This window comes from Vidua chalybeata, chromosome 8 (genome assembly GCF_026979565.1).
Source record: "Vidua chalybeata isolate OUT-0048 chromosome 8, bVidCha1 merged haplotype, whole genome shotgun sequence".
Taxonomy (NCBI): domain Eukaryota; kingdom Metazoa; phylum Chordata; class Aves; order Passeriformes; family Viduidae; genus Vidua; species Vidua chalybeata.
This window is the reverse complement of record NC_071537.1, coordinates 10,371,572-10,443,443: the sequence shown is the minus strand read 5'-3', so window position 1 is coordinate 10,443,443 and position 71,872 is coordinate 10,371,572. Positions and strand designations below refer to the sequence as shown.

General features: G+C 44.9%; 1 protein-coding gene across 3 annotated transcripts; it reads right to left on the bottom strand.

The window, feature by feature from the left end:
• Positions 1-32,424: 32,424 nt before the first annotated feature.
• Positions 32,425-63,890, bottom strand: XPNPEP1 (X-prolyl aminopeptidase 1). Of its 3 annotated transcripts, none has more exons than XM_053949350.1 (21): positions 63,535-63,604; positions 61,843-61,938; positions 59,051-59,181; positions 53,452-53,515; positions 51,647-51,751; positions 51,274-51,366; positions 50,230-50,373; positions 49,776-49,871; positions 47,487-47,568; positions 46,339-46,549; positions 43,564-43,653; positions 42,224-42,274; positions 41,056-41,114; positions 40,286-40,363; positions 39,693-39,764; positions 38,023-38,083; positions 37,103-37,172; positions 35,751-35,924; positions 34,834-34,910; positions 34,050-34,148; positions 32,425-32,988 (listed from the first exon to the last, which is right to left on the bottom strand). In XM_053949350.1, exons 3-21 carry the CDS (start codon positions 59,165-59,167, stop codon positions 32,860-32,862), a joined length of 1,872 nt encoding a protein of 623 aa, XP_053805325.1. In that variant the 5' UTR covers positions 59,168-59,181; positions 61,843-61,938; positions 63,535-63,604; the 3' UTR covers positions 32,425-32,859. The 3 variants fall into 3 exon arrangements, with proteins under 3 accessions (XP_053805325.1, XP_053805324.1, XP_053805323.1); XM_053949349.1 differs by lacking the exon at positions 63,535-63,604 and adding an exon at positions 63,176-63,250; XM_053949348.1 differs by lacking the exon at positions 61,843-61,938 and having other exon boundaries at positions 63,535-63,890.
• Positions 63,891-71,872: the final 7,982 nt, after the last annotated feature.

The window sequence follows — 71,872 nt, the reverse complement described above, 5'->3', positions numbered from 1 at the left end:
CCCAAACTGCCACCTCCCTACACAAGGGAAGCCCTTGAGTGCAAATACTTTCCTTTATGGAGTGGCAAGGACAAAATTGCCCTGAGCTGTCTAAATGTACTGGCAAAATGTACTGGCAAATTTTTCACTTCTGGGGAGAAACAAGTCCAGGAAAGATGATCTTGTGATTAAAATTCCAGCCTGAAACTCTGGATATCTCAGTTTACTCTTTGCTCATTATTCACTTTTTATCTGATACTAGAAAGGCCACTTTAACTTGCTATGAGTAAGTTCACCATCTTAAAATATGCATAACCATATTTCCTTTTCCTCTGTTTTACTTATTAGAATGTACTTTGTTTGGGTCATCTCCCAGTAGTAGAGGGTATTTAGTCATTGCTGCAATAAAAATACATAAGAGCAATAAAACAACATTCTGAAAGACAAAAAAATACATGCTAGAAATGCATAATGTCTCCCATTATGAGAATGGCTCCAAGTCCACTGAAAATGAACCGTTTGATGGTGGCTCCTGGCCTTCCTGGCAGCTCCAAGGGCTGCTCTGACCTGAGGATTCAAGGGGGCCACCTGAAATAAGACAACACTGCTGGTTTATCAGGCTCCAGCAATGATCTCACAGGTTGCTGGACAGGTCTGGTGAACTGTTTGCACACATGGAGCTAAATGCAGTATTTGTGATGCCTATGAAGAACATAAATTTTAAAAGGACATTGTATAAGACTGTGCCAGATATTTGAGGAACTGGGATTTCCACCTTAACCTGGCTTTTTCTCCAGTCAGTTTGAAACACTTTAAGTGCAGAAAACTTGTGTATGTGTGCATATATAAGTGTGTGTATTTGTGTGTTTGTACACATCAGCATTCCCTCTTCTGCAAATAAACCAGACATAAAGGAAAGTCCTGGAAAAACTGCATGAACTCCTAACATCAAAGAACAGCAGGAAGTTCTTGAAGTCAGTTGAGCTGGACACAAAGTTAGGAACAGATCCAAAAGCTCTGTGAACTCAGCAGAACTGTATTGATGGTGCCTTCCCTCATTTACTGCGCAACTCTCCCAGAATGACCCTGCACAAGGCATTTCATTACGTATATTACATAAGAATCATCAAAATAAATTAAATGAGAGTAAAATGAGAAAAAACTATTCAGTATTAAACATTGACAAAAGTGTTATTCATTACAAGTAGGGGATCAAAATTAATTAGAGTGAAAATTTTACTCTATATATGACTGAGAATTTCTCTGGACAGAGAGACTTCATGAAACCATGGATGAAATGTTTGACAGCTAGGGGCAAAACCTCATCTGTTAATAAGATATGGCTTGAAAATCATCTTACAGGGAAGGCTGACTTAAACAACAGCACCACCACCTTTAGGAAATATTGCCAGGTTACAGTTTGAGCTCTGTAATAGAATAGCAGTACAGTAATAGAACAGTAATTGACAAAAAAATAAAAGTGATTCCAGAAAAATCTCTGGCTTTTCATTATGGTTTTAAAAATTCATCCATAGAAATATATTATTATGTAAATTCATGTTAGCCTAGCCCCATGTATTGCTTAGGGCAAGGCACACACAAATAGTCTTCATCTTCCAGCTGATACATGGTAAATTGCTGAAGTGAAGTAAATTAATCACATGCATGAACCCTTTTTGACAAATGACCTCTCATAATTACTCCTTTTCCTAAGGAGACTTCAAGACTAGAAATTTAAGCATAAGGAAACAAATTCCAGGAAATGATTTCTTCTAGTCCCAGATGTAAAATTTTGTATCTGTGGCTATACTGAATGTAGAAAACTACTTATTGCATTAATTAGCGGAAGCTTTTTGGCCAATTCACTCTCTTGGCAGCCCACCCTATGGATAGTGCCACAGGTGTAAGACAAGAGCTGTGTGTGTATCAAAGCATCCTCTGTGAATAACTTCTGCTGCTGCTCAGCAGTGCCATTGACCCACACGATGGGAATGTGCCTGGATCCAAGCCCCTGCCAGCACAGGTCGGCCCTTTCAAAGGTAACCTCGGACAGCAAGGCACTCGCTCCTTCCCACGGCAGCAAGGAGCTCCCTCCCTTTTAAACCCAACCTGGAGCAATTTCCCTGCACCACCAGCAGAGCCATCATTTCAGCAGGAGCAGTTTGACCCCATTTAGTGCCCGCAGACCCAGACCTGTGTGATTTTGTCCCTGCCCACGCTGGGTCAGCAGCCCAGAGGACTCCCTGCTGCTGCCATTCTCATCCCCCACACTGTGGGGCTGCCCTGGTGCCGGCAGAGAGCCGCCGGCCGAGCCTCTCTGCCTGGGAGTGCTGCAAGCAAGAGATAAAATAGTTCTCCAGCTGAAGCTGAGAGCAAGTGGAAGCTTATTCTCATCCAAGGCATGAGAAAGCTGTAAAACAGCACGATATGTGTGAGAAGGAAATGGAGCCTGACGGGTTCATATCATGAAAGCACCGAGCGTAACCCATTAAAAGGTTTTGCTATTACTTAGTGCAGTTGCGGCATGAAGATACTGCAGGGTGGGAATCCTGGGTCTGACCACACCACCACAGCACAGGAGAGAGCCAGACCTGCCCCTCTGCATGCCTGCGTGTCAGGCTGCGTGTGATGTAGGTCAGGGCTCTATTAGAATACACCCACTGTTTGTTCAGCATCCCTCACCTCCCCTCCTCTCAGAAAGAAGGGAAAAAATAGAGAATTTTATTTGTCCATGAGGCCTTTTTAAACAGACAAGGTAATTACCTGAGTACATCTATTATATGCAGACCTGCTCCAATCATCACAAAGCATGATTGCTAAACTATAATTAACTGCCAAACACCCAACTCTGTGTAAGTCACCTTAATGCAGGGACACGGAACAAAAATTTTTATTGTCAATCCCATTGTGCAGTGTCAATGAGAGGGCAGGAGACCAAGAGCAGGGCTTTACCCTGAAATACATAGCTTCAGCTCACTGTGTCAGAAATTCTTAACACTGTATTTTTTTTTCTTTTTTAGAACAAGTCTACTAAAGAGAGTTACTAAACATACATCAGCAGCCCAACTAACAGGAGCATGTGGCAATCAACCAAATGGACCGAGAGGGAGCCGGGAGGAAGAAGTGTGGGAGGATTGCAAGTGAATTGGTGTGTTCATAGAAGATGATAAATGGCCCAAAAGGCTCAAGGTTCCTGTTCAAGGAAAGATGGAGAAGCAGCACCAGACCCAGGAGGGGAGTTAAAGTGTGCTGGGGCTGCAGAGCTTGCGGAGCTACCAGGGTACAAACCCCATTCTTCATCCCCACTTGTGTGTAGCAGCAAAGCCAGATCACTACAGCTGGTTCCTTTACTCATATCCAAGAATCCAGTGACTGGGAAGAATTAAAGAATAGCAGAGCAGGAAGAAAAGAAAAGAGAACATCTCGTTTCCCTACCCCCATTCCCATGTAATTCCACAGTGCTCAAAATCAATTTGTCCTGACTGCCACATGCATGGAAGGAGAATCAGGAGTTGCATATTTTTTGTCAGAGTGCTAACAGGAAAAAAATAAAGCAGAGGGTAAAGCATTTTTTTTTTCTTTTTCCAGTCATAAACTTACTGGAAGTAAGGGGCATGCATTCAGGGAGGCCCCCAGAGACACCCCTGTCCTGCAGTTGACTTTGCCCATTGAGCAGATTGCTTAGTTGCATTTACACTGCCTGACCCACTTTTCATCTCCCTGTCTGTAGAAAAAACAAAATCATACAGAAAATCAAGCAGAGTCCAGATGCTCTTGAGAGGGACTTTGAACTGTGAATCACACAGAAAGGAAACCTGAGGAAAAGAGAGGTCTCATTTTACCCAGGGAACAAAAGGTACCAGTGTCATAACCTAAACTAGATTTACTCCCCAGTCCCGCCCCACATCACACCTCATGACTGAGATACTGTTCTCAAAGTTCTGCCTAATGTCATAATTTGGCCTCACAAATTATTTTTCATCCAAATGAGAATGAATGGGCTTGGTCTTCAAATGAGAGACAGCTTACAGTTCTCTCAGGAGGAAAATCATGCGCACAAGATTCTCTGTGCACATGTATTCACATGTACTCACACATGCAATGAACAAATTTTGTCTATTTGTAACCAGATCAGACAAATTTCAGGCAGACCACTCCAGCAAAGTTTCTCCTTCTATCTTGCATTTGTTAACATAACACATCATGGTGTCCTGTTTTCTCTTGCATTTTTAAAAGTGAGAGCTCTAGAGTAATTTAATGTCCTCATTTACCACGGGTTTTATTGAATATAGAAATCAATAACAAACTGCTGGTCAATAAAGAGCTGCTTATGGAAGGGAAAAGCTTCTTGCAGGTGCTAAAAAGGAAAAATAAGAGGGAAATAATTAGTATGTGTTTGACAGTGGCCACCAGGCTGTAACTAATAAGAGGAATGTATCATCTGTTAGGAGAAAGTTTTCATTTCACGGCTGCCTTGAAGACCCTAGGACATTTCTCTGGCTGTCTGCAAGAGCCAGGCATAGGTAGTTACATCTCAGATGGATGTTTTAGCCAAGTAAGGAAAACTTTTTTCATCTCTTTCAAAGCACTTTACTGTTGGCACAGAATAGTTTGCTCCAGTCCCCAGCAAGTCAAAAACCAGTCTTACATTCCCGTGAAGCAGGACACAAATCCTAATACCCTCATCATCACCACCATCACCATCTGGCTGTATCTGTTGTCTCATCCTGGTGCACACCCTGCTCCCTCACTGACACAGAAATTCTAGATTTTTCTGCATGGCTGAAGCTGCTAATTGCAGCCTATCACATGGTTCAGTGATCTCGGTATCATCCAGCAGAGAGGCTGACATAGGCCCAGCCCAATTCACTGCAGAAATGATGACATTCCATCCCTATTGAACTGGAGAGGACCCTGGTCACCAGAACAGGCTGGCTACTGCTCATGGGAATAAAGCAACAGGGACAGGAAGAAAAATGTCACAATTGGTACGCTGCAAAATAAAAGTGCCCATAATAAACAAGTTCTCAAACTGATGGAGGACTAAACACATCAACAGAAATTCACAAATGAGTTATTAGACATTTTTAGGAACTTCCTCTATTCCCTCTGGTTTACAAATCCTGCAGTGAGCTGCTCCAGATAGTCAGGGTGCCATGATCAGCTCTGCTCAACCTCACTCCTGTGACCCAGGGATCCACACGGTGCTGACTTCATACAGACCAGGTGCTGTGCACAACCTCTGTTTGTCAGGTTATAGCCTCATTCCTTCCTTTCCAGATGAAGACAGAAAGATGAAAGAAAGGGATTGCAGCAGAAAATAGTGAGTCTACAAGGCAGATTTCAAATCCTTTTCCTTGGCAGCCAGGCTCTGTCACTCAGGTTTTGTGGGTATATTCCTCCTGTTATATCATCGTACAAACAACTCAAATGCACTTTTTACCTTCTTTTGCTCCATAAGGTTTTATTTTCTCCTTCAGTGCTATCACATTTTAGTTAGAAGTGATCACTCTAAATTATCCCACTGCTCTGACCCCTCAGGTGCCTCAGCTATTAGATTAGACTGCCCCATCAGTGAAGGCAAGGATCTCGATATCATCTGTACATCCATCCTGATGAACCGCCAACCACTACAAGATCACCTTGAGGGAAGAAGCATTTAAAATGCCCAAGAAATGAAATTTAGAGGGGGAAAAAGACAAAGAAAGAAAGAAAGAAAAAAAAAAAAAAGACACTTGGACACTTGCCTGCATGGGGTAGAAGTCCATGGAATAACTGCTTTCATCAAAAAATATGTCCTTCTGATGAGGAGAAGTCGCTGAGTTGCTGCTGCTGTTGTTTTTATAGGAGCATGAACAAAGGACTGACCTGTTCAGGTAGGAGAAATAATTGAGCCTGTAATCAGTTATAAGTCTCCAGATGGAGCCTCATTAGCTTTCCAGGCAACATACATTAAAATTCTGACATGTTCACGCCAAAGTCCCAACAGGTGAAAACTCTCCCAAGCATGTCTGTGACCTGTAAGGATCCCTTGTAACGCTCACTGCTGCAGTATTTTACTTAGTGAGGCAATGAGGAGAATGCAATCCATTCACAGCAGCAACACAAAGGCATCAGGATGCAAACAGACTGACATTTGGTATATTTAGGGTTTAATCTATATGCAAATCTCTTGAACATACTTCAATAAAAAAATAATTCACAGAAATTTATGTTTACAACTTTGGGCGTGATTCTTTATGTCTTTAACTAATGGTCTCAGATCTGTACTGTTGTATTTTACAACACAGAGCTGATAGATTGTTTGAACAGAAGCAGAACTGAACATTTCCTTTTGTAAATACAGAAGAGACCTGAGAGTTTTTTTAGATGAGTAACACACAGTGGTTATTTGTGGTAAGACACACAAGACCTCTAGCAAGTTTAAAATTCCACTTCCGTCTCGCTGTCCCCAACCCACTTGTCTTTTGAATAGGCACACAGAGCAGCATGGATGCTCCAGTTGGACCCTCAGATTGGAGAAGCAGTGATAAGGACTCTGGACACCTCTGTGTAGGTCATGTGCCCCACAGCCTAAGCACAAAATGCAGCCACTTGAAGATTTGCTGAAAGTGAGAAACCAAAATATCATGGAGGAGACCCACAGCATTGTCCTAAATGGGCTCTAACCAAACCAGTGTCAGGTCAAGTGCATTCCTAAGGACACACACAACACTGTCAGCAGGAGCTGAGACCTCCAGGGGATCTGGCTAGACTGACTATAAAAAAAAGATATTTGCATCATAGACATCATTTTAGGGCCAGAAAAGGGCCTTAAAGAAAGACATAGGTCACTACCTCCTCTAGTACCTCCTACACTGAGAACAATAACTCTTCAAGACAGCCAGCCTTGATTGAAAGTCTTCAAGCAATGGAGATTCATCATTCCATTAATTCTCACAATTTCTCATTTCCATGGCAGTGAAACTGTAGTTTTCATGCAAAATGAGAAGCAGGCATTTTGAAAGGAAATGCTCATACATACAGAAGAAATGAATCACAAATGCTCATACTTAATATCCACCTAAATCTCTCACAGCAACATGGAGGTTATAAACAATTTTCAGATCTTTATCTAGATGCAATGTTCTTTTTAATCTTAAATCCTGTATAATGCAGGAAATGCTAAAACATATACTTCTGCATATCACCAGGCAATTCATATGGAGATGGTTTAATTGCCTATTTCAGTAGGAGCTACATTAGTTATCTGTATGTAATTTCCAGAATATTTTATTCATATCGTGTTTGTAGAAAGACTGAAAAAAAGAGGACTATATACACTTTGATGTCTTTCTCTTAAAAAAGTAGGAATATTTACATGCCATATCTGATTTAAAATGTACTAGTTAGTAATATTGAATTGGAAAAATTTAAATATAGTTTCAAGGCAAAATACATGAGGAATACATAGAAGTAAGTTAAGAGCAAACCTGTTGCAAGCAAAATCAATAAAAATATTCATTAAAAGCCTTGGCTGCTCAGAGTTAATGGTTCTCTTAGAAGGCTCTCAAACACCTTAAGGGGAAGACAATGCACAATGAAGACATTTAATTAACCTTAACTCTGACCCCCATAGCAATAGTATTCACATATCTTGCAATCATTATTTCTTCCCTACCTGATATGTACCCCTGAGAGCACAGTTTCTCATCACCGTCTCATCACATGGATCTTTCCGTGCTCTTCTAAATTTCTCCAAGATAAGTATAAGGGACACTTAATGAAATCACAAAAGGAATCATAGGCAATGGAATGAGATTAAAGATAAGCATAGGTGGAGATCATCTCTTCTGCTGGGAAGGGAAAATCTTCAAGATATGAGAAGATGATCTGTACTGATGCAAATGCAGCTGTTCCTCTCCCCTGGCCGTACCACAACAGGAGATCGATGAAGAGAGGGGAGGACTTACAGAGAGAATCTTCTTTTTGACAAAAAAGAGAAACTACATGATTCTGGGAATGAGGAATGCTGCCAAACCACTCTGTTATCTTGATTCCCTGTTTGTAAGAAATAACATGGCTTTCTCATAGGCACCAAAGTAGCAAGCCCTTTGGAGGTAAGATGAAGGATGAGAGGAAGAGACTGGTCCAGGTTCTTTCTCAGAAAACTTCCCAGGTTTCTGCTAACACTCTGGAATTTCCTCCCCCTCCCAACACTGTAACCAAGATTAGAACTCAGACTGCAAATTACTCTTGATAAGCTTTTTAACTCATTTTCCAAATGCACATCTAATTCACACAAAATTGTAAAGAACTCTTGAAAAAATACCATTTGGAAAAAGGAAAAGACTGAGGATTTTAAAGATGTGAATAAGAAACACCTGATTTGCACACAGACCCCTCAGCGTTCACAGGGGTCTGAGGCTGCACAGGTTTCATGGAAAGGGAAAGAAACTCTATACTTCACAGAAATCCCTACTATGGGAGGTGATATAAGAAAAGTATCATTTCCTTGTCCCACAAAGAATAGTCACAAAGGAAGTCAAGCAGGTCTTAAAAAGGCAGATCTGCAAAAGGTCAACGTGCATTAAGCCTTCAGCTGTGCTGGATGAAGAGCAAAAAACACAACTGAAAGATGTATTTGAAAGTTATTTGGAGAAGAAAAGAACTATCTGTTCTGCACAATTACAAAATAGACATCCTAATATAGCAGTTATGTGAAACAGTGCCAAAGAACAAGAATGCAGACTATTTAGGAAAGTAAAATTTAGTCTAATATGGGTTATTTCTCCTTGACTTGTAAAGGTAGTATACTTTCACTGTATCAAGTCTTAACTGTGAACCCAAAAATCCTCTTAAGTCAACAAAGAGACTGCCATTTACTTTATCAGACTATAAATCCAGTCCCAAAGAAGATAAGTGCAATGTGTCATTGATAAATGATGGAACTGAGGAGAGCTATTTTCCAGCCATAACCGGTTCCTCCAATCCTGAGAACACTGTCCTCTGAAGCACAGCCTCTGCCAGGGCAGCAGTGGGCATTTTAAACAGAGCAGGGCTGCAGCATAACCTGCTGTGGAGCTCAAGCTCTCATACATGGGTCAGGAGCAGGTACCATGCTCTAGGAGCCCCGGTGGATCCCCTAGCTAGCCCATGGCTGCCCAGAGGTGTATGGCTATGTTTAAACAGCTGGAAATGTCAGAATAAAAGAGCTTGTGTAGCCCTGCTCAGGATCAGGAATTCAGTCTCAGGAGATAGTCTATCGTTCCTGCAATCACCAGATCCACTCCCTTGGAAGATGCTAAGATGAAGTCAGCCTAGAGGGATCTGGACAGGCTGGATTGATGGGACAAGGCCAACTGTATGAGGTTCAACAAAGGGAAGTGAAGGGCCTTGTGCCTGGGTCACACAACCCCCCACAACACTACAGGCTGGGGCAGAGTGGCTGGAAATTTGCCCAGGGGAAAAGGACCTGGAGGTGCTGGTCAACAGCAGCTGAAAATGAGCCAGGTGTGCCCAGATGGCCAAGAAGACCAATGGCACCTGGTCTGTATCAGAAATGTTGTGTCCAGCAGAAGCAGGGCAGTGGTTGGCCCCCAATGCTCAGCACGGGTGAGGCCACACCTGGAATGCTGGGTTCAGTTTTGGGCCCCTCAGAACCAGAAAGACATTGAGGTGCTGGAGCGTGTCCAGAGAAGGGCAACAGAGCTGTGAAGGGTCTGGAGCACGAGTCCTCTGAGGAGCAGCTGGGGGAGCTGGGGTTGTTTAGCCTGCAGAAAAGAAGACTCAGAGCAGACCTTGTAACTCTCAGAAGAAGGAGGAGGGTGTAGTGAGGTCTAGTTCAGTCCCCTCTCCCAAGTGACAAGCAACAGGGCAAGGTCTTAAGATTATCAGGGTAGGTTTAAATTGGATATTAGGAAGAAATTCTTCACTAAAAGGGTTGCCAGGCACTGGAACAGGCTGCCAAGGGAAATGATGGAGTCAGCAGCCCTGGAGGTATTTAAAAGATGTGTAAATGTGGCACTTAGGAACAAGTTAGTTGTGGACCTGTCAGTGCTGGGTTAATGGTTGGACATGATGATCTTAGAGTTCTTCTTCAGTCGAAACAATTGCTGATTCTATGATTCAATCATGTTTCATTTATGAGATTTGATGTGATGATAGGCCAGCCTATCCAACCTGAGGGCAATGGCCTTTTGCACCCACATGCAAAGCAAAATATCTGAAGTCATTACTTGCTAGAGCAGATAGCCTGTGCTTTATAATGTCATCGTGCAGACTGTCAAAATAAATGGCTTTGAAAGATCTGGTAAAAGATACCAGGGGAGAGGCAGACAGATGGCTCAGATGGGAAAAGACAAACTTCAGCAGAGCTCTGATTTAAGCTCACAGTGTCTTGATTGTTTCCTTGGACCTGGCTTTTCAAGGGCTTGCAGATCCTCCATTGACAGACTGACCTGCCTGCAGGTGAGCTGAGGTAGCATGAAGAGAGAGTCCAGACCCTGTCTGAGAAAGCTGCTACATCACTGCTGTTGTTTCACTCAGCCCGACGTGCAGCTCCAACACCCAGGCTTTGACTGTGCTTGCTAAGAGTGGCTCTGGTGGCACCTTGCAGCAGCAAGCTTGGTCCCTTTCTTTGAACCAGATGTGGAAGGGCCAGGCAACACCAGTGACCTGGATTACCCCCACCTGAGCACCATCCATGTGTCCTGGGTGTTAGATCAAAACTCAGGGACGTTTTGATTGAACTGAAGAAAAATCTCTCTGGCAGCAGATATGAATGACTTTGTGATAAATTATTCCTTCCTTGCCCTTTGAAATCCATATGCTGCTGATAACTCAGCTATTGAGTCATATTGGAAAAGAGTGGAGACCTTTTGCTCTGCCAGCTCTTGTTTTAAGCCTAACTGCTAGTTCAATGCAGCCATGAATTTTTGCCTCCTTGCATACAATATTTTGCAATCTAAAGCAGGAAAAGCATGAAGGGAAAAAACCCTCATCCTAGAAGGAAATTAGCATCCTGCAGCCTAATAACCCATTCACTGCATCACATGCAGGGTGGTGTAATTAAAGCCATAAAATATTCAGAATTGATCTCCCCATTTGGAGCAACTTGCAACAAAACTAATGATGGCTGCTGCTTTGTGCCTAGGAGAGGATATCTCCATCAAAAGGCATCTCTCCCTAGGAATCCTGCTGCTTCTATCCTGCCTTATCCAGGGGAGATGAAGGTCAGATAACCCAGGCAGCAAATACATTCAGTTCCTGCTGAGCCCCAGCTCAAGGGGTCCCAGCTCAACACTTCAAAATTTGAGGTGGGCTGTTCTGCAAAAAGCTCCTGGAGCACAAAGCTCCCCAGTGCACATCCAGGCCCAGCAGCACGTCCTGCACAGCACAAAGCTCCCCAGTGCACATCCAAGCACGTCCTGCACAACAGTCACCAGCCCCTGCTCACCCCTCAGCAGTGACAGAACTCGTCACCAAAGCAAGGGGCACCCAGGCCTGGCACATTAGTGACTCCTGCCCACAGACTCACAGTGCTTGTGGAATTGGCCCCAGTTCCCATGAGGCTGATGATTTACCAATGCACCTCATGGCACAGTGACATTTGGAGGTCTCCTCTCACCCTGACAGTGACAGGACTGCATTAAATTTCCTGCCTGTGACTTCTGCTAGACAAAAAATACTGCCCCAATCAAGGATTTTGTTTTGATGGTCTTGGTTTCATTCTGTAAGTGTGAAAGTCTCTTCGTGTTATGTTCCCTTTAGAAGCAGGACAAATTCCCTAATTTGGAAAATTTTAAAAGGATGAGAAGTCAAGACAAAAAACCTTTTAAGCAGAGTTGATTGACAATAGTGTTTTAAGCTGTACAGTAAACAGAAATATCTGATCTGCTTTAAGAAGGTATCTTTAAAATCTGTATTACATTTTTGTTCTCTGCTTTCTACCCCTAATTCAGCCACTGCAGTGGCAGCTTTGCCATGGCTCTTCATGCTTCAGGGCAGGGTTATGAAGCCAGTGCTCTCCTTGTGCAACCAAGTGTCTCAGGACCATTTGGTAGGACATGTCCAGACTGATGCCTCCTGCCAAGTCTCCATCCACCTCATCCCAAGAAAGAAGATGAGGAGCCCTGTAGCCAGGTCCATTCTGCTGCACTAGACCTGCTGCAAAATATCACTTATCCCAACCTATTACATGGAACAAAACTCATTACTAAAACCCTGGACATCAGAGCCAGTAAATACAAGAATTTACATTATAACCCAGTAGTTTCTCCCACTATATTCCATTCTGAGAACCAGATATTCTTCTGGCATATGTAGTTAAGAGAGCAAATGCAGCCTGAGATCTACTCTGCAGCCAGCTATGAGCTAGAAGAAAACTATTCCCACAATTCAGCTTAATTGTGCTTCCTATCTCTCAACAAATAAAAAGTTCTCTTGTAGAAAACGTCAGATGACTCCCCTTGATTTACATTTGGAGCCTTTAGGAGATGTAAAAAGTAATTATGACCTCCTTCTTAAATGTCTTGCTTCTGAAAGGCAAAAACAATCTGAATAAAAAATTAATTGATCAATATTCTCCCACCATTTTTCGCCAATTAAGCCTGTAAGTTAGTTCACCTTAAATAATGTGCCAGAGCAAAGGTTTCATGGGCTCAGCCTCAGCTGTTCACCTGTGAAAATTAAATATGCTTAATTTTTATGTGATAACAATTATGTAACTTATTTTGGAAGTAAATAATTCAGCACAGATGAGAGTCACAACACAGAATGGACTGTACCTGTGTTTTGCCCACTGATAAGGGGTAGTTTTGCTGTCCCTTTGAATGCCTGCAGGACCAGCATTAACCTCAGCAATTATCTTGAGAGAGAAATATAAAATAACCCTCCCAGCAAAGCTAAATTCCAGTGCCAGCTGACATTTGTTTCTTTTTATCTATACATTTGTCTAATTAAGAAGATACAGTGCCGTTTTAATTTTCATATAAACTCTTAACTTCAGTGGGGATGCATTCTGCAAACCAAACAAGGATTTATTAAGATAATAAAGCAAGCACTTCATAAAAATTTAAATGCCTGCTCTGAGCATCTTTTTTTTTGTGGAACTAAGAGGCCAAACTGGGGGAAGGATCTGCAGCAAACCACTTCAGCAAGCTCATGCCCAGGCGCATGTGTGAAGTCTGTGTGTGCAGGGGGGGCTTCCCATATCTGAGGCCACTTGCCCCCATGACACCTAGACTTCAGCAGGATTTTAGCTGTGTGCCAGCTTTGCACCTTTTCGAGCACAGGGGTGCCCTGGTTCAAATTAATGGATTCATTTACAAGGACCTTGGCTGGGGGAAGGCATATTAGTTTTCCTTGCTTGTGCTGCATCGTCTGTTTATAACAACATAGTTAATCAAAGGAAGGGGAGATGAAGATCTTTTTTTGCCAGTGTGGCAGGAAAGACCGTGAAGCTTTAATTGACCCCTCGAGAAACAAAGTGAAAAGCTTGTGGAATGAGTTGAATTTTTAACTCAAGGGCATGATTTCCTTCCAGATCTGCCCTAGACACTAAAAGAAAGGGTCATGCTCCCAGCTCCCTGCTGCCCTGGGTGCAGCTGCTGCACCACCTCCTTACCTGAATCATCTCAGAAGAAATGCAGCTATTAATACCTCAGGGTAATGACTCACAGTAATCCCTTAAACCCCATAATTGAAAAAAAAAAAAGAAAAAAAAGGCCACTGCTGACTAATGATTTTGAGACTGGGGCATAATTAATTGACTTATGGATAAGGTGCCTGAGGATTTGAACATGCTTGGTAGTTCTGCCTCACTTGTCCAGCCTCTGCAAGCTGCTCCCAAAGGCAACATGCCCTGGATCAGCCAGGCAAAATGGTATCCAGGTCCTTTGAGACCAGGGCTGGGGGGGACAAGGATGCCCCATGTGCTATGTCCTCCATCCCTCCCAATACATGGAGGCACCAAGGTGGATTTAGAAGTCACAGCACTGGCAGGCTCCCAGCAGGGCGGGTGAGGAGGGACCATGGTCCTTGTGACTGAATCAAAATTGTGCAAAATTAATGAGACTGAGAGAAGGGACCATATAGCACATCTGATTGTTTGGGGTTTTTTAAGGAGGGCTGAAAAATTCCAAACTCAGCATTTAGAAAGATGGGGAAAGAGGAAAGGATTCTCAGAAATAGTCAAAATGTGATGAGAAGTTCCTGCAGAGAACTGGTGAAGTGTGCCTGCAATACCACAGGCTTTTACCTGGCAAACTCTTCTAGTTACCTCTATCAAATCAAGTTTTCCCCCTCCACTTAATTTCTGCGTGGGGAGAGAGACCAAGAGGCTGAAAATACATGTTACAGCGCAGGACAGAAAAGGACAAGCTTCCTACTCTCTCCTCCTTCCCTGGCCGTGACTTACAGCAAGATTGCACAAAACTGAAGACAGGCAGGGATTATCTGGCTGGCCAGATGAGGAAAGATGTGCTCAGGGGTAGTTTGTTACAGCAAGACCTGACCATGTTGGCCCTCCACAAAATGAACAGCAGGTTCCAGTGGTGAAGGTTACTGAGGATTGCTACAATTTGTTCCCAGTGCTGCATGTGAACTCTGCATCTCTTTTCTTTCCACTCTCCTGGTAAATTTGAAGAGCAGAAGCAGCATTTTCCTCAGTGGACCTGTAGTCAATAGGCTGTCACAAGTCCCAGCTGATAACTGATGTTTTAAAGCATGGAAATTCCTGGAGGAGATAAGCCTATAGCTCTCAAATGCTCTATTGAGGAATCATTCTAGCCAAAAATAAAAAAAAAAAAAAAAAATTTGCACAATCACTCTGCAGATGTGGACACATAACTGAAAACAATTTTTAAAAAGTGGGTTTACAGACAATGGCTTCTTTACAACTAAGATCTTTTGCCTCTTCTAAAAATCTTTCTGCTCTTCTCTTCATACCACTGAAGCTCCAACAGTACTATCATAAATAATAAACATCATAAGCAATGTGGCAAGAAAATCTAAACGGCACCATAGCTGCTCATCACTTGACTTAAAATATTCTAGTTGGATTTTCTCTCTGCTGTAACAAACATTATGCTTTTCCTTTTCTTCTCAAATAACTGTGACACAACCACAATGCAAGAAAGTTCCCTGCAAGCCCCCAGCATTATGCAGCCTCATTAGGAGCTTTGATTATTTATTTGGCACTTCTCCAGCTTGCCTGAGTGGCTGAGTCTGTCAGTCCTGTGCTCTGATTCATATCACCAGTGGTTAATGCAGTTCAAGTGCCAAAGGCAAGCCAAAGGGCAAAGTCAAAACAGGTAATAGCATCAGCTGGGAAAAGTAACCTGTGCAGGTCATGTCAGTGACCTCATGATGACCCTACTGAGCTGTTTTTTTTTTCAATGGGAAGCACTGAAAATGAAGATTTCATGCCTAGGGATGTATTAACTTCATGGAAATTACCACAGCCCCACATTCTTCTTCTGTCAGTTGTTCTTTTAATGATTGCTAATCTTGTTTTAAGATGAGAAAAACTGCAGTTTACTTGAATACTCTGGGTCTACAGGGAGGTTTCATTTCATTCTTCCCTTCCTCCTCTGAAGTACCAGATGCTACACAGGATTAGAGAGCAGTTTGAACTAGAATGCAAAAAAATAGCCTTAAGAAACATTTGCATTGCCTTAAAAGTACTCTTGGAACCAGACATCCAGATTTGGTCCTCATTTGAACTAGCTATTTTTTCCTTCACTGCAGCAGTGTTAAGGAGGTTGACTGAAAGTCAACAAAGTTGTCTTACATATAATGCCCCTGGGACAACTGACCAATGACCCATTGACCATCTCCAGGTTTTAGTCAGCAGGACAGAAACATACTTTCAGCCTTGTCTGGAAGTGCCCAGTTTTGATCTCTTTATCTTACACTAGAGGAAAAAAACAGCCCACTCTTCATTTTGTGGGAATCTGTTTTTGTAGAAACATTTCCTCTGATTTTTCAGATCAAATCCTCACCTAGAAATTCTTCCTGATCACGCCAAAATATAAGCAATGAATATTATTGCCAAAGGAAGCAACAGATGAATAATAATAGCTTTATGTTTAACTTATCCTTTAAAAGGCATAAGGACCCCAAAGCCGTCCCACAGGAGTTATGCTTTGCCACCACCAGGTAAATAGAGATTTTTTTTTTGGTTTGTGAAGCCCAAACCGTCCATATTCATGTCAAATACATAGAGTTCCTGTCAAAAAAGCTTTAATCAGACACAAAGCAGAATGTAGGTTACCCTCACACCAATAGCTCCTGATATGGTGATCTAAAAAATGTCATAGCAACCAGTCCTTCAATGAGCTGGATTTTTCCTGAGTCCTATCAACATCTCAAATCATATCTTGGTATTCAGGCCAGAGCAAGGAACCAGCCCCAGGGACTTCCAGCATCCTCCTCTTTAAGCTGGTAAGTTCTTAAGTTGCCTTATAAGAGGGGGGAAAAAAACTAAGTAAAAAAAAAAAAAAAAAAAACACACAAAAAAAAAAGGAGGAATTTGGACTACAAATTTCTTTCCATTGGTGTTAAGCAGTACATTAAAGTTGGAGCATTATGTTCAGGATCTAGCCTTTGAGAGGGCAATTTCTCCCCTCCAAGGGGTTGTTGGGATGGGATTTGGCTCCAGGAACAACATCCTTCCTGGCTGTCAGTCAGACTTCCTAGCACCCTTAAAGACTGGCTGGCTGTGCTGTGACCTTCCCAAAATACCAGCCTGTAACAGGAGAAACACACCTAGACCCAGCTACACCCCTCCAGCCCACCAAAGCTCTTGAGGGACCAGCACCAGAGAACTCTCCACCTGGAGGGTCATGACCTGGACATTTCAGGAGTACTAGAAATGTTTGGGCTGCATACAACTCATGCAGCACATCGTGGCCGTGGTGTGGCCTCAGACAGAGAAGTCCAGGTGTTCTCCAGCCACAGAGCATCCCACAGCAAGGCATGGTGTTATGTCTCCCACCGCATCTTCAAAAAGCACTCTGGGACTCCACTGCTGTTCAGCTGGCAGCTCCAGCAGCCAGGCAAAGCAGCTTTTCCCACATTGTGTTTCCCTGTGTTTCCTCCCCAGCCTGTCCTTCACACTGCAATCAGCCTTCAGACACCCCTCATCTCCTTGAAACTCAGATTCCCATCTCTTCACATGCACACCATGTACTCCTTGTATTCTGCTGAGGACAAGGAGAAAAGGGGAAGGGGTCCTATCCCCCTTCAGGAAATGCTAATTGGATTATTTCAACCTGCTCCCTTCGAAATGTACTGTTATGGACCAATAAATTGCACACCCAGAGGTGACATTCCCCAAATAAATGATTACTTAAGGATTAGTCACGCAGCTGTACGAAGGCATATGGCTGGCTTTGCAGGAAGGATTATTGGAGCACAGATGAATACAGATGACTCAAGCAGCCAGGCCAGGGACCCATCCTTCCACTTCAGCTGGGTATAAAGCTTCAGGCTTCAGGTCTGTTTACCTGTATTTGGCATGTCCTAGGCACACCTACAACATTGCAGCTGGTAATTATGAAAGAAAGGAAATCCTTCTCAAAAAGAAAGAGTGACAAACTGAAAAAAGTGTTTGCCTTCCTGAAAAGATCTTGATCAATGCACTTAAAATTCTTCCCCCTCCAACTGGCAGTTTCTGAAGGACAGTGGAAAGACAAGAACTTTCTGAAGCATTTTCAGAAGCAGAATTCATAGGGGTACCCAGGGAGATCTTGGAGCAGCCTGAGCACATGGGCCTCAGGCTGCACAAGCAAACTCCTCTCCAAAGGGCCATTCTCAGAGAGAGCTGAAGCTGGGGAGTTTGTGTTCTCCTTCAAAACCAGGAGCTGCACTCCCTCTAAGAAAAACTGTTCTCTGCAAGTGCATAATTCATATTTTAGCCTTGATGGAGTGAAAAGAAATGCTACAGCTGACTTCACTAAAGGTTTCATATCAACCCCATTATCTGTTACACTAATAATTGCAGCTTGTAGCATAGTGAAGCCCAGCAGTTTCTTAGGATGCAGCAGATGCCCTTTGATTGCTCTGCTTTTTTTCCTATTGCTAATTTAGGATAATGGTTGGACTCGATGATCTTAGAGATCTTTTCCAGCCTTAATGATTCTATGATTCTATTTATTACCTCCAGGACATCAATGGGACATTTCTTCCCTTTTTTTTGGAGAGAGAGGATGGAGATACTGGCTGACTGACACTGGCTGAGGCACCAGCATAGCAGAGGTAAATGTTCTCCAAGCAAAGACACCTGCACCCTGCATCCGCCTAAACCCATAATCACTCCCTACTTGACTCAGGGCCCACAAAATCATGAATAAGACTGACAGAACTAACTTGGTAGCAACAGGCCTTAGTTTTATCATGGCCACTTTACCTTCATAATTTCAAACACTGGGTCAACAAAAATTGCTGAAAAAACAGCAGGTGACCGGGGAAACTTGACTATGCGCTGTTCCCTTTCCACCTTATCTGTTTTTCCTTCGTCCACAGGTCTTTCCCACGTTGGCTCGCTCCCGCAGGGCTCGGGGGATGTGTCCCCGGCCGGCAGCTCCCCGTGGCCGGTCCGAGGGGTCCCTCTGCCGATGGGAAGCGGCGGCAGCGGCGGGAGCAGAGCGGGGGATGCCCCTGCGCAGCTTTCCCTGCCCGGAGCTGCCCGGCCAGCCCGGGATGCGCTGGCTCCTGGACCGCCCCGGGCACCCCGCACCCTCCCGAGATGCCCTGGCCCCCGGCACCCCGCACCCTCCCGGGATGCCCTGGCCCCCGGCACCCCGCACCCTCCCGGGATGCGCTTGCACCCCCGGTCCAGCCCAGCAACACCGGACTCAGTTTTCTACTTTTGGTTTTGTGCTTGTTTTCAGTATTAGAAGAGCGTTGAGGTGCTAGAGTGTATGCAGAGAAGGGTCTAGAGCACTCATCATATGAGGAGCAGCTGTGGGAGCTGAGGGTTCTTAGCCTGGAGAAAAGGAGGCTCAGGGGAGACCTTGTCCATCTCTACAACTCCCTGAAAGGAGGGCGTAGCCAGAGAAAGGTCAGCTTCTTCTCCCAGGTAACAAGTGACAGGATGAGAGCAAACAGCCTCAGGTTGCACCAGGTAAGATTTAGATTGGATATTAGGAAAAATTTCTCTGCTGAAAGAGTGGTCAGGCGTTGGAATAGGAGCCCAGGGAAGTGATGGAATCACCATCCCTGGAGGTGTTTGAAAGTGTAGATGTGGTGATCAGGGACATGGTTTAGCGGTGCTCTTGGCAGTGATGGGTAAATGGTCGGACTCAATGATCTTAGAGGTTTTCTCCAACCTAAACAGTTTTATGATTCTGTGATTTTAAAATGGGATTTTCGTTCCTGGCTGTGTGGGATTTGATCCCATGCTGGTGCACAGCCCACTGGGGCAGGCAGCAAAGTACAGGACAGTGCAGATACCCCCCGTGTCCAGGGCCATAGGATTACTTGCTCCTACAGTAGTGCAGGTGGCAGTGTGGCCCCACAGCATCCTCTCCTCCACCTCAGAGCAGGGAGGGGATCAGCATCACAACCCAAATACAAAACAAGGCACTGCCTGCGCTCAGGTTTTCAGGCTGCCAGATAATCTGAACTTTCATGAACAGAAAATACTATTCCTCCCCAGCCTTAGGGAAATTAATCTATAAGTCCTCTCCTCAACAGGGACACAAATACAAATTCCAAATTCCCACAAAGGCAGAAAAGGCAGAATGGGGAAAGGATGAATGATCTTAGTGCAGTGGGCAGAGGATGGACCATCAATTTTCATGAGTTCAGCAGCTCATACCCAACAAATTGTCTTCAAATACTTTTTTCACAAATCATCTACAGCACATTTCCACTGATGTAGTCCAAAATAATGACATCTAATTTAGAACGTTATTTTCATTCTAAGTGCTCCAAATCACTGTATTGTAGATATGGATGATTCACCACCTCCAATGACCTGTCAAACCTGGGGCAAGGAGGTCAGAAACAAGGAGGTTTTTCTAAACTCCCCTGGTCTTAGTGGAGACCATAGAAATTCTACTAAGTGGAAAATAATTTTATGGTGGTCCCAATCCTTCTTTCACACTCATTTAGCCAGGTGCAAAGCTGTCAGTAGCAGTGGCAATATACTTCTTTAACACAGGTTTAATTTAGCAGAGGGTTGTGTCTGCTCTTTTCCCTGAAGAGCCTTTAGAAAAAGCAATCTGTCAGACCTTCCTATTCAGGTCATTCCCAAGTCCTGTTCTGCAATACAGTTCATAGAGAATAATGTAGAGTGTTTTCACTTTAAAGTGTGATGATAAAAGAATACCTGATAGCCAGCAGGAAATTTTGAGGGGTGAGAGGAGTCCTTCCAACTCCTCTGGGGGTCTGACATTACATATTCCTCAGACAAGTAAGTTATTAAGTTGCTTCATTCACACCCTTTAGTGGGAAGCAGAACTAAGTGCAAATCCAAGTCCCAAATATTTCAGATTTCATTCCTGGTTTGCCATATTAACCATAACAGGTGTTTATCACCTGAGTAGCTCAGCTTTAATGGAAGAATAAAAGTCCTCGTGTTTGCTGAATACAGATGTTTGCATCTGCACCTTTTCTAGGGGCAGAGTACCAGTTTTCTGCCAGTGCTATAAGGCAGCAGTAAGGTGTTCTATAAACCAGGGAGGATGGCAGCTCAGAAAACTCTGAAGCATCACTTCTACAGACTACACAAATGGAGCTGCTGTGTTCCAGCAGTGACACACTCCAAAAAGGTCCCATGCTAAGGTCCCTAATGGTGGCAATGACTCCTCATTCTCACTGACACCTGGACTATCTAAGAGCCCAGTCTTAGCCCCTCACGTGGGACTGGATACTTTGCTCCATGGTAACTCTTTTCAGTATGTTCACAGCTAACGGGCAGGATTGGCCTTGTGACCAAGTCTGCTGCAGAACACAGACATCTCTGCACACAAGCAGTTTCCTTTGCAGAGGCACTTACACATCCCTAAGCCATTTTTAGCCTAACAGAGAGGAGTTACAGGTGCCATCCTGAGAATGCTTTGCTCTTCTTATTACTTATCAGCAGAAGGTATTACTGCAGTCTTACAGTGCACTCACAGTTAGTGCTTCCTCTGCCTGGAAAAAGAGCACTAAGAGGAAACTTTATACTGCAATTTATTCCTATTTTACTTTCTGCTCATCAAAACTGCTCCCAGTCCAGCTTATAATGACAGTCTTATTCCCCAGCAAGGCAATCCTCATATCCTCAGAGATGTACTTCCCTCCACAGTTCTCACAGTTACTAATGAAACTCCACTTTCTTGGCACCTTTAACCACCAAGCACTTTGGAGGAGTGCCTGTGCCCCGCTAAAGGGAACTGACAAACACACTGCCTCTGATTCTGATGGGCTCAAATTAGTCTACAGGTTCAGCCCCAGTTAGCTCCATCTGCAATGGACTCAAGCTCTTTGCCAGATTTGCAGAGGGCAAAAGCATTCAACAAGCTCCTTGAAAGAAGATTTGAAGATCCAAATGTGAAATCAGTATTATGGATTGATAACCAGGTTTCACACAATGTTTTAATTGCCTGTTGTCCCCTTTCACAACCCAGGCTGGGAAAGAAAAATAGGTTTGTTTCACAAGCAGTACCATGCCAAAGAAGAAGCAGTGAGGACTTGGCAGTTCAGAAACTGTCTGGCAGCTCTGGTGCTACCAAGAAACTTTGAGGGAGTTCAACGCGTTCTGCAAGGTCAGCACATTGCAGTGTATTGCACAAAAAAGCCATAAGCTCTTTTCTGCATCCAACCCTGGGACAAGGATCCATTTGATCCATATCCCTTTTAGGCCCACCAAAACTTTCCCATTAGCTTGAATCAGGTTTGAGTTGGACCCAGAGACTATTTCCTAAAGAGTCACCTAGCTTTTGATAAGGTCCAGCGTATGAAGATGTGAGGTATTTGTTCCTGCCTTGTGGATTTAAGATGTGTCTGTTGTATAAACAACAGGGACACCCACACCTGTAATTTCTAACTGCCAGGAGTGGGAGGACAGGGCGGGAAGGCAGGAGAGCAGTGGCTGGATGAAGGTCTCCAGCCAAAAGGCAGACAGAGCTCACCATCCCTTGTCCCTGCCAACCAGCTAATGAAGCTGTATTTTGGCACCTAGGTAAAGATCAAACTTTCCAAAATCACTCCCTACTGTGGCTCTTAAAGGATGATTTTCCCACACATACGAAGGAAGAGAATATGCCCGAAGCAAAATTAGGATATAGACACATGAAGTGTGAAGCTGAAGGTTTATGGTACCTTTATGATGTCTCAAACTCCATTAACAAGTTGATTTCTTTTCCAGAAGGGTTCAATCCCATTTCATGCTTAGGGAAAGGGATAGGGGGTGAGAATTCACAGTACTTAACCTCAGGCTTTCTTGAGAAACCCCTCTGTTGTTCCCCTGACAGGAAGCAAGGGCAGGCAACATCTCCCACTCCTCTAGCACAGGTGGATAAATTAGTGCCCAGGTGCCTAAAAGTGCAAGTATCACGGATTTAGTGAGCTTTGGGATTTAAAAGTGTTAAATTTGATTCTGCCTAATTTTGGTAGACCATGTGTGTGCAGGGATATACTCATCCTGTCCAGAGAAAACAAAGCCAAGAGCACATCAGGACAACCCAGTCTTAGCATACCCATGGCAGGCAAAATTAGTGGGTGGTGCACAACATTAATTCAGCTCCTCACCCATGTGCGCCAGGATGCTGCCTTTAATTAAATTAGCATAAGCTATCTCTTTGACATTCTGATTTAATATTATAGACTCAAGGTTTTATCCCAGTAAATGCATAAAAAGTGAATGCATCCCAGGGTCATTTTTTCATGTTTCTCTCTACATTTGCTGTTTTTATTTTCTTAATGACCTAGTTTGTCTTTGCCAGCTGGAATGTGTGTGTTACAGACCAAGCCAAGGTTTGGTCCTCAGGAGTGGAGGGCAAATCCCTACAGTGTTTCTTTACTGCAGCCAGGGTGGAAGGGGTCCCCAAAGGGATGGAGGAGACTTATGGCTACCACCTTCCCAAAAGTCATCCTGAGCCTGAGGAACAAGCAGTAACTGAGACCAGTTTGTGCTGAGCTTGAATCTACTGCTTCCCCATTCACCAGGGCAGAGCTCTAATAGGTCCCTTGACCATTCTCCAGCCAATTATGAGGGCTATGGAAAGGCTCCTCTTCTTGGGCTGTTTCCTCTCTTTAAAGAGCTTTGGCACTGTTGAGTCCTGTGAAAATGTCACAGATAGCTGAGAGTCATGTTAAATATGCAATATACACAGCAGGGCTATGTCACTCTGCCTTCCTCCCACAAGGAGATCCCCCGCACTCTGTTTGGGTAGGATTCCTTCCAGGCCCCTTGTGCATGAAGTCTCTGGACCACAGTGTCCCACCTGGCCAGGCTTATGTCCAGATCACTGCCATCACCCTCCTGGATGGGTTTCTGCAACCCAGGTGCCAACCCAAACCCTATCCTGGACCCCACCTTGGTATCAGCACTTTTCCTTCAGACTGTGTTCTCTCTCCCTGTGTGCTGGAGATTTGCTCTGGGGTGGTGAACCCAGGGGAATCAAGGAACCAAACTCTGGTTCTGCAGCATGTGATCTGTTGCTTCCACACAGCCTTCACATTTGCATGTTACTGAATTAATCACTTTAAATTAATGCTTGCTGGTTTTCTCATCTCAAGAAATGCACTGAATGCAAAACAGTGTCGTCCTTACAGGGACTATTTCTAGCTCTACAGCAGATTAAAACTAAATTAGCTGATGTTTCAAAACTGGCAAAATCATGTATCTGCTGTGCAATTTGTAATGCTGGCAGACTGTTATTAATGGTGGGATGGCTTGTATTAAAAATTCTGTGTTTATGAAATGCACTTTTAAGTGCTTGGCTGTAGCAGCAGAACACTCCCTTGCTTTGTTCTGTAAAGGTAAAGGGAACCTGCCCTACTCAGGGTCATTACCAGGGTCTGGTGCTTATCTGGTGCCATTGCATGTCTCCGCTTGATTCAGCAGCTGGAATTTTCCTGAATTTTTACAGTTTTTCCATCCCACCTTGGGAACTCTTTTCTCCTGCTGCAGGTCTAACTGTGTCCCCAATGTTTCACCCTACAAAGAATATCTGAGCTGTGATCAAGTGATGTCCCTCTGCACACAGAGAACTGGATAAATGGAGCTGGAACACCTTCTAGGCAGCCTCCCCTGGCCCAGTATTTGTACTTTTCTCTTGCAGAAAAAACTCCTACTTTTTCAGGAGCTTTTGCATTTATCCAGATCTTGTACAGCAGCCTGTGATCACATACATTGCATGATTAATTTCATATCTTCAGGCTCAAGGAGAAGATGGGTGCCCCAACTGTTGTTAAGATGGCTTGCACTGCTCAGGAGGGAACACAGGCAGGAGAGGATGGGTGAGCCCTGCCCTGGAGCTCCAGAACAGGAGTGGAAGGACATGGCAGGCCACATTGATACAACTGGGAATGCTCCTGGACAAGGCTGTTCCCTGGGGACAGCCCACTTTTGGACAGTGCAAACACCCTTCCCCAGAGTGTTGAATGCACACTATCTCCACTTTTTGTTAAATGGGACAGATGGGCACTGTGCCACCCTTCCCGAGACAGCAGCAGAGAGCTCAGGGTGCTCAGCTGGTGATTAAAGTGAGATCCATGCAATTTTACAGCTATGCTTGGTAGGATTCAAGGTTTATTGCTACTGAGAACTGATACTTAAAAGCAGCAATAATTTATGGTTGCCAGCTTTTACTGCCAGTTACCATTCCTGCTCTCCACCCTGGTGTCAGGGCTCACACTGCTTCCTCTTTAATACTGGCACCTCCCTGGTGCTCAGCTGGGGCTGCTTGCAGAATCCAGAGCTGGTAAGAAATTACAGCCATTGCTGCAGGAGAGAGCATGCAAAAAAGCTGTCTCTACTGATATTTCAAAAAGAAAAATTGAGCCCCACTAAGCCTCCTTGTAGCTATGCAGAACCTTTAATATAAAATGGGTTTGCAGTTTTTGGTGGAAAGACCCTGTGAGCAAAGGTGAGGGAGTTGGGTATCTCTCCCTCAGGCTGTTCACGTTACCACAATGCTTTCAGAGGAGTTTTTGCAGGAGATGTTGTATTTCGGCCTGGCTACATAAGGGGCTAGTTGCCCCAAAATAGCCACAGTCTCACCTGTTGCTTCCTGCCCAGGGAGAGGTTTGCATTGCTGACTCTGTGCTTATTGTGGGGCAAACACAAGTTCATGGTGGTATGGAAACACAAAACTTTGCTCCTGTGGTAATAACAAAACCAGTGCACTTTTCTTAAAAACTAAAAAAAACTTTTTGAAAACTAATCCAATCACTTTTCTTAAAAAGTGCACTTGTAGAGGGGTTATTTTGTAAGCAATGGCCCAAACACCTGCCTCCCATCACCTCCACTCTGCAGCAGAAGCAAGGCTTCTGCAGGAGACATCTCCATCCCTTGCACTGTCAGGTGCACAGGTACCCACGGCCTTCAGCAAGGGAAATGCAGAAGTACCAATGCCCAGGGTTATTTGTGTTCCCAAGCAGAAACATTTGGCCTTAACCTGACAGTAACAGCACCTGCTGCCTCTGCCCCAGGTGGGGAGCCCTTTCCAACTGCCTTGCCATAACCTAGGCAAGAGGTTGGACAGAACACAGCTCAGCTGTGGGCAGCAGAGTGGGATGCACAGGGGTCTCTGCTGGCTGCCCACAGACCCCACAGCAGCTCTCAGCATCAGCAGGGATGCCCTAACAGCAGGCATGCTGCAGCCAGCTGCTCACCTGGTGAGCTGCACCTTGTGCAAACACAGGGTCATAGCCCTGATAGGATGAACCCACACTTGGATATCTCAGCTCATACTTCTCTTTCTCAGAAGCACTGCAATCATTCCAGCAGATTTTCAACAAAATGTTTTACTTCAGGGGATTTCTTATGCTTTTGCGTTTCTTATCTGAAAAGTTCAAGTTCTTCAAAATTCAGCCTGCACAGGAGTTTAGGGCCAGGTTTCATCAGGTTTATGTCAAAAAATATTTTCACACTGTTTCAAAAAATGTCAGACTATCTTGCTCCAACAAATTCTAAATGGAGAACCTCTAACTAATATTTTTCTACTGCTTTGAAAACTAATCCAATCTTTTCAGTTTAGTTAGAATAGCCAGTATTTACAAAACATCTTTATAATAATAAAAATTAAAATATTTGATGGATGTGACTCTTTCAGCTCAACAATTTTTCCATGGTTTATTGTAAAAAAAATTTTCATTATCTTATCATCTCATCCCAGAATAGGACAGACCTACAAAATATTTTCAAAAGGCAGAAAAAAAAAAAAGATTTTCTGTTTGTCCCTTGTTTTGACCAAGTCTAAAATTGCTGCACTGTTGAGTTCCCATAGGCACTCAGCCTCCTGAAGAGAGAAAGTGAATGCTAATTTCATGGTTGGCTTTACTTAATGAAATAAAAATATTCTTGCCCAAATATTGTGTAAATAAGGCAGAATTGTTCCCAGATCCTGCCCTGATCAAGCTGCACTCAGAAACAGGTGATCTGATTATCCTCATTTGAGTAAACTGACTGTCAGGCTTTGTGCCCCACCAGGAAGATGGGCTGTTAACAAGTCAGGTATTTACAGCACAGATGTCAACCGTTTGGAGTATTTAATCACAGCACATTTCAATTTGTCCTCAGCTCAGACAAATGAGCTGCCTGTGCCAAGGGTGTGTGTGGAACTGGTCTGGGCCTCTCTAATATCATTATATATATCCTTGGTTTTGTACAAAAAAAGAAATAATCTCTAATCAACAAGTGCTGGGTTAGCCCATCCCCAGCCAAGGCCATCTCCTGTATATTTACTGAGGCTGAACTCTGTGTGGGTTTAGAGAAGCCTTGGGTGGGGATGAGAAAGATTTGCTTTTTCTGACTAATGGCATGGCATACATTTTGCTTGCAAAAGGCCTCTCAGATATGAAATTTCACAAATACTATGAAAAGTTTTGTTCTGAATGCCCAGAGACAGTGCACAAGCTAAAGCTATAGCACTGAGATGATAAAAGCACACCCTGAAGGAATGAATAATTGAAGCCCAGCCCTAAATATTAATAGAATACAAGGAAAACAGGACACATTCCTCAACTTTGCACTTACCGAGCTGCCTGTTTGGATTTGAAGCACAGATATTCTCACAACCACTCTAAGCTCCTTAAATCCCCTCCTGGAAGACCACGGTGCTCCAAGCTAATGCTACATTTGTCTGAAACTCCCCAGCTCATTTTGTATTCAGACCTCAAGAGGAATGTGATAGTGTTTGTTGGAAGATGTGTTTATTGGAAGATGTGTTCCAGAAGCAGATGGAAGCAAAGGACACTGTCTGCTCCCACAGAGGGGAGAGCAGCATTTGTGCAGGAGAGAATGCACAGAGGGACAACTTGCAGTGAGTGGGGACTTCCTCCAGCTCCAGAGATGCCCAGCCAGGGAAGCCTCACAGGATGCTGGGGTGACAAGGGGATACCAAAGGGACACAGCAGGCACTCTTCAGCTGGGTAATGTTCTGATTTGGGAGATGTTTGCAACATGCTGGCCCCAGCCTGGTTTCTAAAAACAGGATCAGCCCAACGCAGATTGGTGCATGGCAGCCACAGGCTCTGAGTGCTGCCAGAAAGGGCTCACAGCCAAGCACGCACATAGGAGGCCATCCACCTTCAGGCTCTGTGGGCAAAACCCTGCCCTGACACCAGGAGCCAGAGTGAACCATCCATCCCCAGGGACACGCAAAATAGACAGAAATGGAATTTTTTAAATTCAAATGCCATCTGAGAATGGAGGTTGCTGTGCACATGGTGTCTTGTAGGAGCAGGGCAACACTTCTTCAGCAGCCAGTGGCAGTGGGCAGCCCTGACGAACCAATTCCCCTGCAACCTTCACAAGCCCTCAGGCCAGTAAAATACAAGCAATTTAAATTCCATTTTTAAAAACGCATTTCTCTCCGTCTGTTGATATGTCTTAGGTTGATGTCTGCTGGCACTAAAATAGCCTTAAGTACCTTCTGGCTGTAAATCAGAGCCATTTCAGGCATCAGAGCAGCCACACACTCTGACCACCTCACACAAGACTGGAGGGGGAACTGCCATCCCTGTGGCTTAAATCAGGGGGAAACTCCTGAAAGGCTTGATACAGTGATGGGACAGCCAGGGAAGAGGCAGGATAACCTGGGACAGCCAGGGAACAGGCAGGACAACTTGGGACAGCCAGGGAACAGGCAGGATAACTTGGCACACCCAGATGTCCAGGTTGGATGTGCCAAACCAGCACACCCCACTGTCAGCATGGAGCTGCCCCAGGGCTGCCAGCCCCCTCCTCCTCCTGCAGCAACTCAGAGGAACCCTAAGAAACAGGAGGGGGTTTATGGGGTCAGACAGCATTACAGTCCCTCTTCTTCACCATGTGAATCCCTGTCAGACAGACATCACTCTGCTGCCTTGTGGAAGCAAACACATCTGTGGGCATCCGTCACTTCCCAAATTTAGAATGATTTTTAACAAGCTGGAAGCAACAAAATAAACAACACTTGATCTGCAAGCTCCCAGCTCTTGACAGTGTCCCCAGAGGTGGTGGAAAGCCAAGGAGATAGCTCCTTGCTTTAATTGGTACATTAAAATTCTTCCAGGCCACTACACAACTGTTAATAGGCAACTTAATTAAGCACTAACACAGTTCATATTTCTACCCTCCAGAGGTTCTTGTTTCATTTTTTTTTCTTATTACATCCCAAGCCATGGGGAGTTTCGTCCTAATCATGTAAAACAAGCTGAGGGCAGTGACACCATGCAAGTTATTTAACTCCTGATCTCCAGACACCATTGCCAGATGTCCAGGCCTGCAGTTTCTTCTCCAAAAACAAGCCAGACGACTCCAGGAACAAGGTGTGAATTGCTACAAGTCAACAAAAATAAATGTCAACAATCGTGAGCAGCCAAGTCGCCCCACTGAGTGCCAAAAGGAAATGGTGTTGGGCAAAGACAGGGCCTCTGCAGGCATCGAGTGACAACAAGCAGGTGGGGTTTTGTCCATTGCCTGAATGACCATGGGGCCTTATTCAGCATACCATGAATATCTTCCAAAATGCTCCATGCTGTCCTCTGCCTCATACCACCCAAAGGAGACTCCTGAGGAGCAGAAGTGGCAAAGGATCTCTGCATCCCCAGGAGAGCTCTGATATTCGGCTGCTCCCACCCCCTGGCTCTCACTGTCATCTGCTGAAGGAAGCACAGGAACAAGCACCAACGCCCCACAACACACCCCAGCCCTGCAGTGTTTTTGCACAACCATTTTCCTGTGTGCAGCCTGCACGTCAGGCTGGTTTGATGGATCTGCTGAGGAGGCTCTCAGTGACCATGTTCTCAAAATTTTTCTTCTTTCTAACACTGTAAATCAAAACTTGCTCCAACAGCTGTTGTGGGAAGTGATCAGTTTAATAGTCATGCAAACAATAGTGGAGTTTTGATTATAGGTGAGTTATGAGCCATTTAAGTTAAAAAACAACTGAATTTTACTGCTTGCAAGTACACTTAAGGTAATACACACAGATTGAGGAAGAAGGTGTGACTGGAGAAGCCAAGCAGTCACCTGGCCTGTGGAGGCAAGGAGCACATGTTCCTGGTAATGAATGAATATTAATCCCTCTGCTCAAGAGAAATGGTTTATTTGACTCAAAAGCCTTGTACACCAACAGGCACATTGCTAATGTGTTGTATCATGATTCGGGATGGAGCTGTGGAGCTGAGGTGGGTTTTCCTTCATTGGCAAATAAGGTCCGTCTCCTGCTATAACATTTTTAGTCCAAGGGAACGAAAAATTCCAGAGCTCCTGGACACAGCAATAGTGTAGCTGGACATTTCTAGCACAAACATTAACAAACAGCTGGGAAGGGGACAGAGAGGGAAGTGCTCTGGTGATATAAAGCAGGAGTGGCCACATGGACCTTGAGTACGGTTTGCATTTGCTGAGGTCGTGTCCCAAGGATAGAAACAGGATCACATGGTGGTGGTGAGGTACAAACACCCAGCTCCTGGGTTGGTGCAGGGATAGGACTGGATGGGCTAAACCCACATGCACCCCTGTAGGAGATGCTATCTCACAGCACAGAAATGTGCTTTGCAGCATGATCTAAAGCTACAACATGCCCACTAGGTTAAAAGTACTGTAAAACAAAATGGTTTGAAAATAGACTATTAAGTACATTGTTATTGAAAATGACCCTTCCTTCCTTCCTGCTTTCCCACAACAACAAAAGCCTCTATGGACTTTTTTTCCAGAATTAATATTTTTTTCATTTGAAGAACATAATTTTGTGGCTATTTCTGCGGATGGTTCATACAAAAATAAAACCTAATCCTGGCATTGGTTTCCATTCAATTTTTTCCTTGGTTCTCTCTTCCTTAACTTTTTCCTTCCATCAGGAGAGGGGAAGGTAGAGACCACTCAGGGAAAGCAGGCATTAATGGAATAAATCAAAACCTGATAAAAGGAAAAGCAGAGAATCGAAGTTTAATTTCCATTGGAAACCTAAAGCTCAGACAGGACAGGATAAAAAACGTAGCTGTGTTTTCAAGGAGTGAATAGGGAGAGAGATAAACACCGTTGTTAGCAATGTGTCAGCAGCCCTGCCCTACAAAACACCGTGTGCCCCTGCTGAGGAGCCAAACCCGAGAAAGGGGCAAAGATCTCCAGGCTGTGACCAAGAACTGGCGTCAGATTCCCTGAAAAGAAAGCCCACGGGGTTGTGTGGTGAGGGAGGATGGGCTGGGGAGTGAACGGTGGGAGGAATCTGCTGACACTCCAGGACTAGTGCATAGAGGAGAAGACAAATATGGGTTGGCCTCCCCCTGTGGAGGAGGCTTTGGGATGGGAACGAGCCATGAATTTCTGTGTGGGAATGGTCCCAGGGTGGCATCTGGCTGTAAGGAGTTGGGGAAAAGGTCTAAGGCGGCTATTCAAACCTAGAAAATTCCTTTCTGTGTTGTGTTCCACCTTCACACCAAAGTGTCCAAGCCAGCCACACTCTAGGCTACAGGGACAAAAGCGTGTTGAAAAGTGTGGCTTCTGTGTTTCCGTGTTTGGTAGAAATCCTCCTCTTCCACCTTCCTGTGGGAAACACCTGCCCTTACATTTGAAGAGAGACCTTTCCAGGCTGGGCCATTGCCAGGAGATCCGGGATGCTGGATCACCTCGGAACAGCCGGGTGAGCAGCGCAGCCGCCCCACGGGCCTGCAGCGAGCAGAGTCTGCTCGAGCTCCAGCACGGCCCTGCAGAGCAGCTCCAGAGCGCCGGGGAGGCTGCAGCGCCGGGCTGCCAGCGTCCGAGCTCAGCCTCACTGGACACACGCGGATTTTCCTGGGAAACACCCGCCTTGTCACAGCACAGCCTGTGTGGAGATCTCTCACTCGTCCTTTGACTCTGTACCCACAGGGGCAACGGGTTCCTTCGGCAGAAAGGTTTTGCCCGTTCTAAGCGGCAGCACATACTCGTGAGACACCGGGGAGTGGTTGAGGTGTGAACTGGGTTGCTGCAGACACAGCTGAGCTGAAAGGTGCTGCTTCCAGAGGGTGGTGAGAAACCATTTGACTATTCAAATACGTGTACCTGACTGCAGTAGCTGGGGGGGGGGGGGGGGGGGGAGGAGTGATATTGACCTTTTAAAGCACTTATTGCACTTCTGTTTCATCACCCCCTTGGAAAAAAGGGGGGAAAAAAAGCTGGAGGCGGGGGGAAGAGGGAAAGAAAACTATGTACACAAACATTTCCATTTGCTCAGAAAATTTCTTTGAAATATCAGGAATTTGATTTGCTGTTACCCGCTTGCTCCTTTATTATCGGATACTGAAGCTGAGTTTTGATCAAACACTTGAGGTGAGCGCGGCAATGCCTGAGGAAACCGCTCAGCCCGCACTACCTCGCTCGGCCACCAGGTGTCGCTGCGCCCGGCCCGGCCGCGCTGACCCCGCCGCGGAGTTCGTCCTCTGTCCATTGTGGGCATATTTATTTATTTTAACTTACTAATTGCTTTGTGTCCAGGAAGAGCTGCAGTTCCATGATACTGCCCACGCATCCTGCACTGCCATGGGCTATACAAGCACTCAGTAAGACATAACAATAGACAGAAGTACTGGCCCGAGTGCTCTGCACACACAAAACCTCTGCAGAGTGTCTCCATATCCTTCCAAGACCTGTCACAAATCAGAACTGACTGCTCCTGCCAGCTCTCTCCATAACCTCTGCCCAGTGCCTGGCACCAGGCAGTCCTAAATATATTTGTTCCCTGTCTGAGTTAGATGCACACATAAGGGTGGAAAGATGAGGTTCCTGTCCTTCTTCAAGCTGCCAAACCCAACATACTACTGACGACAAGAGAAGACAGATGGAGCAAACAGCAGATTGGAATCTTTTATTCAGTAATCAGTCCTGCTGTGTGGGTAACATCATAGCAACTGGAACCTAAGTATGCAAAAATACTGAGTTTTCACAGTGAAAAACCAGACAGTATAAAATATTCCAGTATTGCCTCTTAGAACCATTATTGAAATAAGACCTCTGTTTCAAAGGCAACGTGCTTATTTATTGTTTATTTTCTATGCTCAATCCCTCCCCCCAAAACACTTATTCAGACAGTAACCCTCCTCAGCCCCACATTACCCGCACGTGCTGTGGGGCAAGAAACACTACATGAAATCCCTTCCTGATTTCCAAATGCTGATTGAAGAATGTCCTCCCAGTGGTGCCGAGCTCCAGGAAGACGCAGATGACCGGAACACGGAGCTCTCCCAATGTTCTACACACCACAGGTACTGCTGGTGCTACTGAACTCGGGCCAGAGGCTCCGTCTCCCGGAGGAGCCACCGAAGAGCTTCGTGCCGGCCTTGCCTCTCCAGCTCTGCTCCAACCACTTCCCTGCACTTCTGATGGTACTCGTTCACCCAGTTACACTGGAGAAAGGGAGGGGTAGGGCATTCATCAGGAACAAAGAAGAGAGTTCGTGACCTTACAAGTTATGTACAGCCAAAAACATTTGTAGGCCCTTGTGCTCTTTGGGTCTGAGCTGTTAGGATGGGCTGGAATCCTGTCCTGAAGAGACAGATCTCTATTACATGGAAGTGACTTGTAAATTTGATGAGGGTAGGAACTGAAGGAATTCGTCCTGCATTTTCAGAGGAGCCAAGAGTCATTTCAGCTAACAAGTCAAGTCTCTGCAAATCACTGCCTCCAGTGAGTCTGAATCACTCACTCCAGTGAGTACCTTGGCACAGTTTAATAAATAGCTTTGCAAAATTATAACTGGACAATGCACTCCTGTGACACAAGCTGCCCTATTGATCTGAACAGGTAACCCTAGGGCAGATCTTGGTACCCTTCATAACCCTATTCAGGAAATGGAAATGCAAAACAGGGTTATCATTCCAAAAAGGAGGATGTGCTGAGGTAAAATAAGGAGTATAGTAGAAAAACAGGATGAAATATGCCATGGAGAAGGCAGTGGGAGACAGTGGGAGACAGAAAGCTTAGAGTATGAAGCTCTTCAGGAAATAAATGCTGCTGAGCAGGTATCACAGAAGTCTGCTCAGAGCTCATGTGTGCTGAGCAATGGGGCATGCCTGAATGGGACTGGTCACAAGCAGATGCAGACAACAAGATGGGACAGTCATCATTTTTGTCCTTGGGGAGACAGCTTGGTAAGACAGACATTTGCCAGAAGCAAATCAAGGCAGGAGTAGGAAAAGAGATGATAGCAGCAAGTATCATATTAAGGGAACTACCAAAACAACATAATTGGTGGGATCCTCACTGTCTTCATCATATAACATAGATTGGAAGGACGTCTGATAAGCTTGTTTAGTTCACCCCCTCACTTCAAGCTTAAAAATAAGTCAGAGTGCTCAGGATTGCTCTCTGGATTTATGAAAATGAACAATGGCCAGTGGTTCTAGCAAACAGAACAAAATAAGCTGGTTCTAGTGCAAAGAAGGCAAAGCAAACCTGTTTTACTTACCTCCTTTTCTGTCAGCAAATTAACATCAATCATTTTCGTCTGGATTGGAACCAGGGTTAAGGGTTCAAAGGTCAGGCTGCCTCTGTTTTTGAAATTGTACTGCAGCAGAAAGACAAAGGTTGTACAATTTTAGAAATAGCTCCACCCCGATTACACTTACTCCTTGGTTATGTCATCACTACAGAATAACCAAGGTAACATTGAGATGAGAGAGTAGCAACTTACAGCAATATTTTTCTTACAGCTCAAGCAAAGAATCTCAATATAAACCTTAGTTACTTCTTTCAATGGTCCCTCTCTAAAGGTCAAAATTGTACAGGACTTCAGCTTGATGACTATATGATCATTTTCAGTCTGGCATTTCTAAAAGCATAACCCAGCCAGACTGGCAACTACAGTGTCAAAATCTGCCTGTAGTTTTGTTTCTACTGCCACTGATGGCTCCCTACCAGAGAGGAAAATCCCAACTTGAGATCAACCCATTCTACAGCAATGACTCCAAGGGGCTGAATAAAGTTGCTTCAACATACAGACAGAAAACAATTTAAAACAACTCTCACACACACATTTCAACCATGGAAACTCTGCAGAAGCAAAACTGTCTTCTGTGCTCGCATTATCAAGGGAGACTTAGAACCAGTGTTCATCAATAAGGGGTTTTGAAGACCAGGAATCTTCAGCAGGATTTAACTGTCTGCAGCATGGTCCCACATCAAGTTCCAGTACTTTAATTTTAATAACCAGCAAGTCATGGAGAAAGGTGCATCTTGAGCAGGTCATTCACCTTGGTTTCAGCAGGGATGACAAGGACAACGTTTTCTATTCGGATCCCAAAGGACCCATCTTCATAATAGCCAGGCTCTGCAGAAACAGACAGTAATTAACTAAGCCACATTGCTGCACTCTGCAAGTACTTATTCCCTATGGCCAAACTTCCCCTCTATGTCTTCAGTCCACTGAAGTCACTAAGCAATCTTGACATCAGGCAACCACAGAGGCAAATTTCTGATGCTACTAAATCTGCACAAAAGCCCCGAGCAAGGTGACAGCAAAAGTTCTCAAAGAGAGAAGAAACAAGACAGACAGCCCGCAAGCTTCAGAATCTCCTTGGAATTCAGGAGAGCACAGAATACTTGTGTTCAAATACCAGAAACTCTGAAAATACCAATGTCTTCATGAAAAGCAGGTGGGTAACCCCTTCCTCAAAACACTCTTTTAGAGACTGTTTCCCTGACTTCCTGAGATGACCTTGCAGCCCTGAAGGAATGTAAGTCTCTCAGCAAACCCCAGCAGGCTGTTAATTTACTACTGGAAGAATAAGGCATGCAAAGATTTAACAGCTGCCTCAAATAGCCCATAGCAAAGACAGGATTAGCTCCTGAAAGCTTGGTGTCCACTTTGTACTGCAGCCAGTTCTTCCACAGTATGCCAGAGCCAGCTGGTCAGCACAGCTCTTCTGAGGCCTGTGCTGTAGAGAGCAGGAAGCAGTCCTGCAGCATCCCACTGCAAAGGTGCTTCATGGAAGGTGAAAAGCTAATGTCAGGGTCTTTACCTAGAGAGCTTAAATGACAACTAAAACAGCAAGCTGAGGAGGCAGGCCCAGAGCTTTTGATGCAGCCTTTTCTTTACATCAGTGTCACATTTATCTTAAAGAGCTTGGTCCTTCCCCAGTGACCAGAGAGAATCACCAGTGATAAATACCATCAGAGACAATCATGCCAGCCTCCAAGGGCTCGTCTGCAAAGGTTTTGTAGCTAATGCCACAAGGACCCTCGTGTACATTTAGGAAAGAGCCAACTCCATGTCCTGTCCCATGCAGGTAATCCAAGCCACAGTCCCACAAGGCAGAGCGGGCAAAGGAGTCTAGAAGGTGACCTGTAGACAGACAAGAAGAAAGAATTTAATTAAGTCAGGCTCCCTCAGAGACACTGAAAATCACACTGAAGGTTCAAACCTGGAAAACATGCAAAAAAAAACAAAAACAAAAACAAAACAAACAAAAAAAACTTACCACCACCCCCTCAAAAAGCCTCATCACCCACAAAGTAAGCAAGTCATTGGATGGCTAGAAGTTACAGGGTAGATTTGGCAACTCTGACATTCAATCCTTTTCTCAGCTAAAGAACCCTTCTCTCTTCCGTTACACAGGTCTTCAAGAGATGGTTGTAACAGTAACATTGCACTGCTGCTTGTTCTACTGACATTTTCAGGAAATAATCTAATGGTTAAAAGTCCCATAGGGAATTCAGTACCTGTCTTAAAAGGAGCTGCATTTATTGAACTGAAAATAAGAGACCTGCCAATTGTATTTGGTGGACTAATCAGCCAGGCTTTTTTGCCTGGAAGGTCATTCATTTCACACACTTTCATCCAGGTGGCACAGAATTTCTGTTGCCTGCATGAGAACACCAAGCCCATGTATCCAAGTTCAGATACCCTTCAATTTCAGTTTGGGTTTCTTACAGCACTGTGCAGTTGCTTTTAACTTTCCTACCCAAAAATGCAAACTGAAGAAATCTCTAAAAAGAGCTGGTTTTGTATAAGGTGTGACCAGGGAGAAAATTACTCTGGAACAAATTCACCAGAGGTAGATGATACGTCCCAATTTCTCCTGCACAAAATAAAACCAGCTCCTTTGTGTGTCATATTCCCATGTATTTTCCCACTGATACAAGAGATTCCACAGTAATTGGAAGAGAATTAGCTAGTCCTTAAGAAGCTGGAAAGTGACCTCTCACTTTGATAGGGCCATTAGTAAAGAATAAAGACAATCTCCAAGCACATTTGTTAGAGTGCCACTGACTGATGAATGTCACTATCACCCTAGAGCCAGAGCACTTCCAAAATCCTTCAGACTGCCTGCCTCAGAATTTTCAGCACTGGTTGAAGCTGAGAGAGAAGGCATCAGTAATCCAGAATCCAAGCTCTTGTGATGGAAACACACAGTTATATCAACATCTGTCTGATCTGCCTAGACCCGTCAATCATAACGCTGTTCTCAGACCACTTAATGGTTCTTCAGAGGGTCAAAACACTCCAGCTCACCAACCCACCTTTGGTTCCATTTGGGAAGATGGCAGCACTCACAGCTATATGTCCCTTCAGGACATATGTGAAGCATTCCTGTCAAAGAAATGTGTGTCATAAGTAAAGAGAGAAAGGAAAAGCTTTGTATTCCCCAAGAACAGAAAGAGAGGATGCATCTTGTAGCCAACTGCAAAGGATATGGAAAAGCTTGCTCATGCTCTTTTGTGGCTGGTAATGCCAAACCAAACCATGAGCAGAAGGAGTTTACATCACCCTGAAGACCCCTCTCCAGTAATTACAGAGACTATCACAAACTCAGACTGCAGGTTTAGCAGCAGCATTCACCTGATCTACGTGACTGATTTTCTTTGTGGCTGTACTTTTACTTCCTGGGCATACCCTACAGCATATTTTTGTCACTAAGTGAACTGTAATAATGAAATTCGTTTTAGTTAACACTAATAAAAAGTTAAAGAAGCAACTTAAAATAAACAAAATTACACTGCTAAATTTCCAATACAGACCTTTTCAGGTAAGTCTGAGACTGATTTTTTATATCATACGCTAGGCATAATCTGACTGGAGCCTTGCACCAGACACTGAGCTTTGCACTAAATTAGACCCCCTGGCTCCCTTCTTGGACAAAAGTAATGTTTATCCTCAGTCTGCTGACTTTCTTATTTCCTAGAGGAAACAAGTCATTTTGCAGATGAGAGCTGTGCATTTTAAGATAGAAAGGTGTCAATTCTCTAAAGCAGTTTATATTCTGGAAGTCTGAAGTATGATAGTCTCCTTTTCAGTGCTTGTCCAAATGCTGCCACACACTGGTAAATAAATGGTAATTCCATAGAGAACTTTGACTACATAGCAATAGAATACATTACTAATTTAAGTATCTCTTAATAATAAGAATCAGATCACAATCCACACTGTGATCCCAACTTACCTTTTCATAGGCAGATGGTGTGCCAAAATGCATTGTCCTGGTCACATCTGTTGTACCATCCCTTCAGAGGCAAACAAAGATGCAGGAACCAAAGGGATGGGGGAAAAAGAAAGATCAAAGTGAGACTGCACAGGAAACCCAGTCACACTGCAGCAAACCAACCAAGCTCATAAATGGATAAAGTCATCTGCTCTGTGCTACACAAGACTGATGATGTAACTGCTCCTAATCTCAAAAACTCCTGAACACAATACCACAGATGTAGCAATAATGATTTACAATTCACACTGTTATCTTTCAATCACAAAGCTCTTCCCAAATTAGAATCTAAATTTCTCATAAAAACGATGCTAATTTGAGGTTTAGCAACAGGTACCTGTCCATTGAGAACAGGCCAAATTTAGCCTATTTGTATGGAAGGCGATTCACCAACAGCTTTAAAACACACACTTTTGCAAAAATGACAGCTATCAGCTCAGAAAAGGCAAGTGTAAAGGAGGATAGTATCCCTTTCATCTTCAGGATGTCTTGTGCTAATATTTCTGCAAATCATCCTGCATTTGGATAGGGGTTAATCTAATAAGTCAGAAACTGGCTCTAAGTTCCTTCTGTAAACAGCATTTTGAGCCTGCTGTCAAAAACACAGTGGCTCTTGAAATAATGAGTTCCCTTTGAAACACTCACTCTGTCCCTGTGCTCTTCTCCAGTGCACACAGGCCGTGGGCACAAAGAGCTCACGGTTTAACTTCTCAGCAGGGACAAGCAAAGCATCCCTATCACAATGCTGTGGTAAGTGCCATTGATGTCCAGCTTACATTGTATCCAAAGGGCTGCTTTTCATAGTGGCACTAAGGAAATTGTTAATTAGGCCATCAGAGGGGAAGAAGAAAGATCTCCTTGTAAAAATCTTATCAAAGGATGTCTGTATGGTTCTTTTTCAAAGCTCTTCCTGACTGACATAACAAAAAGGCATAGCTCTAAAGACAAAGCCCATCTCAAAGGAGCAGCCAGGCCTGTTCTGCGTCTTCCTGAACAAGCCACTTCTCATCTATTTACACTGGTTAAAAACATCATTTCTTTCATTTTCCATGGAGTCAAGAGTTCCACAGTAAAGGAACTGAGGCCACTGAATGGCACCATCAAAACAGCATTGAGTGAGTTTTCAGACATGATGCCTTCCCAAAAACATACCCAACACCCAAGTGGCCACTGGGATGAGGAACCCTGACTCTGAGTCTCTCTGAAAAGGCAGAGAGCACCATGGGGCAGTGCTGTCCTGCTTCTTCATCCCACCTTGTCCTGACCTCAACATCAGTTAAATCTGCCCACAGGACAGATCCTGGCAGGGTAGGCACCTCACCCAGCTGTGCAGGCTGCAAAGTAGGCAGTCCAAGGCTAAGCCAAGGCAGTCAGGCCTGCTCCCTGTTCCTGCAACTTAATACCAAAACCACCAGCTAAAGCACAGCTCCCATCACACTGGGGATGGATGGGACTCAGATGGGAACTGTACTTTGACATCTTGTCCCTGACCCCAGCAAGGCCTGTCAGCAGCCCTGATCGGTCTCCTCAAACCTCCACATTGCCTTGCTTGCCAAGGCAAATGTGAGCTGACCCTGCAGAGGTCATGGGGAAAAGAACACATGACAGTTCAGCACCATTTGTCCACTCACTTGTACTGTGCTCCTGAGTCCAGGAGGAAGATCTCGTTCACTGACAGCGTTCTGTTGGTCTCAGGAACTGGCCTGTTCAGTTAAACACAAAGGTTTTTGTTCCACAGTTTTAAGGTCTCCAGCCCACGTCTGCAGTCCAGAAACCATATTAACAACAAGCTTGGATGTGTTGGCTCTGATTTCTAGTGGCAGTGATGGAAATCCCACACATGCTGAGCCAGAGATCATACTGAGGAGAGGATTTGTATACAGCAAATGGCACTACAGCACAGAGCTTTGATGCTTCCAACAAAACCCTCAACATCTGTTTCTGGATGTATTTCAGAGCAGTTGTGGCACTTCATACTCATGCTTCCCAGACTTCCAGCCCCGAAATAGCCCTTTTCTATGGCCCTGAGCAGATCAGCATCATAATACATGCATCCTGCCTGCAGGGAAGGATCTCTACTTAGTAAGGAGTAAAGAAAGAGGAGTAAGGAGTAAAGCAAGCAACATCTCCTTGGAGTACTCTGTTGTGACTCCATGAGGAAGTGAGACAGTTCATTCCAACTATGTTTGCTAAAGGTTGAAAGGAGAAGCTGTGTTTTTCTTACTTGTAGTGAATGATGGCTCCATTTGGACCTGTGCTTGATATGGTAGCAAAACTCAATTCAACAAAGTCTTTCTGCTGACTGAAAGAAAAGATTGTCATCACTACAGCACAAGTGAGAGGAGCACACCAAGCACCTAGGGCACCTGGAGTGCCCCATCCTCAATTTCACATCACCTCAGCCTTCCCCTTGGCCTTAAAAGCCACCTGGACAAATAAATTTGGGTAGAAGAAATATACAATTTGAAGCCGTGTTCTCCCAGCCATGTGGAAACCTGTTTTCCAGATCTACTCTTTCCTTAGAAGAAGAAAATTCACTGCCCAAATCACCCAGGAAGAAACGTGCTGAACAATTTCTACTTTGTTACTTATTTACTCAAAAGCATTTTAGAGCTCCTGCTGATGTACACATGTGAGTAACTCTCAAAATAAATAGTGCTCCTTCTCTATCAGAAGAGGAAGAAATCTGATGTTGAAATATACATTTCTCTGTGGTAAGGAAACAACTGTCTTGTATTTAAGTGTCCTAACCTGCAGTACTCCTTGTTGCTATCTCAAAAGGAAAGTGGAGAGGATCCAGTGGGCTGGGACTTGTATTTCCCAAGAGACCCAATTCTTCCTAACTCTTTCAAGTTTTCAAATAAATCCATTAGTAAAGGTCTGTCCTCAGGTAAAATATAGCTGTAAGTGAGATGCATTTCTAAAGAATAAAATAAAAACAACAGATAAAAAAAGCCACTCAGAAAACCTCCTCAGAGTAGATTTGCTTTTTACCTGCGGAACTCCTCTGCTTTGTCTGAAGCAACTATTTCTGTTACTGTTCCCTTTGGAACCTGGTGGACAAGGACATGGGTTGCATTAGTGCAGCAACAAGCAAAGAAAACCCTGTATGCTTAAACACTGGGTCCTGTCTGTGCCTTATGAAACCCTGGAAGTGGCTTCTTTCCAGGTTTTTTGTCCTCATTCCTCAGTAATGACAAACACAAACCCAGCAACATTGTGCAGGGCATTTGAGAAGAAGGAAGTGGAGACATTCACAGCAGGATTTCTGAACCCTGACTGGGGAGCAGCTAGTGCAGTACTAACTTCATGGAGATGTGCACAGGCAACATCTCACAAGGCAACATCTCTTCGAAGTCAGGTAACACTAAGCTTATAACAACTCATGCTGTTAGAAATTTTATGCTTTTAAATCAGGAATGGAAGCAGTTGCAGAAAAAAAAACAAAGTGTGTTAAATTTTACTTTAGGCATTTGATAGATTCAAACCTGTGACACAACTTCCCCTGGACTGGAAAACAGGCAAAGCAGGGCAAGAGCTAGGTTTTATAACCCCTCAGGCTGATTTCTTGAGGTACTCAGACATGTAAAAAGGCACCTTCTGGAAGTCATCAAGCCTTCTCCATAAATAAAGTCAATAGACTCAGACATGGCACAGCTTAGTAAGTTGCTGTGTAACACTTGGCACTCTGTACATCCGCTGTGTACTTCTAACCCAGTGAATACACAAATAATTTGGTTTTATCCTATTTTCACAGCACCTCCCATTCATAAATTCCAAATTGTTCATACTGGCAGACAACGCTGATTATCATGAGAATAATTCCGAAGTATTGTATGAAGCTGAATATTATTTCATGATTTACACTACCAAACCAGCACAAGACGGCATCAACACTACACTATGCCTGCTCAGGTAATTTCTCACTTGTTCAAGTTTTGGTCTGTATAAAATTAATGGGAGAATGTTTTCAAAAAATTTAATTCAGCCTTGGATAAAAGCATGTCTGAAATCCTCGCAAAAAAACCTTAACCACCAGATAAACCCCCAACTGTTTCCCCACTTTTAATAAAGGCACTATAAAGACTAACAAAAAGCATATGCCAAAGAAGAATTTTACACAGCAACAGAACATTTAAGTTAAAAAAAAATTATACAATACCTCTTTTTCCAGCCAGTTAAAGAGCTCACACAGCGCAACAGCATCTTTAATCTACGTTAAAATAGGCACAAGAAAAGGGAATTGAGAAGGAGAAAGATTTATCAGTCCTCAGTATAAACAGGTTTTGATGCAAAAGAATTCAACCTGTAAGTTTCAGAAACACAAACTAAGAGGTGATCCAAGAGGTATTTTCAGGTTTTGCGCCCTGTAATTAATATAAACACTGGAAATGTATCTGGAGAGTTAAACGAATGTTAATAATTACTGCTGGGACATATCTTACTGTGTGAAGTCTGGCTTTACCCCACCCATCACTTTCAAGACTATTTTGCTTTAGCAGCCAAGATCTTGCATCTCAGATCGCAGAAGACAACCACACGACACATCTGGTGATGTGACAGGAGAACATGTCCTTTGGGCACACAGCCACCACACAGTCTCTGTCACACAGCTTCTGGCTCGCTTGCCTTATGACCCCCATTTTTGTTCTTTTTTATTTCTCCTTGCAGCATGCAAGGGGCAAGAAGCAGGAGATGTGTACAAGAACAAGGCACAATTTTGTCCTCAGGTGGCAGGTGACAAAGCACCTCTTCTCAGTACAACTATTTTTACTTCCCCTTAAGTAATAGAGAGAGAAAAGCGTTGAAATAGGAAGTACTGGTTCCCAAGAAGCTGCAGAAAATATGGGAAAAGCCCAAAACTGCCAGCCCTGCTTCAATTGGCAAATTTCTCTTATTGTGAAAACTGCTGCTTGAAAACTAACAGGAGATAAAAGTATAGCCCCACCATGAACCTGTTTCACAGGCAGATTCCTTGCTTGAAAATTTGAAGCTTCCTGGGAAATCACCCTCACTTCCAGTGTCATGATGACAAGACTAAAAGAGTGCTTTGAGGACACTGGCTGCTTCTGAACATCTTGGCCTGTACTTTGCACCATGTGTCAAAGAATTTCTGTGTGTTATTTAGGCTGTGTTTATTCAAATGATAACAATTTGAAGACTCCACTGACAAAGACAACAGAACTAGCAAAGGGGAAAGAATATCCCTTTAAGGGCCCACACTGCAAACAACATTTCTCAAGTCTGCACAGTCTTCCCACAAAGTAAGGCTGTTTCCTCACACTATTGCAAATGTTGTTCTTCAAGGGAATGCAAAACAAGCAAAAAACCTGCTTCAACAGCAGTAGGTGTCTGACAGAAGACCTTTTTTTATCCTGCCATCCAAATTCTTATTTGCTTTTTATCCAAAACATTAAAACCAAAAAGAAAATGTTATTTCTTTCCCTAAAAGTAAAGCAAACCTGTTGCCATGTGCAAGGAGACACTCAAGGCTTCACTTACGTGTGCTCTTCTCATGCCTTCTGTTTCTGCTGTGTTCTTCACAGCTTTTGCAATGCAGATGGGGGTATATGGGGTGAGGTATCGGTAAGCCTGCAGCAGAAGGACAAGGATTACTTGTGGATTAGTCAGACTACATAATCCTACAGATTTAATAACTCAGCCTGGCCACAATTTGTACTTTGGCAGCCTCTCTCAACCTTCAGCACTGTGAGATGCTGGTTGCCAACAGTCAGCTAAGTGCACTGGGGAATAGGGAGGAGAAACAGTCCCCGACTGAAAGAACAGCCATAGGGAAATCCAAAGAACTAAACAACAGCTTGTCATGAAGCAGGGTGAAGACCTGCATATCCTAAATACCATATAGCTACATCAATGTCTGAGATATAGATTCCTGTTGCTGAACAGGAAGGTCCAGAGACCAATGAGAAACACTAACCCCTGATGCTATGGTAGAACTTAGGCTGTGGAAACGACCTAAAAGCCACCTTGACTTGTTACCTGACAGTCACCCTCAAGTAGCAGGGAGCAAAGGGTACCCAGCCCAGGTACCAAGCACTGAGCGCCACCACTGTCAATGATCAGCAGCTCTGACAAACACATCAAGGCCCGAGGAAACTTGAAAGGCCTTGGCAAAGCTCAGCTTTACATGCTGCCAGTTCTGAAAGGAGCTTACATCAGTGTTTTGAGACAAAGTTTTCCTGTGTTTGGATGGGGTGACCCTGCATTAACAACTAGTAACTGATCCCTTACTACTGCACACTTCCTCAAACACCAGCTGTCCTTAGATTAGCAGGAATGCTTGGCTGGTTTCAGCACATCTTCAGAAATTCACCAGCTGAGATGACTTACCCAAATCTCATCACACTTGGCATCAGAAGAACCAAGTCTTTGGCCCAGTTCTCTGCTCTACCCATTATATATCAGGAGATGGGATGAGCACCTACAGAAGCATAGCCCAAGCAACATGTTGTTTCCTGCTTTAAATGCATCAGCATATAAATATATATCACTCAAATTCAAGGAAAGGCCCAGTAGATCCTCTGCAAATACTAAATTCACATAAATCCTACAGGCTTACAATTTCCAAATTCTTAAAAACAGTAAAACAATTACACTACATAATGCAGAAACTAAATTACAAAAGAAGTCACAAGAAAGTCAAGAAAGTCCTTTTATCAGTCAAGATAAATAGTCATATTCTTAGTTTGGCTTGCCCTTTATAGATACTGGTAAGTACTACTAATCTTCTGTGAAAAGTATATTTACATGCAGCTATAAACAAATCTGTAAAGGGTTTGCATATCTGTGTTTAATAATGGAATGGATTTTTGCCAGTGTCAATATTTGGCTCTGATGGAGACAGACAGTAGATGGACTTCCAGCTCTGGTGCTCTTCACACCAGCTGAGCAACTGGCCTGGAGTGCTTTGAAGTGGTGGAGAGCCAGGAAGGAACTAGAAAAACTCTGGCTCTTTCAGTGACTCTCTAAGTGGCTTTTAATCAAGACATTTCAGTCCTCCTTGCCTGCTTTCTATTGCACAGAGCTCCTCGAGGCAGGGACTCTCCCCATTGAACACACTACATTGCATGCAGCACTGTAATGACTCAGTATCAGCCAAAACTTCCAGCGCTCAGGGGGTAAATAATGTCACTCTAACTCATATTCCTTTCTCTAGGTCAGACCTTCTGTACTTCTCCATATGGATACTCCACATAAATCAACTACAGCAGCTCACCCAAACTGGGGATAGACCATTGACTGCAACTACAGCAAGGGGCTTTGTACTCTGAAGTCAAAAGAACAACAATTTATCCTGAATGCTCCGTAGACACTATGCTGTCAGTATTCTGTATTAGGAGGCCTAGAAATGGATTGATGGTGTCTGAAGATTTAAACCTGGACAGGGACAAAAACCTGTATATTTACTCACAGTATCTGTTAGTTACTAGACATCACTGTAAACAGGATGGTATTCCAGAGAATGCAATCTCTAGATCAAACAAGAGGTGTAAACAAGATGCATGGAAACCAGCTTATTTGTCCACACTTGCTGTGTCCTTCCCCAGGTATCTTTCATGGCTGTTAGAATATTAGGTGGCCAGTGGAAGTCCCAGACAGCAAGTTCAAAAGGATAGCAAGATATAGCATGCATAGCTGTGCAGAAATTATTCTGATGCTACAACTGTCCCTCAGCAGATGCACTAAGTGCATGGACAACCAGTGCCTGCAGGTTATCTGTGTCCTCACAAGATTCCAGGCTACAAAAACTATCATCTTCTCCCTCCTGCCTTCAGTAAAGGACATCATATATTCCCTGATATCCTCAAGCCATTGAACTAAATAAGGGTGGTTCACCCTCAGACACTCAAATCAAGCCAAATGCACTCTCCCAGAAGTCCTGCTCAACTTTCCTGCTTCAATTTCCTGCAAGTTTCCAGTTTTTGCTGCTTGTCCACATGAGGCTGATGCTCCACCCGTGGGCAGAGTGACCTGAGTTCACCCTGCTGCCTCTTCCCTCCCCTCTCTCACTGTACTTTTATCTTAAGCTGACAATTCTTTGGATAAATCAGCTTAGCAAGTTGGAAGGGCAGCTCCAGCAGGAGCAACCCCAGGATTAACAACCCCTCGATACCTCAGCATGGCTGGATCCCTTCTGCTCCAGCCTGCATCGGGCTTTGCAGAGGAGAAACTGAGGCCAGCTGCCCTCATTAACACCCTTCCTAACCACAATGAGCAGAGAAGAGAAAAGCATTTTCCCCTGCTAGGGCCACTGACCTTGGGAATGGCCTCAGTCAGAGCATAGCTGGCTTTGTCACTGAGCCACACTTTCTCCTTGGGTGAGAGGCCTGCACCAACAGCCTGCAGTTCCGACAGGATAGATCTGTAGGGCATCACCTGGATTTTGAACTCAGGTTCCAGGGTGGAGTCAAGCTGTAAGTGCTCTCTCACAGCTGGATCCATCATCCTGTCACCGTCAATGAAGAGCCTGAGAAACAAATTACAGAGATCAAATAGGTGAGACCACATCTGACGGTGGCTGGAGTAAAGGAGCGAAGGAAAAACAAATCTGGCAATATTTCAGGGAGAAAGGAGATCATGAATTATGCACTCTACTTTGTCCTATGTCATTTTAACCACCAGCGTTCACACAGTTTAAATCCCAAATTGAAATTAAGAGTTGCCACCCCAATGAGAGGAAAGAGCTGACAGCATTTCTATTTGTATGACACAGTCAAAATGGCTACATCCCACCACTGTGCTTGAAACAGGAAAGTAACAGAAGCAAGTGACAGCCACTCTAACTTTTAAGGGCACCATCTGGAAAGAGAAAAGCCACTGTAGTTCTAAGTATCACATTGCTCTCGCTTTGACTGAGTTGAAAAGTTCAGCTCAACCTTCACACAGCCTGTACTCACTCACCCAGCCAGGTTTTACCTTAGATGGATCTAGGTAGCAGCTTACAGGTGCCTCCAAAGGAACTGTGCTTGCTGAGGCTCAATATATGGGGCAGTCACAGGAAAGAAGGCTTCTGTTATAAGCCAGCCCTGAAACTTTCCTGCATTGTCCCTGCAGTTTTGAAGTGACTCAGCAATTAGACTTTTCCCTAAAGTTTGTAATGTCCAGGCCAGCCACATTTCACCCAGAACTCCAAAAGCCCTATTATCATCTCAGGGTGACAGACAGAGAACTCTGCCATCATGCCCTATGTCACCCAGCAAGCCAGCCAAGGTGGTGAGGAGTGCAGCAGAGCTCTTGCCTGCCTCTCTAGCTCTGATCAGGGGAGGAGGGTAACTAATGTTTGAGACAAAAGAACTCAGAAAGGACACTAAAGTACCCAAGCATAGGTGTTTTTAAAAAGACAAATACTTTGCTAGAACAGCTCTCCCCGGAAAAATGCATCTTGGGGAAGGGAATACAAGCACCTGATTGTGTTCACTCCTATGACGGCGTATGCAAAAAACACAGGATTGTACTCGACATCAGAGCCTCGAAGGTTGAAAAGCCCTGAAAAATAAGAACACCAAGAATCACAGTCCTGGTTCATCTTCTGCAACATTAGAGAAAGCCAAAAATAATCTCACAAAAACACAGGCAAACAATGAGACATCATGGGTGCAGGCTGTGAGTCCAGCTCCCACCCAGCTGTCCCACAGCCTGCTTCATTCCTGGCAATCCTAAATTTATGCCAGGAGATGGCACCAGAACCACAGTATGAACACTCCCGGGTGTTTAAACTGGTGTTTAACTTCTAAAGGAGGGCTGGCTTGGAAAAAAGCAGGTACAGGCAAGGAAAGACAAGGACACGTGTACAAAAGGTAGGGTCTGCCCTTTCTGATCTGCGCAATGCAATAAAAGCTCACTTTGTAACAGCCAGTAAACTTCAAAGTTTACAAACTATCATTTCATTCCAATCCTTTTGACATTTGAGGTAAGAGGAAGACACAATAGGCAAGACTACAATACCCCAAAAAGGCCTCTCATTTGGCCCCCTCCAATATCTCAGATTCAGACTGTACAGTCTTAAGCTATTTTTACTACGATTTTATCCCACATGACTCCAGACAAAGTCAAGAGGGGAAGTGATGTTCAGCATCTCTAAAATCCTGATTTTAGGGTCAAATAAAAACTCCAGGGTATCCAATTAGCTGAAATAAGTTACTCAAGCCAATAAGGCCAGCCAGCAGGACAGCTGGGAAAAGAACCAACATGTCCTAAATTACAACCCAGCACTGTATTCATCGAACTGTGCAAATTCTGCCATGAAAGTAAAAATAGAGCTTAATTCTCTCCAGGGAAGCAGTAAGTCACTTGAATGCAGGAAAGAGCCACAAAGAACTTTTTACTGCATGGGTACAAACTTCCTCACTCAGCCAACTTCCAATGCAGTAAGAAGGCAACAATCTCCTTTGTGGGTCTTTTTCTGTCCCCAAAAACTTGTCTGGAGTTTAATACAGTGAACTGAATTAGATAAAATTAAAACAACTTCTCCCCTTCCCCATTTCGGATAAGAAATCAACCAGACACCCAAAAATGAGCTGCTCTTGTGACCTTCTCTGGTTCATCTTAACACCCTTGATTCATAACCAAGCTTCACTTTGCTGGAGACATTTAATCTGAAACCACTTCAGGGCACCAATTTATCAGTAATTTAACTGGAGATGTGCCTGAAAAGGTGAGACATACAATCTCTGCTCATGCAGGCCTCCCCAGGGAGGAGTCATATTCACCACTCTCAGAAGTACTTCTTTCACAAAAAAAGCTCTTTTCTCAGTGTCCCAGATCCAGAACAGCCCACGGACCCCATCAAGTTGGCTTCACCCAGTGCCAGGGACATTGTGCCGGCAGTGCTGGAGTGAGGAAAACACCACCTCCATTTCTACCTTTCCAGATCAGACATGGGGCACAGGATGAGCAGCACTCACACCCTGCCAGTTTTACATTCCCCCTACAGCAACGTGTGTGCTGGTGATTTCTGCAAAAACGACACACAGTACTAGGAACAGCAGTCCTGGGGAAACCACTGCAGTTTTTGGCCATTCTCCTTTCCTACACACTGGGCTGGGAGTCAGCCATCCTGGGGCCCCAAACACAGAGGAGACTCTAGTGAGACCCTGGGTTGAGATGATCTGGAAAAACAAGTTGAACCCTGACATACTTGTTTTAAACAAAGCATTGGCTGAACACTGGAGAGGTAGAGACTGACTTAAGAAGTTGTGACAATTAGGAAGATTGCTGTGAATGCTGTGTACCCCACCCTTGCTTTATGTATACAAAGCCACATGTTGCACTGCTTTGTTTATAGCCCAGACTCCACAGCAGAAAACAGTCTCCATTTTTCCAATGGGTGAGGCAGCATCAGGGTATTTTACAGCCAGAAAATCTCACAGGTCTTTTTCTTTCCATCACGCTGCCTCAGGCTTTGTATGTGACCTTCTCCCTTTGCCTGGGCTGTTTTTCAAAGGTGGTGATTTGCTGCATTTCCTGGGCCAAAACAGTACTCAGGAGCTGCACTGGTGTAATGAGGCATCGTGCAAAAATACAGGCTTGCTGTTTGTGACTTGTTACCACCACTGCACTTGATAAGAAGTTAATTGATGTCTAATGAACATGCTTTCGTAAGGGTCTCTCACTCTGGCATAGTTCTTCCTCTCCAAGGCACGAAGAACATTTATTTTGTAGAAAGAACTGAGCAAGGAGATGCAAAGACTTACATGCTACTTCATCCAAGGCTGTAACCACAAACCACATGACTTTCCTCTCAGCCATTTTTGAACGGAGGGCTACAATTTTGTCTCTCCAGCTGAGCCCTGCAAAACACAATAGGAAAAGCTATAGTCCCTAACTTGGCTGGGGATGATGATGCAAACACAGACCAACATATCGTGCTTGTGCTCCTCACTCCTTTCTAATAACTGATATGAACAGTGTGCTGCCTTCTAGATGCCCATGGATTTGTTTTGAAGTCACCCAACTTCTAGAAAATGGTTATTTGAAGTTTTGAGAACAGAGGGGTCATTAGCTAAGGTTTGATCACCTTCTTGATTTATTCACAGTGACCACATTGTGCTGTGGTACTGGTTTTCTCTCTCCTTTGTAAGAGAAAAGCAAAAGGGGGATATAGGGCAATTGGAACAACACATGTCTATTGGGAGTTAAGCTACTCACCTGTGTAACTCAGGTCAAGCGTGATGAGAGGCTTGCAGGGGCGTTGAGGACAATCTGTCCAGATTGTATCGATCAGGTTTTCTTTGACAGGCACAAGGTCATGGCCAGCACTTCTCAAGGCTTTGGACATTCGCTTCCACTGGTCTGCCAAAGGGAAGAAAGTCAAGAGTGGGGGCTTTAAGGAGCACACACATGTTCAACAACAAATCTCTTCACAAAGGTCAAACTCAAAAATCAGAGTCTTCATCTTTCCTTCCAGCCTCTCCTTCTTCCCATTCCCTTAAGAAAGACAGCAAAATCTACTGTAGTTACAGCTCCACGAACATGCCATGGTAGCCAGTGGCAGGTACAGAACCTCACAGTCCTGAAGCCTCATGCTTGAGCTAAAGAAATGCTCCAGCTGGGAGACAGAAGTCTCTGGAAGAAGCCACAGCAGAAGGTGCCCTAAGGGTGTCCCCTCCCACAGTGCAGAACTGTGCTAGATCTAAGCTAGACAAGATGAGAGTCACTTCCACACAGCCACAAGATAGGTCCTTAATCCATCTGAACAAGCAAATATCTCCCCTTGCCTCCAGTGACCTTTGCATTGTGCCTCATGTTTTGAAGCATGAATAGATGGATACTCGGATATAAATGATACCTCTCCCAGTGCTTCCTACAGGAAAAGCTGCAGAGATCCCAAGACCACCAAGCAGGAGTAACAGCTTGAATTGTGCTCAGCTCACATGCTGAGCAAGGCACCTTTGTACTAAAGTGCCCATGACAAGCCAAAGCACAGACAAAAAGAGGTGATCAGAATTCTGCTTTTCAGGTAAAGTCACTGCAAGCCTAGAAAGCAGTTCTCATCCTTTGTGCTTTGGAGCCAATGCACTGCTATGTAACTCTTGTGATACATGGCTAAACCAAAATCCAACCTGTTTGGCATAACAGTTTAACCACCACTACATCTGAAACATGGGTAGCTGCACACCATCACACAACAGCTCAGCCAGAGAAGCAAGGAAGCAAAATCCAGTTGCCCAACCCAGAGTTAGTAAAACCAACCTGCTGGAATAATGAAAGGATCCACTCCCACCTTTGAGCCTTCTGGGAGGACACTCACTAGCCAATCCTCCTGAGTTGGTGTATCTTTCAGGCCTTCAAGGATAAAAAAAAAAAAAAAAAGAGTTCAAAGAAGCAGTCACATTGTAACATTCCCACACTATGCAAAAAGTCCAAGCTAACGCATCAGATATGTCTACTAATGAATGTCTAGACCCACAGGCAAGGGCAGTCACAGGACACTAAAGCAGAAGCTGTGTATCCAATATGTCCCAAAGTCCCTGCATGATGGGATATCCCCACAGCTCAAGATGTACTTGTGTGAAGTGACTGTTTTCCGTTGATCAGTGGAGCAGTATCCCAGGCTCCTGCATACCCATTTTCATGAGTGTCCAGTTGCTATCCATTTGATGTGCAGCTTGCAGGAAGTAGCGTCCATCAGTCCACATGGCTGCGTGCTGCTCAGTGACTATGGCAGTACCTAGGCAGGGAGGCAGAAGGGTGATTCAGGGTAGGCAGCCACCATGCAGAGACACAGACAGCAGGGACAGTGTTTGAAATTCACCCTAATTCCCTAAAAGACGCCTCTGATCACTGTTTAAACATAATTCCTGTTTCAGTGGAGATATTCACTGTTTCCCCTGCCCTGTGACCTTCCAAATCCTATTGGAGACAGTATGCACAAGGATGCACCTTAATGAATTGCCTCAGATGAACTCAAGCAAATCTCAGCCAACCAGTGGAACTGGGCAAGTGGGGCTTTCCAAACCTTCTGTAACAGAGACTGTGATCTAACTTGGCTGCTGTCACAGTAACGTATACCCTACATCCCTGAATTCCATCCCATCCTCTTTTGGGGAGGAAGCCTGGGCTCTGGCCACCCACAAAACACAGCTGATACCAGGCCTGCAGACAAGGGTATCACTCCCAGCTGTCAGCTGCACCCCTATCCCAAATGTTACAGCTCTAGCAGAGATGGCTGAACAGGAAACATGAACATAAACTTCTGTTATTTTCACTGTCTGTCCCATTCTACTGACTCCATATGGAGGGATGCAAGCAGACAGCTGAGGGGCAGTGACATCCCAGCAAGGCACTCAAGCTGCCTTGCCCTTAACAATACAAACCATGGCACAAACTGAAACTGAATCCAAGTCTTTGGAGTCTGCATCTTGACAATACTCTTTGTCACAAAAAAATGATGCTCAGATTAGCAGAGCATAGTTTCCAATTATTAACTCATTGTCTTCTACCAAATTCCCCCAAGACAAACCCCATTTTATAAGTTGCTTCAGCCTGAAAAAATGAAGCAAGAAACGTAAGATGAGTCCCTGTGTGAAACCTCAATGACTGGCTGTGCATTAGGCTGGGAACAAACCTTCCAAGTGCATAACAAGGGCACAAATTAGAGAGGAAGGTTATGAAGAGGTTGCGCAGAAGGGGCAAAATTAATACAGGATTCATGTTAGTCATTAACAGCAGCCCACAGCCTTGGATTTATCACCTTCCAAATGAGGTCCCAGAGCTCACAGGAACTTATGAATAGACCCTCCAAATATAGGTACCAGTACTTATTAAACTGATATACAATTAGAGGGGAAAATAACTTCAGCAGACTAAAGTGACTTTCCAACAACCACAGAACAGAGTAATTTGCACAGCTTAGGGTACAGCTAGGGTAAAAACTAGGTCTCTTGAAACACAGACCTATCCTACAGCCAAGAAAACATCCTGTCTCGGCAAGATAAGCAAACTTTTCCACAGTGCTCAGTTTCCAAATGCAGAGTTTCTGGCCCTGGCTCTGTTCAAACAGAAAGGCCAGCTAAACAGAAAGGCCATCCACTATTCACCCAGCCCAAACGGGCAATGTAAAAATCTGTTCATACTGGCTGCACATCAATAGAAATGACCACAGGTTACAGGCATCACATTAAACAGTTAACAGCATTTTACTTTATGAGAGGTTCATTTAGGGGTCAAACATTTTCTGAAAACTTGTTATTCCGCTGATATTACATAATTCCAGCGGGTAGCCAAGACATAATTCTGCAGATGCTGAAATGGGAATAAAACAGTCCAAACAAGCTGGATAGATTTTCTTTTCCATCCTGCCTCTATGCCATGAAAGGAACTATTTCTTTAGAGGAAAATTATGCAAGAACCCAAGTTCTGGAAAGGTACCTGCAGAGCCATCAAATCCAGAGATGAATGCCCTTCTGCAATCACAGGGTGCAATGTACTCGCTCTAGAAAACAAAAGAGGCAGCAATTATTTATAGCAGCAGGGGAGAAAAACAATCATCTGATGACAAATACTTTGATAAGCTTTTTCTCCTAAAGGACACCATAGAGAGAACAAAATGAGTTAAAAATTCCTGGGCTCTACTCCACTGTGATTATACTGTATTTATGTTGAACTGGTGGGTTTTTTTAAGCTGCAGCACTTTTCTCCCACAAACATCTGTAAACACTGAAGTGCTTCAGAGTTTGCAGACTTTTATTTCACACTCAGCCTCCCCTTTGGGCAACAAACAAATCATGCCTTTGAAGCTGCAATATGAAGGGAAAGGAAACCAGAAGCACCCCTCAATCTTGGGGTAATCAGCACATAAAATCTGAAAAATTCACTATCTCCATTGAAGTCCTCTCACTGTCATTTATAAGAATTCCTTTAAGACACTTTCTTTCCTGCAACAGTGACATTGAAAGAAAATCATCAAGGTGGTAAGACTGTAAAAGATTTAATGCTTGGGAGTTTTCATAAATGGATACCAATCCTTTCACTTCTTCCTTGCCTACTCAAAATCAGACTACAGCCAAAATCAAGAGTTTGATGGATGAGAGGGAATCAAAGGCAATTAGTCCATCTTCATCCTAAAGCTGTCACAACCTATGTTTCTGGACACATCTTTTCAGAATGTTGTAGAAGAGCCTGAGAATGCACAGACACCTGATATTAACAGGAACTGCCAAAATTAAAAGAACAACTGAACCTTCACATGGCCCACATGACTTTTTTTATGGGATTCCATTCTGGCAAGTTTGTAGGTCAGAACTGCTGAGTAGGCCTGTTAATGAACTAGTGCAAATCAGCAAATCAGCTTAATCCAGGCTGACAGCACTGACGTTTGAGCTGCAAAACCCCTGGATTTGTACCTTACAAATGGTCTGAAATCCAAGCCTGTTTCTCTGCCCCCAGCTGTGCTGGGGCCAAAGAAACATCTTAGGAACTGAGCTAGGAAATCACAGCCCAATTCTCAGGTGCTTTTAGTCCCTACTGTGATAGAATCACCTGATTGTTAAAATATACTCCCTTCAAATCTGTTACTACTTTCTAAGCAAGACAGAGTTCAAAGCACAGGAGTGAGTGAACAGCACAAATCACAGCACCTGGGACCAACTATTTCTGCTCCAAATTACACCATCATCAAACCCCTTTCACAACAGCCATGTCTCTCCCCTCCTGGGAGAAGCCAACCAACCATCCACCACTAACATTTTGAAACTGAACCTTGGGACAGCAAATCTCATGGCTTAAAAGAGGATCTTGTTGAGTGGCTTTTGCTCCCAATTGCCAGGGAAGATTCCTGGTACATACTCCAAAGAAATCTTCCATTTTACCCAAACACTAGTGAGAGTTGGCAGAAAGGAGGGGAGTATGGAAACCAACCAGACCCTCCTCTCTGACCCAGTTAGTTTCCTGTGCTTTTCCTTGTCCAGCCCCATAGGGCTGTGACATGTTCAGCATGTCACATGTCTCCTGTAGGGAGAAGGGAGGTCAGGATAGACACCTTGGGAAAGGATGACTGCCCTCAGCACAGCTCCAGCTGATGGGGTGGATTCCTCAGCCACACACTGCACATTATCACCACTGAGCATCTTGAAAATAATGGCAAAGGCATCAGCAGACAAAGTGGACAAAGCTGTTGAGGGAACAGAATCAAGTGTCTCTTTCCCCACTGCCTGCCTCAGAGCAGCAGGACAGAACATGAAGGCAGTGATGCCAGACCTGAGGATTCCTCATTTCAACACTCCCTAGAGACTATTCAGCCTGCTGACTGCTCTGATTCCCCTCTCCCACACTTCCCAGTTCAAAGCGGGACATCATCTCCCAGGGCCCAATGCCAATAAGAGATACCGGAAATTTCCCATCATGGATCACATCACTTAAATACATCCCAAATGATGTACTTATGTACAAATGAGAGCAGTGATTTATTTTCCATTTCTGTTGACCAACATAGCAGAGACTACAGGCTAGTTTGCTTCTGAAAAAGCAATTTCACATTCATAGCATGGGTTAACATCACAGAATGATGAAATGGATGAAAACAATTTTTAGAAAAATATAAGAGGAAAAGAAGTGCATGAGTTTGGTAAAAGCTGACCCAAATAAGTAAAGACCTTGACTACATGGACATACCTCATGCTATCCCATTCACAGACAAATCCAGGGAGTGTTTTGAAAGTTTACAATGAGGCAGAAGGGCTTTAAAAGGGAGTATCAGGGATCTGGAGGGAAAGACAGTTCATTCATCTGTCAGTCTGAATTCTTGCACACCCACCTGTTCTGTTCCATGCATCAACCCCCACTGTGCAAAGATGAGCTCATGTTTTGCACAAGCTAAAATTACATGGGGAACACCTGTGTATGCCACACAAAGCATAGACCACAGCACACTGAGAACAAGGTATTTCCCTGGGGTTTGTCTTGCAGCTCTGATGGCCTCAGTCTTTTCACATCTGCTTCTCACCATATCTGTCAGTCACACAGACAAAACTGGGGGCTACATCACAAAAAACCCTCATCTAAGCCAGGAAGAACCCCAAAAAAAATCAGTGCTGCTTGTCCCCAGTGCCTGCAAGGTTGTGCTGTAAACATGTTGAAGCTCATTCTAGTCTAATGTCAACCAAGATCAGCAATGCAAAGTGCATCTGGCTACCCTCAGAGGCATGACACTGGTGTCATTAAAGAACGAACACTGCAGTGTACCTGGAAGGAAGGGAGGTATCACTGCCAAAAACCTAACTGCACTGGAAAGATCTGGAACACGCCAGAGCAGCCTGTGCACAAGCCATCTCCTGCTTTATAACTTGGCTGATTCCTCAGCTTAGCACAAGTGTGTGTCAGAGGAGCCAGACCTGAGCAGAACACAGCACCTCTGCCAACCCAAACACAGGGCCCTAAGCTGGGCAGGTGCTTCCTTCATGTGGACAACCAGCCAATCTGACCAAATTTGTTTTGAGTCAAGGCCTGGAGGGTGAAGCCAGCTGCAGTTAAGCTGTGACTGGCTCCAAACCCAAGCTCTAATCCAAACATCATTCCCTCCTATTAAGAAGCAGCTCTTCCAGTCTCTGAATAGTCCCATATGGGCAAACGCCAGATTCAATGTAAACACACAATGATTCAACATAAAAATGGATCCTGTTTTCACCACTGCAACATCCCAAAAGCTCTGACATTTTTAACCAAACCACAAAGGGTTTAGGTGCCTCATTCCTAAAAGCATGGTTTTTCATCCCTTCGTGATCCTTGGGCACCTTTAGCCACTCAGCACACATGAAAAGAAGTGGAACTCTTTGGGTTTCATTCCACTTTTGGCTAGGACTGTCCTCCTTTCTCATCAGCCTCTGGACCACCCAGGCCCCCAAGGAAAGAGTCTGTTTCTCTGACCTCTTATCACCAGCATCAAAGTTTTCAAAAATTAAAGCAGCCAGCCAACATCCAGGGCTGAGTGCAAGAGCCACAAATCCACAGCAGCCTTGGTTAAGTCTGAGTCAGAGGCAGCTGTGTTTGAGAAGCTCTGCAAGTCTTTCAGCTCCTTACACAACTAAACATGGGAAGCAAAGGATACAACTGGTAGCAAGACTCCTGGCAGTATGATAATCTAAGCCACCTAGCCTTGCAGGAAAACCAATATTAAAAGCATCACAGAACTCAAGAGATCATCAACATTCCCAGTGTTACAAAGTTAAATTAGTCAGCAAGTTGCAGCATCAGGGTGTATCAGCATCAGTCCAATCCAGGGGTTCCTTTGCAACCCAGAAGGGAATAAAGTTTCCAGCAATCTAAACCTTGTGGCAACACCACAGGAGGGAAAGCCCTACTTGTTGACAAGTTCTGTGATGCAGATGCCAGGACAGCCTCAGGAACAGGTGAGAGAGGCAAGGACAGCAATACATATCTTGTTTGGACTGTTGGGAGGAAATGGCTTAGGCCACCAAACACTTGGGTATCATTAAACTACAGTATTCTGACTCATGGAAGGACCTGCCTAAGACCAAAATCTGACTGCAAGGTTGTAAAGTTCTTGTTTGCACACAGGAAACAAACCCTTGCTTGGAACATCAAGAAGTTTCAAATCACAGGTCATCACAATTTACCTGGAATCAGTAGGGCTGTTCTGGGATCAACAGGTTTCTGTCATTGGCAAAAACTGCCTCAATTCCCAACCCTTACAGAAAAAAATCCTGCACCAGCTATTCAGGAGGCACCAGAATCAGCAGCTTTTAGTAATCGTTTCTATTCAGATAGATTCCCTCTGCAGAGAAACCTGATCAACTCGCCTGGCAGGAAATAGCAACATGGGGTTCTCTGCTTAACTGCACTCTGTCAAGGAAAAGAAAGCAACAGAAAAACCCAGAAGTCCTGAGGGTCACATTCTTCAACTCACATGACAGCATTTAATGTCTAGTGAAATGAAACCGGAGTTATATATGGACAGAGGCAGCTTGAGGCAGGAATGCAGCAGACAATAGCAGCTGCAGAAAACTCCTTCCCCCTACCTGCCCAAGTTTGGATCTCCCTATGAGGAAACACGATGCTGCACATATGGTCCCAGGGCACAGGCAAGTCTGGACCCAGCTCACCCCAGTGCCAAGTCAAGGGCAAAGGTTCTGATTCAGTTGCATTTTGCTCTTGTGCACCCTGGGGTAAAAGGGAGCTTTGGGTGTGTGCCAGTAAAGCTTCAGGTCTTTTGTTTCCTGAAAATGGCTGAGGAGGGAAAAACCCTCAGCAGTTCTTGGGTCTCCTAACAGAGTGAACAGAAGAGTGAACCTTACACATGAGCAAGCAGGGGAGGTAAAAGGCAGTTCAGCAATTTAAAATTTATGTCACAGACTACAAAATTCCTAACAGTGGAAGCATACACAACAGTTACTGCCATGGGTTACCACCCTGGGCCCAGACTTGCCTCCTGTCTTTAGTGCACAGAACATGATGCAGAGCGGCATGGAAAGGGAAGTGTCACTGTAGCCTGTTCCTTTCCTGCCTCTCCTAAGGCCCCTCCATCTGGGAACTGAAGGGCTCTAGCATAAGGCAACAAATTCCACCAAGAACTGGATCTAACAAAGAGAAAACTCTGCAACTAAACCTTTGCTACCTTGCTTGAGAGTATGTATTGATCAGGAGATGCTACTGGGTAAAGTAAAGCCCAGATAAGGCCTGTTCCTTCCCCAGTAAACCCTTTCTTCCCAACAGCCAGGATGGGCACAGCAAGTGCTCTGGCAAGCTCCCTTTTCTGCACTGTGAGCTCCCTGAAGACAATCTGACAAAAAGCTGTTGGTGGAACATCCACCCTGATTTGTTACAAGAACATAAGAACCTCAGTCTCCTGAACAGACCCCAGAAATGTTTCCCAACATGATATTTCTCAGGTTTCCCAGACTTTTATGCTCGAACCATTACAGTGAGTGAATGAAGGATGATTTTAGTTATACCTGGCTTTTATTTTTTGCAGGGAAGGAATGTATGACCATTCCCATAATGCATCCATCCATACCTGGTGGGCATCTCCAGAGGGCACTATGTAGGCTTGGACAGGCTCCTGTACATATCTGGGGTTCTTCATCACCTGCCGCAGTTGCTTCAGCAGCTCTGTTGTAATTTTTGGACTCATCTTCCTACCTGCAACTAAAACAAAGCATGAAACTTCAGTGTTTCTCCAGCCATCCCAGGTCACCCACATGCACAGGCTGGAGGAAGCTGTCTCCACTGGAAACTCCCCTTGAGGACAACTGTGCCAACATCATCCCTCTCAGATCCCTGTCTCTTCCCTTCATTTCTTGAGAACAAGAAATCTGGTTAAGGCCAGAGTCGAAACTGGCCTGTCCTGGAAAGGATCTTTCCCACCTGGTGAAGGATGGCATGCCCTGTGCTGATACATGTAAGCTTAATGCACTGGTCAACCCCTTCTTGCACGTGGACAGCACCAGGAACAAAGCACCTCAGACATACCCTGTGACAGCCAGGAAAGGTCTTGGCATGGGAGCCAAGTACCCACAGATCAGAACCACCCCACCTATCAAGCACACTGAGAGAAACTCTCAGCCTTTTCACTTTAGGGCCAGGGATGCTGAGGCTTATACACCACAGGAGCACAGGCTGCTGGGAGAGGAAGACATGCACATCGGGAACTCAGAAATGGACCAATTAGAAATGTAACTTTTAGAAGTTTTATTGCAGCCCAGAGTTTCATGGTGAACTGCTGTCTGAATTAACTCAGATAAAAGAAATCTCCTCCGAAGGACATTCAGAGGGATGCATTCACTGGCCACATTGACCTCAGGGCTGCATACTAGTTCACCTAGCAAGAACACAACTATAACAGGAGGACCAGCCCATTGAGCTCTCACAAGTGACTGCCAGAGGACAACTAAGGATGCTTACGGGAATGTTCTCTAAAGACCTTTGGCAAATGCTTTGCAGATCTCAGCTGGTATCAGGCAGGGGTGGGGCACAGCCTGGATGGCACACAGCAGATCAGAGGGAAAAACAAGGGCACAGGCCAGTCACCCTCCCTGGCTGTGTTTTTGCAATGGATGTGTCTTTGGCACTGCAGTGAACACCAGCCTCTCAATGTGCTCCCCCAAAGCCCTCACCAGCCAGTGCCCACTGTGAGTATCCAGCACAGTGATGCATCAGGCCCTGCTGCTGTGCTGGCACAAGAGATGGCTGCAGTGATGACTGGCCAAAAAACTGTAAAAATCAAGTAGCCTGAACCTCAGAGGTTCTCCACCTTTTTCTTCACTCATATCTCCAAAGTGTGCCAAATAATCCCCTTCCCGGTTTTCTTCCCAAGCCTCTCACATTTTTAAGAACTCTTATAACTTTAATGCTGTCACTTTCCAGGGCAAGGTGGGTTATGTGCTGCTTGAAGGCCATGCTATGAAGTATTTTATTCTGACCAGTTAATTTCACAGCTCATTTCACAGCCATGTCTACAAACAGGTCATAGAGAGGAGAAGCAAACAGCATGTAAGTCTCAAACATTTTTTGCTTATCCGGGCACTTATTCTTTTTGCACCTCAGTAGCTACCAGGAGTCCCAGATGACATTACAGTCTTATGGCAAAGCACAATAAGGCACAGTCCCTGCCCTGTGATATTTGCCATCTGAACAGGAAGGCAGAAAAGCTGCCTGCCTTTCACAACGTTTGATTTGACCAAAGTCACACAGTAGCACTGCAACCAAATAACAAACTGAACCAAGATCTGGTGCATTCAGGTGTAAAGAAAACCCAAGACCACTATTCACATGTCTCATCACAGGAAGTTTAGAGCAACCAGACCTGTGTGTGACTGACTCTGCCCACAGAGTCAGGTACACAGGTACACTGTCTTTTAAAACCCAGAATACAATAAGCAAATCAAGCTCAAAATACACCATACATACTGTTTGAGGATAGTGTATCCTCAAACTGGCATCTCGTCCCTTTGCTGGGGATTACACCTCAGATTTATTTCCAGAACAAATTTCATTGTTTTATGCAGTGTTTGCAAGCTACACTGAACTTTATAAGACTGTGATTGTTTCTGTTTGTCCTCCACAGCAGCTGCTGTAACGCTTTATAACATTGCTGCTGATTTATGGTCAGATAGAGTGAAACACACAGGAGAGAGAACAACAACATAGTGACTAGCCAGCAGAAAAGAATCTCTTTCTACAAACTCATAAGGACACAGCTTCCTTTCTTGGCCTGTGCCAAGGCCAGGAGTCTAGAAGTCTCATATAAATAGGCATAGGCATGACAAGGCTTTGCCTTTTAATAAAGCTCCTTGCTGACAAGCCATGGTTTTCTTAGCAAGATGAGATTCTCTCAAGGCAAAAAAAAAAAAAAAAAAATTAAAAAGTATTCTCACTGTTGAAAGATTTGCTTGTGATATTAAAAACACAACTAAGGTAGATTAGCAACAAAACCCAAATTAAAGAGTACTTTTACTTTAGATAACCCTCACATTATAAGAAGTGGCTTTCAAAATATTCTTCACAAACTTTACAATAAAAATTGTCTTCAGTTTCCAAAGAAATAGAAGCTGCTTTCCCAGAGATAGTTGGTAGCCATTTACTCTGGTCAACCCTGTAAGTCTTAATAGGTGACTTTTCCTCCCTTGGACATAATTACAAGCCTCTACAAAGTTAAAACACCTTCTCTATCATTATTTCTATCATTATTTAATCATTCCAGTGATTAAAATGAAACACAGCTGAAATTAAGGTAGTGGCTGTAGCAGTGCAAGAACCATCCCCATTTCCTGCCCTAACTTTTTCAAAGGTATCAGGCTCCTTTGTTACCTGTCTCCGCAGTTCCCCACGTCTGGATGCCACTTGTCTCTGCTCACACAAAATACCATCCAGCTCTTTGCTCGGCCTTCATAAGCTCCACTGTGCCTGAGAAAGCAAAGGGCAAAACTGAAGTGGCTAACAAACCTTGCCCGCCCATAAAATATTATCATCCCCTAGCAATGAGCTGAAAATGCATTAACACTATGTTCTTGGTGGTAAGATTGGAGATGCACTGAGGGTGAACCATGAGGGAACAGGGAACGTCAAGGGTCAGGCATTTGCTTGCCAAGATTTATGATTAAATCTTGCAAGTGTGTGCTGGTTTATGCCAATTTGTTTTCTCAGTCACTCTGTCAGAGGCCACTCCCCGTATTACAGATGGGGAAATTAAGGCAGAGCAGGAATAACATGCAAAGTACCATTGTAGCATGACAAGAGTCAGATCTGGATCCCAAAATCTGCCACTGTCTAGACATGTATTATCCACACCTCACTCAGACTGCAGGAGGCAGTTCTCCAAGAGCCCAGACCAGATCCTGCCTGGACAGCATCTCCATCAGACACATGGGGCAAAGAGCAACCACGAAAATGCTGCCAGAGGAAGCAGACACGTTCTCCTGCCTCCCACATGCACAGTGACGGGCTGCCACGAGCCCAGGCGCCAGCAACGGCCGGGGCCACCAGGCCCACAGTGTCAGGGTGTGTGCCAGTGCCACAGTGGGGAAAGGAGGCGAGGCCAGCACGCCTGGCTGCAGCTGGGTCTGCCTGTGGCTGCTGTGTAGAGCACCCTGAGTGTTTACGTCATGTTTTCTTCAGATATGCTTGTCCTTGTGATAATTTCCTCTCCACTTTCTCCTTTATGAATAGTCTTGTTCAAAATAAGCACATTGGCTTGCACAGTCAGGAGCCAGCAGCACCGCCTCAAAGCCAGGCTTCTCTGCACACAGAGCAGCCTAAGCAGCCATACACTGACACAAACCCATTGTTTGCCCCCTCTCCACGGTACCTGCAGCACCTCTAACCAAATAGAATGGCAGAATTGTTAGGGTTGAAAAGGACCTCTGGTCCAGTCCAACCCGCCTGCCAAGGTAGGGTCACCTGAAGCAGGTGACATAGGAACACATCCAGGTGGGTTTTGAATGCCTCCAGGGAAGGAGACATCAAGGCACCAAGGCACCAAAGCATCCCTGAGCAGCCTGTTCAGTGCTCTGCTATCCTCAATGGAAAGAAGTTCTTCCTCATGTTGAGCTGGAACTCCTTGTGTTTTAGTTTATGGCCATTGTTCCTCGTCCTGCCGCTGGGCACCACCTCTAAGGGCCTGGCACCATCGTCCTGCACCCACCTTAAAACCATTTATATGCATTGATGAGATCCCCTCTCAGTCTTTTCTTCTCCAGACTGAACAGGCCCAGCTCCCACCGTATCTCCTCGTAAGAGAGATGTTCCTGCCCACCTGGGCTAAAAGCCTTCCCCAGCCCTCCACAGGACTGACGGAGCCGCCTGGGCCTGGCCACGCCGGCCGGGCCCGGCTGTCAGTGCTGGATCCCCTGCAGGGCCTGGGCGCCCGGGCTGGGCCCGGAGACCCGCCGGGGACCGGCTGGAGGGGAAAGCCAGGCCCAGGCCGGGCCCCGGGCATAGGTCCCGCTCTCTGCCATCAGCTCGGGGCACCCACCCGGGGCTGGCCCGCTCGCCGCGCCTCACCTGCCGCCGGCCCGCCCGCCGCCGCCACGTCAGCGCCCACGTCGGCCGCCAGGGCCGCCCCCATGGCGTCACTGCGATGTCACGGGGCGGGACCGGCACCGGGACCCGGACCCGGACCCGGAGGCGCATCGGCCGCGCTGCCCGGCGAGGCCGCCCGGTTGAACCCTGCGGGGACCGCCCGTCCCTCCCGTCCCCGGCGGCGGTGTCCGGACAGGGCGCGGGGTTCCGTGTCCCGGTGAGGGGAAGGCGGCGTGGAGCCCGGGGCACCGGAGTGCGCTGCAGCCGGCGGGGAGGGACCGGAGCGAAGTGCCTGTCCCACACCTCGGTCTGCGCTCGCCTCCGCTATCCGCTTCGCTCTTGAGCTTCCCAAACCCAGCGTGGAGGAGCGATTGAGGCCGCTCAGCGAGCGCGCCCGGCTCCGCGCTCTGCGTGCCCCGCCGGCGGACAAGGAGCCGGGGCAGGACAGGAGAGGCTGGGGCTCCCCAGCACCGCACTGGTGGACAGGTTGAAATTACGTACTGTGAAGGAATTCTGTGCTGAAACAGGTTGCCCAGAGAAGTTGCGGATGCTCCAACCCTGGAAATACTCAAGGCCAGGCTGGATGGGACTTTGAGCAACCTGGTCCAGTGCCTATGGTTGACACTAGATGATCATTAAAGTCCCTTCCAACCCAAACTATTCTATGATTCTATGAAAATCTGGTCATTTGCCATGCATGCTTCCTAGGGAAAATACCTTCCATCACCCTGCTCTGCCCTGGCAGTTTTTCATGGGCTCTAAGTGAACCCTACTGACAGAAACAGAAGGCTGTTACAGAAATGCAGATGTGAGAAGATCACCACCAAGAAAAGCTACAGCAAAAGAAAGAACCCTGCTTTGTGACTGTGTCCAGGCAAGAGGGGTTTGCTGGCAGCAGTGGGCTTTTGGAGGTCTCCAGTTCAACCCTCTGCCAAGCTTCAAAGCTAGAGCAGGTTGTGTAGGGACTGTCCTCCTGGGTGTTGAGTATCTCCAAGACAGAAGCACAGCCACCCTGGGCAGCTGGTGCAGAACTCCTTGAAGCAAAAAGGTGTATTTCAGATACCCAAGCAGATTTCCTGCATTGCAGCTTGCCCCTTGACCTTTTGCTGTGCACATCTGGAAAGGGTCTGGCTTCTTTTTCTCTCAGACTGTTCTCCACACTCAGCATTTCCAGCTCCCCTGCAGTCAGGCCTGGCCAGCAATTGTGGTGTTCTCCACACTGCAGATCCCTGGAATACAATGTAGGGTACAACAAAGCACAGCAAAACTTGTAATCCAACAGAACAGAATAAAAGGTCTATTCTGCAACCAGCATCCCAGCATTGGGAAGGGTCATTGGATGGGGCTGGGATTGCAGACTGTCCCTGAGGAGGGACAGGAGAGAGGGGAGGGAGAGGCTGGTGACCAGGACTGTTATAACAGGAAAATTTCTTTCCTCATTAGCCTCCTTGGGTGAAGCTAATTGCTGTTTCTCGATTATTCTCACCTTATCTTTCAGTCTTGCCCACAAGGGACTCTACAATCCTGGCAGTCTGGGCCAAAAAGGCCCATTTAGTTTATCACACATCAGTGTCCCCCTCGGGGTAAACTACAGCCCTGTTTTGCATTCATGTTACAGACCACATTACGCTCACCCTGCAGAATATTTGCTGAGAAGATTAATTTCTTGGAAACCAGCCAGAATCCAGTGATGTTCACACTAAAGCACGTGCCAGGGCATTTTAAAAGCACTGCAACATTGGCGCGATGATCACGGAGATCATTTACTGATGGTGAACTCTGCAGCTGAATCCAATCAGGATTGTGAAATAGTCCTTTCAGCCTCCTCTGACTCACAATAACAGTAATAACAATAATTTGGGGTTAGATTTTGAATTTGGTTGTGGCTCTTAATAGAGGGTTGTGCAAAGCTGCACCTGTCAGAGCTGTGCACCAGCCCAGGGAAGGGAGAAGGATCAGTCCAAAACATTTCAAATGTTTGTCATGTGCCTTTCCAGCTCTTCAAGTGGGGACGCCTTTTCCTCTCCTGTTCTGCAGCATTTTCAGTTTGTTGGAATTTAGAACAGTGGCTAAACACAAGGTAATCAGCCTGTGCCAGTGAAATTGTTTGATTATTTTTTGCCAGCAAATCATTATTATATCACTTTGGGCTAACTCATGGACCGTGGGAGCAATGGCAATCAAATACAGGGAGGAAAGAAAATACTTCTCATATGTGGGAGTGTGACTTGGGGAGCGTGCACAGTATGAAATAATCAAGCTGCTGGCAGATCCCAGTGTACCAGAGGGAGGACAGGGAAGGGGAAAGCTCAGCATTTTCACAGAACTTACCTCAGTTGCTCCAGGTCTAAAAATGCCATTCTGCCTGTCCACAGCCAGTCCAAGGAAAACAACTACAGTGTGAAAGCAGGTCTGTCCTCCCTCCTCCTACAACCCCAGCATGAGAGGAGAACAAACCAGGAGGATTGAATTTTATTAACTTTCTCTACTTTGGACCCAGCTCAGGGCAGAAATAACAAGCATCACTGTGGACAGACTATCAATGTGATATTGATGTCTCTACGTAATTTAAAATTAATTAAGCCACCACTCAAAAACACCTTACTGCATTGTCTTGTGGCCAAAATGTGTCCCCATTCTGTCTTCCTCATCAAGTTCTTTATTTAATAAAGGTAAAAAAAAGTTTCATTTCTGTCTCCTAAAAATGTGCTAAAGGAAGCAGAAAACAGAAGGGAAAATATTGATGTCTGGAAGAGCTTCTAGGTTGTTACTGAGTGCCTGGCATTGCAGAGCCACATTGTTAAGGTTTCTGTACCCAGAGGTGACTTCTAACTGGTTCTGACTCATTGAGTACTGAAATTTAGACTAATTTGCTTTCCTTCCTGATAGAATTAATAATGACAAACTGATGGGTATTCTGCATAGGAACCTCATTCCAGAAGAGTAATGATCTTGTAAGAAAAGATATTTTCAGGTCACAAAGCATTTTGCAGATATCTCCTGCTTATGCTGGTGACAAGTCCTCTGCAGTGAACAGCCATGTCACAGGTGGAGGTGTGACTGTGCCATGTGAGCTGCTGTCCTGTCTTGTCTGCAGGGACCTGGGTCTAAGCACTGCAAGCATCTCAGTACCACCTGAGCCAACAGGAGCAGTGTTTAGCCCGTGGATGAGCCCTGAGGGGGTCTGGATTGCATGGGGGGTTGGTGCATAGCCAGGCTGAATGAGCCAGTGGATTGCTGCTGAAGGCTTTGCCTGGGTGAGCAGAGGAGGCAGAACTATTTATTTCATTTGAATAATATATGACTAATAAGTTAAATAGAAGAAGGCAGAGTGAGCTTTCCGGTTAAGCCAAAATGTTTGATGCTTGTTTCCTGGGCATTTTGAGTCTCTGGGAAGCTTTGAAGTGGTCCTAATGAACTTGCCAATGTAGATAATGTAAAATCTTTAATAATTCATTTATCAGGCAGACCTGTCTATGATATATGTTATGAAATGTTTAAAGAGGTGAAACTGTCCTTTCTAAGTGGTTGCTTGACATCAAATAAAATGGTAAAAATTCTGATGCAAAGATCTTTTAGGGAAGCACTTCAGTCTACCTTGCTTTGGATCAAATTTTCCTAATTGGGCTATCTTTTATGTCTTTATAATACTGCTTTTGCATCAGATAACAAAAGAGAGGGGTGAAGGAGAAAGACCTGAGGAGTAGCAATCAAAATTCCCAGAGACCAAAGTCACCAAATAACAGCCATTAACTGTTGTCATCTTGATCTGTATCAAGTGATCAAGGCCAGGACATAAGCCATAAAAGAACTTGCTTTATCTTATCAACCCTCCTATACCCATTATACCCTTATTGTGGTTGTAACTTTCATGTCCTTCACCTTCCTCTTTTGGGCATCTGTGAAATTTAGACTCCTGCTTTGCAATCTAATCACCAAAAATGACCCCTTCCCATCTCGAGCACCTCACAGCCTTTTGATGGCAGATGCTGTTTGGCCCCTTGGTGAGATTGTGGTGTCAGAAGTGACCCAGCAACCAGTCTGTGACCAGGACTTTTTTTTTTTTTCCTCAAAATAATGCAGATTGTTGTGGGAGAGAGCAGTAGAAACTGGGGATTTGTAGCAGGGGGCTGAGCATCTGCACAGCTCTCACCAAGGGCAGGGGATGCCAGTGGTGTCTGCCAGTGGCTTGGAACATCTCCTGGCCACTGGACAGATGAAAGGGGGCTCTCAGCCCTGCTTCCCTGACACAGAGGCTGGTGCCACCAGCACCACTGGGCTCTTTGCCATGGCCCCACAGTGCCACAGCCTCAGCGCTGTTTCCAAGCTGGGAAACAGCAGGAGACACGCAGGGGGTTGGAGGTGAAGTGTGGGATCACTTCCTCCCTGCCAACACGGGTCCAAAACACATTTTCACATGTGCACACATGACTGAACAGTCCCTCCCATCGTGAGCACTGGGATTGCCTGGACAATAGCCCACCCTCTTCTGTTTGTGTTTCCAGGGGCTGACTTGCAAACTGTCACGTGAAAGTTGTTTAACTCACAACAACCCAAGTGAGTTTGGCCATGCTCACATCTCAGTGCTGGCTGGGCAGGGTCACATTCTCCCAGCCCAGGGACACACCTGTGTCCGTGTGGAGGACAGCAAGTTCAGTTTTCTTCCTATTTCTACCCTAGAAAATTACCTAACAACAATTAATGCTGGTGTTTAGGTAGTATATAACAGCAGTGCTGTAATATGCCAAGACAAAAAAGGGCCCGAGAACAGCAAAAAATTGTTTGTATTTTCAGCTCTCAACTCTGAGTTAAATGAAGGTTTCAAACATGTGGCATGAGTCCTCTTGGATCATGTTTAAAATAAATTTTGTATGTTTGGAAACAGTGAAACTAGAAACTGCAACAACAAATGTTGTGTTTGGGGGAAAAGATAGCAGGGAGAGAAGAAACAAGCCTATCTGGAGATCTTATCTTCGTTTTTCTTGGGAGGACAATTTATCTGGCCAGCACTAGAAGTTGATCGTGGTTGGGTGGTTCCCAGCAGCCACATTTGGAAAGGAAAGGGAGGCAGCAGTAGGCCAGGTAGATATCTGAGTACTTCCACGTCTGCTCCTTTAAGTCAAATACCAGATGTTCAGGCTTTGCCTGTAAACCTTTAACAACTCAGATGAAAACAAAATGTTTGTTGCATTCTCTGCCTGGCTCCATTTCAACACCACACAGTGCACACACATCCCCTGTCACCTGCACTTGCCTCTTTGCAAATGGCCCAGATTTGAGCTTTCTGGCTATTTCCAGGACTCCTTAGTTTTCCCTTGTCCATTCTAGCAGGAAAAGAGATGGGAAAAGTTAGATCTAATGTATGCAAAACAGACCACAGTGGTCACTGGTGCAGGACTGGTGTTAAGTGCTTTAGGAGATCATTTGTTCAGCCTGCATAAAACTCCATTCTGCCAAGGAAGTATATCCTGATGAATTGCATATATTTATGGATATATTCCATGTGTAAATTTTAAAATCATGCTTATTGCACAACAGAGACTTTATCCAGTTCCTGTGATGCCATTCTTCCTCAAAGTCTTCACTAGCACAAACATTAACAGGTTGCAGTGACCTGCCTGTGTTTTGGCCTGACACCTGGGAAATATTTTTATTACACAAGGTTTCCTTATCTTCTCCAGCAATAAAACTAATGGAGCCAGGTGTCTGCGAGGTCCTGTCTGCTTGGGAGGCAAATGAGAGCCCTCCTGTGAGCTCCTGCCATGGCTTGGGATAGTGGCACTCCTCCCAGTGTTAACCAGTTTACCATCTGAGATTGCCAGTGGATTTTGTTTCTAATTAATATTTGCAGGGTAATAGACATTTATTTGTATAAATATATAAAAGGGCCACGTTTTACAAGCCCCAGTTCCCACCCAAAGTCACTGCCTTTGTGAGCAAGGCCCACTCACCTGCTGAAAAATCCCTTGAGCCTGAATGTGTTGAAATAATTTGGTGTCCCAAGCTGTATAATATATTAAATGAATCACAGTACAAGAAACAGATGTTTATTCCAGTGAGTGCAGGACTCCAGACACAAAGTATTTGGTTACTGTCTGTCTCAGATAACAGTACAAAGCAGAGAAAAGTTGGGATTAAACATTCTACATGTGTTCAGTGTAGAAACTTTAAACCTTAAAAATGCAGCCTGGGTTGTGTGCCTGGCCTATGGGAACAAACCTGCAGTTGCCATGGGGCATTCCCAGGCTGTGATCAGCACCTGGGCACAAACCTGGATGCTGGCACATGCCCTGCACATTACACCAAACCGTGAGGCTTAGGTGCTTTACTTTGGTGTCTGGCCATGTTCCTTTACTCTCATGCCCAAGGGACAGTGATCCATAGCTGATATCTGTGAGAGATTTGGGACATCTAAGACCCCACCTATGACATTTCAATTCTTTAGACACTGCTGTCCTGAGATCTAACTGCACAACTGGGCTTTTCAAATTAGCTGCTTTCCTTAAAATAAAGACTCATTATATTTGATCAGTTGGTTTTGTCTGTTAAACCAAAACTCTAGATTAGGAGTGAGAAAACCTGAGCTGATTTTTTTTTTCCCCAAATGAAACATGAAGTATGAGGCACTCCAGAGAAGTCTGGGGGCCAGGGTGTCTCTGTCAGGCTGGCTGCTTGGCTCTTAGCAACTTCATACAGGAAATGTTTACTCAAAACTCTTTACAGGAGAAAGCAGGAGCCCAAGAAAGCAAATGAGGTAACTTTTCTCTCTGTGTAAAGATCATGCATATACAGGGATGCTCCTTGCCTGAAACTTTTGTGCCCTGCAGTGATTCTTTTATCATCAGCATTACCCACCTGAGTCCTGTTTGGGGTCATTTCAAAAAGACCTGCAGGTTCAGGCTGTGCTCTGTGCTTGGGGAACCTGAGGGATCTCAGCCTTTGGCCCCACAGGAAGGCAGGCAGTGCTAAGCAATGTGAAGATCTCCAGCAGCTCCTGTCACCTGCAACCACTGTCCTTCAGCTGGCAGCAACTGTGAAAGTGAAAAGCACCATTTTTACATTCTAAAATCTGTTTAAACAAACAGACCTTTGCTCAGACAGAGCTTTGCCTCCTCCTACATCCCACCAATTGCTGTATCACAGGCAGTGCTTCCTGGCTGCAGAACCTGAGCTTCACTCATAAAGGAGGAAAGATCTGCTTCTTTTCTGTTCCTGTTTGCATCCCTCACCACGCTTGAAATGAGCTGTATCCTGAGTTATTCTTGTACAAGCCTTCCCATTGTTCGCGTCACAGGTTATGAATTCTGTCCCTTTGAAGAAATATGAGCCATGTTATGGAAAAGTGAGAATGATGTTGAGTCTGCACGAGATACTCATGGATGTGACATACAGGAAAAGGATGAGTGCTTTGCTCTGTCCTCATGAATGAAGCCACAGGAAGGAGATGTGACAGGGCACTGGGTGAGCTGCTGAGAAATTTCCATGGTTCCTGATTCTGCACTGGCTCAATTTGCATCCTCACCCTGCATTTTCATTGACTGAAAATGTTCCTCATAAAGGGCTCCCCAGCACTAAAATTCTTGTCTCTGCTAAAAGGTTTTTTAAATACCTAGCACCAGTGACTCAGACTTGATTTGCAACATTTGTATAATGAGATCAGGACACAGACCTCAGCTCAAACATCACCTGGGATTGAGCAGACCTGGTTATATGTACATGCTTGGGAAGGAGAGGCTGGGGAGCAGCCCCACAGGAAGAGATCTGGGGCTTTGGGTCGATGGCAAATTAAATATGAGTCAACAGCACCTGTCAGTCAAAAGGGCCAACCATGTCCTGAGGTGCACCAGGGACAGCATCACCAGCTTGTCAAGGGAGGAGATTGTCCCACTTTGCTCTGCACTGCTGCAGGGTACTCGGTGCTGTTTGAAGCTCCTCAATATAAGAAGGACATCAAACTATTAGAGTGTGTTCAGAAGAGTTCAACTAAGATGGTGAAAGGCCTCAAGAGCAAGACTGAGAGGAACAGCTGAGATATCTTGGTTTGTTCAGCTTGGAGAAGAGGAGATTGAAGGGTGTCTTCATTGCAGGCTACAGCTTCTTTACAGCAGGCAGGAGATGCGCAGGTGCTGAACTCTCTCAGGTGACCAGCAATAGGACAGGAAGGAAGCCGTGTCAGGGGAAGTTCAGACTGAACATTAGGAAAAGGTTCTTCACTGAGAGGGTGTTGATCTCTGGAACAGACTCCCTGGGGAAGTGGTCACTGCACCAACTCTGCCAGGGTTGAAGGAGTATATAGTGGATGCTCTCAGGGTTTATTTGT

Excerpts from the sequence above, each read along its gene's own strand:
- XPNPEP1 (XM_053949348.1), bottom strand. The coding sequence starts at position 63,598 with ATGGGGGCGGCCCTGGCGGCCGACGTGGGCGCTGACGTGGCGGCGGCG. Across the intron at positions 46,550-47,486 it reads ATAGGAGTGAACACAATCAG|GCTCTTCATTGACGGTGACA; the intron begins GTGCTTGTATTC and ends TTTGTTTCTCAG. Across the intron at positions 39,765-40,285 it reads GGAGCCATCATTCACTACAA|GCCAGTTCCTGAGACCAACA; the intron begins GTAAGAAAAACA and ends TTAACTGAACAG.